Below are 71,206 nucleotides of genomic sequence, written 5' to 3'. Positions count from 1 at the left end.
TTGCACTCTGTCTCTCTCTCTCCCAAAAACAAATAAATACCGAGAGAAAGATTACCCATTTCACTGGGCACCTGGGTGGCTCACTCGGTTGAGCGTCTGACTCTGTTTCAGTTCAGGTCATGATCTCATGTTTCGGGAGTTTGAGCCCTGTATCAGGCTCTAAGCTAACAGCAGGGAACTTGCTTGGGTTTCTCTCTCTCTCTCTCTCTCTCTCTCTCTGTCCCTCCCCAGCTTGTGCTGTCTCTGTCTCTCTCAAAATAAGTAAATGAACTTAAAAAAATTATGAAAAGAAAGATTATTCTTTTAGCTGTGAGGTACATCGCAAATATTATCTCTATCTCTCCGCCTCTATTTATTTATTTTTAAATATTTATTTATTTGTGGGAGGGCACAAGCGGGTGATGGGCAGGGAGAGGGGGACAGAATCTCAAGCAGGTTCTAGGCGTCAGTACAGAGCCTCACCCGGGGCTTGAACTCATGAGCTGTGAGATCATAACCTGAGCCTTTGGCCACTTAACCAACCGAGCCATCCAGGTGCCCCTAAAAAGTCTTTTTAGATTACCCTTAAGGCATATGTTCCAAATATAGTGTTCAAAAATTATTTGGGTTAGGACTTTCTTTTACACCCAGTTAAAGAGGAATTCTTTACAAAAAATTAGTTACAGACAAAATCTTTTCTTTTTTATTAATAAAGTAGCTTGGGGAGAACTGCATCTTCGTGATGCTCAGGTGTCTTACTGAAGAACAAGTAATTTCAGGGGCACCCGGGTGGCTCAGTTGGTTAAGCCTCTGACTCTTGATTTGGGCTCAGGTCATGATCTCTCGGTTCGGGAGACTGAGCCCCTCATCGGGCTCTGCTCTGACAGCACGCAGCCTGCTTGGGATTCTCTCTCTCCTTCTCTTTCTGCCCCTCCCCTCTCAAAATCAATAAGTAGACGTTCAAAAAATTTTTAAAAATGAAAACGTAATAAAAAATACCAAATGATTTACACAAAACCTATTTGAGACTACTTTTGTGGGGTTTTTTGCAAGTTTAAAACGTTTTCCTCATATTGGTTTTGCACATTCTTAGGTATGTTATTTACTTTGTTGCTATTATAAAGGGAGTTTTTGCTAGGGTTTCATCAGCTGACTGCTCATTGTTTGTGGGTATGAAAGCTAACAATTTTTGTGGGTTAGTGTTCTGTCTGAGTTGTTTTGAGTTAGTTTTATCATTGATAATCTAGAGTTTGACAGGTGCACGATCATAGCCTTTGCAAGTGGAAGCAGTTTTGTTTCTTTTCGTGTCTTATCTGTGCCGTCTGTCTTTGCTTTCTCTTGCCTAATGGCATTGCTTCACACTCACTGTGTAATGTTGCAAGTGGTGGTGGTAATGGGCATTCTTTCTTTGTTCCTCTTCCCAGCAGAAATACCTCTGGTGCTCTAGTGTTGTCCCATTAGCAAGATGCTGGCTTCCGGACTTTAGGGCGAAGATATGTAATTATATGTATCTATTTATCTATGATTAAGAAGGTATCAAATAATTTCTGTTTTCATTTGTGTTTTACAGGAAGGGATATTGAGTTTTATAAAAAGTTTTGTAGCATCTATGGAGGCGATCATATGATTTTTCTTCTTAAATTGATTCATAGGGTTTGTTATATAATGGATTTCTTAACATTGAATCCATCGTGGATTCCTGGAATAATTCCAACTCGGTTATGGTGTATTATTTTCTTAGCATGGTGCTATTTACCAGTATTTCATTTTGAAAGTTTATCTCAATTTTCATTATGACAAGGGTTCTGCAATGTTTCTTGTTTTCAGCAAGTTCAGGTAACAACTATTTAAAAAAGAAAAAAGTAATAAATTAAAAAGTGCAAACAAACCAAGTTCAGGTACCAGTGTTATATTTTCTTCATAAAATGTTAGGAAAATTTCTTCCTTTTTCAAAGATCTAGAGCAATTAAGAGATTAACTTTTTTGGAAGAAGATTTCCCTCTGAAACCATGTAGACCTGGTGTATTCAGGGGTATAGTTCCTTGATAACTTTCTCCATATATTTTATAGATATCGGTCTGTTGGAGCTTCCTAAATCTTAAGAGGTTAATTTTGGTTAACTGTATTTCCCCGAAAATTTTCCATTTCACCTAAGTTTTCAAATTAATTTGTACACGAGTTCTGCAAAATAGTCTCATATGATTTATTATATTCCTCCTGTTTCGATACTTATTTTCCCCTTGCCGTTTCTTATTTCATGTTTGTGTTTTCTTCTTTTTTTCTTGATTAATTTAGCTAGCGGCTTGTCTATTTTCTTAATGATTTTTGAAAACCAGGAATTTGTTTTACTAGTCAGATTTACTGTTTTTCTACCGAACTCACTCTTTCCTTTTAAAGTTTATTTATTTTGAGAGAGAGAGAGAGAGAGAGAGAGAGCCAGAGAGGGGCAGAGAGAGGGAGACAAAATCCCAAGCAGGCTCTGTGCTGTCAGTGCGGAGCCCAAAGCGGGACTGGAACTCATGAACCGTGAGATGGTGACCTGAGCCCAAACCCAGAGCCGATCGCTCAATCAGCTGAGCCACCCAGGTGCCCCACATGCTGCCAATTTTTTTTTTTTTTTATCTTTAAGTTTTCTTTCCTTGTACTTTCCTTTAGTTTGCTTTGTTTTGTTCTTTTTCTAGCTTTTTGATCTGGGAATTTAATTCCTTTATTATTGATCAAAGTGTTTAAGATGATGAATTTTTCTATGATCACGGCTTTAAATGTGTATCACATATTCCGATACATTATGCTCTTATTATTGTTATGTTTTAGAAATTTTGTAATTTTAGTGTCTATTTCTTTTTTGTTGTCATTTTGTAATTTTAGTGTCTATTTCTTTTTTTTTGTCAGTAATAATCTTTAGTTTTATTCCTTTGTGAACAGAGCTGTTATATGTAACATTTCTTCTGTTTTTTTTTTTTTAGTTCAGCAATCAAAAGGAAAAAAATAATAACATTTACACTCAAATAGGCCACATCAATCCTCTTTTACTATTTTTTTTTATTTTTTATTTTTATATTTTTTTTCCAACGTTTATTTATTTTTTTTGGGACAGAGAGAGACAGAGCATGAACGGGGGAGGGGCAGAGAGAGAGGGAGACACAGAATCGGAAACAGGCTCTAGGCTCTGAGCCATCAGCCCAGAGCCCGACGCGGGGCTCGAACTCACGGACCGCGAGATCGTGACCTGGCTGAAGTCGGACGCTTAATCGACTGCGCCACCCAGGCGCCCCCTCTTTTGCTATTATAGTTAACTACGAGACCACTTGGTCTTCAGCTTGATATGCTATTTTATTTAAATGGCTTTCTCTTGGCTCCTTCTTGTTGACCTTCCAATGTCTGAACGCCTTAGAGTTTTCATTGCATCCTAGACATTGGTTGACCCTTTTGTTGTTTACTTGCAAGGGTAAGGGTTCTGGTCATTTACCAATTTCACGAGTCCTTTCATTTTTATGATTACTGCTTAGACACCCAGTAAGCCACTCATGGTAATGACCATTTTACTTTCTTTCCCTCTTTCTCTCTCTTTTTTTTTTTTTAGAGAGAGAGAGAGAATGCATGGGTGTGAGCAGGCCAGGGGCAGAGGAAGAGGGAGAGGGAAAGCGAAAGAGAAAATCTTAAGTAGGCTCCAGTTCGGGCTCAATCTTGCAACCCTGAGATCATGACCTGAACTGAAATCAAGAGTTCAACGCTTAGCCCACTGAGCCACCCAGACACCTCCCTCCCTCTCTTCTCTCTCTCTCTTTTTTACCTTTTTTTTTTTAAACTTTCTCTCTTTTACAGGTTTAATTTTTTTTTTTTTTTAGAATCCACATGTAAGTGATATCATTACAGTACTTGTCTTTCTCTGTCTGACTTATTTCACTTAGCATATAATATTTCTACTTTATGGAGCTTGCTATTTTCTGTGCGACCTGATACATGATTCACTTTGTGAATAATCCTTATACCTTGAGACGGAGTTGTATCTTCCACTGTCATGGTGAAAACTTTAATATATAGCCATAAGTTATATCTTATTGATTATGTTATTTAGCTCTTCTGTATCTTCATTTATCTTTGATTCACTAGACTTGTCGTGTTCTGAGTGGCCTATTAAAGTCTCCCATTATTGGGGCGCCTGGGTGGCTCAGTCGGTTAAGCAACCGACTTCGGCTCAGGTCATGATCTCACGGTTTGTGAGCTCGAGCCCTGCACGCTGACAGCTCAGAGCCTGGAGCCTGCTTCGGATTTTCTGTCTCCCTCTCTCTCTGCCTCTTCCTTGTTTGCTCTCTCTCTCTCTCTCTCTCTCTATCAAAAATAAATAAACGTTAAAAAAAATGAAGTCTTCCATTATTAGTGCATTTTTATCGATGCTTCTTTGCATCTCTTGTAATGATTGCTTTGTAAGTATGACGTCTTTGTGTTGAGAGAGAGAAAGAGCGGGGGAGAAAGGCAGAGAGAGGGAGAGAGAATCTTAAGCAAGCTCCACACTCAGCACAGAGTCCTCCAGGGGGCTGGATCCCACGAACCCGGGATCATGACCCGCGTCTAGATCAAGAGCTGGGCGCTTAACCAACTGAGCCACCCAGGCGCCACCCCCCCCCCCCCCCAACAATGTAGAGTTTCTTAAAGCCCATTGAACTTTTTCTTCCTGGAATTACTTCATGTGGGTAATTCCTGCTTACTTTTCTCCTTAGTGTTTATGCCATACTTTCCCCTGACTTCCCATAATTTGTCTCCTTGTTATCATTTCTCAGGAAGAATATATAAATTCGTCAAATCCTTCTCTATGTGTTAAGTTCCTCCTGTGTGCCAGCCATGGTTCCAGGTATTGGGAGAGCAGTTGTAAATAAGAAAGCCAGGAACTGTCACCATTTATTTTTCTTTCAAACATTGAACACAATTTGTGGTTTGATATGGCCTATTGGCTTCCAGTCACCATTTTTCTTTCCTAAGGCTTCACCCAATTTGTGGTTTCATATTTTCTGTCTGTTTACTGTCAGTACGTTTCATGAGCAGAAGGACCATGTGTGTTTTGTTCACTGTTGAACCCCCAGCACTTAGTACAGTGGGGACCATATGGTGGGCGATCAGTAAGCATGTATTAAATGAATCTACCGATCTGCCTGTATTTATTTTTATATTGTATATGTTTCAGATTCCAGACTAGTGGAAACTAGTTACTATTACACACACACACACACACACACACACTTTATTTTTTTTCAGTTCAACTGTACATTGTTCTTACTCAGGTGCTATCTGAAATCCATCATGAGGGAATATCATGAAAGATAGGGAGGGCTTCATATTGCATCCAGGCACACATTCCGGTGTTTTAACCTTTGAATAAATGAGTTCACTTTTATTTTCTTATCTAGGGATTACTTGGAAGCGGCTGGTACTTGTGCGGGCGTCCTGACACGGATGGGCTGCGGCCTATTAGGAGGTCTGTGCTGAGGACGTGCTAGCAGAGGCTGTAACAGCGCTGGAAGGAGCTGGAGTTAAGAGTTAGTCTTTTCGTTACACTGAAACAAAAGCAGTGCCTGTCCCAGGAGGGTTTTAGAAGACCAAAACATTTCAGATCTTCAAAACCGTCGAAGAGTGCTTTTTTTGATATACCTACTTAAAAATTTTTTTTAATTTTTTGTTTTTTAACGTTTATTCATTTTTTTGACAGAGGGAGAGAGAGAGAGAGAGAGCCCGTGGGGGAGGGGCAGAGAGCGAAGGAGACACGGAATCCGAAGCAGGCTCCAGGCTCGGAGCTGTCAGCATGGAGCCTGGCGCGGGGCTTGAACTCACAGACCGTGAGATCATGACCTGAGCCGAAATCGGCCCCTTAACTGACTGAGCCACCCAGACGCCCCTGATACACCTACTCTAAAGGGTGCGTGGAATTGCTCTGCTTGTCCTTATAATAAAGCTGTGCGTCAGTCACCTGGCAGCGAAGTACAGAGCTCTTTACAAGGACAGAGCCAGAAAGTCTCAAAACACAGTCTGTATGAGCAACAGCTTCCCCCGAACGGAGATGACGTCTTTCTGCCTCTAGGGACCTATGGTATTTAGCGTCACTTCAGTGTAGATTCTCAGAGGTTAGCGAGAATATCTGCTACCCGTGAGCTATATACTCCCAAAGAGTATATTTCAGACTACCATGGAGGGGGTGGGGTGGGGAGAATGGGGAGAAGGGTATCTTTATCACTTACCCCCCTAATCCATCATCTCGAAAAGCCTTTGCCAAGGTGAGCTACAATTACCGAGTGATGCTGGAGCCATGCTCTCTGGCATATTGGTATAGGAAAAAATTGAGAATGAGCTTTGGGGAAATGATCTTATCAGAGATGATGCTTGCTGGCCCGTCATCTCAGTTAATGACAGCAGTGTCCTAGTCTCTTGTCAGTGTAAATCCAGTTCTGGGTTCCGGGACCAGACACAGCACCTTTGAGACCAGCTAGCTATTGAAAAACTTTATCCCAGATCAGAAGAAGATATAAGCAAAGGATCAGGGTAATTTGAAACCCCTCATGAGCACATTTGATTAACAGGGTTGTGTCGTGTCTGAATATAATATAGGATATGCCTATAGATCCTTTCATCTGGATCGACTTCCTTCGTGAAAATTACATTTGTTTTTCTTCTATATATAAAATATTGACTAGATACTACAGTAAAGATGATTCGGTATTTTATAAAATCCTATTTTTTAAATAGGAATTCGGGAATAAGTTCCAGAAGACCATTTTCATGGCGTCACTTATGTTGGAAATTTACATGCGAATTTGGGACAATGAGAGGAAGACATAACCTTGACCTTCCTGACCCTCAGCAAGAACCGCTTATCCATCCGTGGATTTCTAATACATGGGCTAAGAAGAAACAGAGCTTTGAAACAGGAACAGTCAAGAGTTTGCTTCTAGACTTGAGGAGATGTCAGGATGATGCAAGTAAGTTTCAAGGCCAGATGGAATCCACTATGAAGGTTTGGGGCAAGCTTAGGAGGTTTATTAGTCATCGATGGTCATCTAACAAATTATCCTAGCACATAGCTTAAAATATTTATTATCTCTGAGTTTATGGGCAAGAATTAGGAAGCACCTTAGCTGGGTGGTTCTTGCTTATGAGACTGTAGTTGAGGTATTGGCTGAGGCTGCAATCTTCAGAAGGCTTGGCTTCCGCTCACATGGCTATTGGCAGAACACCTCTGTTCTTTGTCATGTGCTCTCCTCCGTATGTCTGCTTGGTGTCCTCATGACATGGTAGCTGGCTTTGTAAGAGAGAGTTACAAGCCACACGCCATCATTTCTGCCATATCCTATGAATAATCTGAGTATGAGTCATCCCTACTTAGTGTGAAAGTCCTAGTGTGCAAAAGGACTACACAGGGTGTGACAACACTGGGGGCCAGCTACCTGCAGGAGGTTATGCCGGATGCCAGCCTAGAAGGTGAGAATTGCCTTATCAACTAGACGAAGAAATCGGGGGACCGGTATTAGACGTTCTTAGGGAACTTTATGAGGGGAGGGAAGGGAAAACTATGCAACGTAGCTACGAGGTGTCTTGAAACCCAGATGTAGGATTTTTGGGAGATGTTAGAAATTTGCTTTTCTTTTTTTTTATATTTATTTTTATTTATTTATTTTTTTGAGAGAGACAGAGAGTGGGAGAGGGGCAGAGAGAGTTGGGGGGGGGACAGAGGATCCAAAGCAGGCTCTGCACTGATAACAACAAGCTCGATGCGGGGCTCAAACGAACTGCAAGATCATGACCTGAGCCCAAAGTCGGATGCTCCACTGACTGAGCCACCCAGACCCCCCCCACCCCGCCCCGAAAACTGCTTTTCTTAACTGGAAACCTAGAGACTAAAGTATGAATGGGGGAGATCAGGATGGTCATAGGGGGACATGAACAGCTCTGCCCAGGAAATGCCTTAGGAATGACCAAGTAGCAGATGACCTTGCATGCTTACTGTGGGAGGGCTTGGGTCTTTTACTAGCTGGGAAAGCAGGTTTTGAGAGGGAGTGAGCATTATACCAGATCTGGTAACAAGGTCAACCCAAATCAGCTTTACCTATGTGGCCAATTGAGCAAAAGGCAGCGTGGTTTTAAAACCAAAATATAACCTTATTTAGGTATGTGTGCACTTACGTATGTATATAATCTCTGCACCCAGCGTGGGGCTTGAACTCATGACCCTGAGGTCAAGAGTTGTGTGCTCTTCTGACAGCCAGCCGGGTGCCCCCCAAATCTAGCTTTTAATAGGACCTACTCCACAGTGCCTCTCTCGAGGGGATAAGGGAGAGTAGCAGGAGGAAGAGAGAGATTTTCTGCTAGTTTCATGGACGACATCAGTATTTGGCTAGAGTTTAGATCAAGTAAGACTCAAAAATATCTTCATATGTTCTTGTATATTTTACTTTCCCATCCATCCATACATCTATCCAATGTTTATTGATCACTTACTCTGTGCCTTGATTCTTTAGAGAAAAAGCAAAATCGATGAATTTTTAAAAAAATGTTTTAAAAATTTTATTTATATTTGAGAGAGAGAGAGACAGACAGAGTGTGATGGGGGAGGGGCAGAGAGAGAGGGAGACACAGAATCTGAAGCGGGCTCCAGGCTCTCAGCTGTCAGCACAGAGCCCAACGTGGGGTTCAGACCCATGAACCACTAAGTCATGACCTGAACCGAAATCAGACGCTTACCGACTGAGCCACCCAGGCGCCCCTCTTAATATTTCTTAATACAGTAGCTTTCTCTCCCCTAATGCTTCACCAAGAAACATTGGGTATTGCTTCTTTTGAGAAGAGTCTCATTGCTCCCCAGGACACCTGAAGTAACCTTAAAGAAAATTACATTAAAATATTCCCATACCTTTAAAAAAAGTTAGACTTAAGTACGCTTTTATAAATATCTATTTTGGTCTCACAGTGTAATTATGAGAATTCCTAATAGATAATGGCCACTTAAGCAAAAAATTTTTTGTGTCCACAAATAAACATTTAAAAACAGGGCTTTGGTTGTCAGATGTAATTCTCAATAGATAATATATACTGCTGTGTATACAAAACACATACTCAAAACATTCTGTCTCCAAGTATATTATCCACATCGTTATGGGCTGAACTGTGTCTCCCAAAATTCACGTGCTGAAGACCTAACGCCCTGTTTACCTCAGAATGTGTCAGTGTTTGAAGAGGTCACTAGAAGAAATGGGGTCATTAGGGAGAAACCTAATCCCATCTGACTATTGTCCTTACAAGAAGGGGAGAGGAGGACACAGAAAAGCACAGAGGAAAGACCATGTGAAGACAGGACAGCCACCTACAAGCCTTTCTTCCTAAGATAAGCAGAATATTTTAATGCTTTTTATTTATTTATTTAAAAAAGTGCTTATTTATTTTTGAGAGAGAGAGAGAGAGAGAGAGAGAGAGAGTACGAGTGGGGGAGGGGCAGAGAGAGAGAGAGAAAGACACAGAACCTGAAGAGGTTCTAGGCTACGAGCTGTCAGCACGGAGCCCGATGTGGGGCTCGAACCCACAAACCATGAGATCATGACCTGGGCTGAAGTTGGCTGCTCAACTGACTGAGCCACGCAGGCACCCCATTTGAGTGCTTTTTAAAAGGATATTGAAGACTGGAGGGCTCATGATTAGTCAAAGTAGAGCCCCCCAAAATCTGTCCCCTTAGTTCTAGTAAGCTTGGGGCACACATGGATTTTATCCGGCGAAATGAACTCTGGGCATGTCTGTTTACCGACACAACGAGATCAACGTGCAGGTGCAGGGGTTGTGCTGAACAAAGAAAACCAGACTGTTTGGTTCAGGGCTGTGTGCTCAGGACACACCCCCACGACTGCCCAGACTTTGTTTCGACCTTGGTCGTCCCTGCCTTCGCTGAAATTCAACCCAGAACTAGAAACTAATGAAGCAATCAGTTTGTAAACAGGGTGGCTACAGCGCCATATTTGTTACCGGCCACCTTAGAAATAAAGGAGACAAGGATTGTCTCAAATTTGAAAGGGGCCAAATGGCTTACTGTGCAGGGAGGCTGGAGGCACCCACGCAGATAAGCTCTTACTCATACAGGTGGTGCACGTAGCGGTTACTTTTCCGTTTCTCCCTTCCTGGCATCTGATATTTGGTCTTATTTAATATTTGTAGGTTTTTAAATGTCTGTCCTTTTCATTTAATGTCGGAGTCCCACAGGTTAGCCCTGGGGCCTCTCCGCTTCTTGGTCTACACTCCTTCCTTGATGATCTAATGCCCTCCCATGCTTCATCCATGTGCTGGTGAAACTCTCTTACGTCCCTAGACGGCATCTCTCTGTGGACTCCAGACTTGTATATTCAACTGTCCACTCAATATTTCCTCTTGGACATCTCCTAGGCAACTCAACCTCCTAGGGTCAAACTGAGTTCCTAATCTTTCTTCCCGAACCTGCTACCTGCTGGAGTCTTCCTTATCCAAGTTAATGACAACTTCAGTTTGTCAGGCTATGATCCTTGGACTTGTCTTGCCTCCTTGTGTGCCCTCAAACCTAGGACCCAATGCACAGGAGGGTCGTGCTGGCTCCGCCTTCAAGGCGTGTCCCAAACCTTTCCACCGCCACTTCCAAACTCCCAGTCAAGTTCTTCATCTCCTAAACTGGTCTCCCTGCTCCCCTCGTCCTTGACCGTGGCTTTTCATCGGTAGCCCCAGGGGTCCCGGGAGCCCGGGTCACATGGTGCTACTACCCATCTCAGTTCCAACATCCAACATGGAAGACCTGACACCATGTCTGCCATGGCCTAGGTTCATTTTCCCTTTTTCATTTCTTCCATGGCCTGATCCTCCCCCTTGCTAACATCTTCCGAGGCGCACGAGGCTCCTTGCTGTTTTTCAGACCTGTTGACCCAGTCCCTGCTAGCAGAGATTTTGCTCCTGCTGTTGCCTTTGCCTAGAATGTTCCTTCCCCATTCCATGGTGAATCAAACTAGCTCACTATGACTTACACAACAGAATGCGCCTTCCCCAGACACCCACACACCTACTCCCCTCCATCCTTCGAAGTCTTTGCTTAGATGTAACTTGTGTGAGGCCTCCTCTGACTACCTGATTAAGACATACTCCATCCCTTGGGGCGCCTGGGTGGCTCAGTCGGTCGAGGGTCTGACTTCGACTCGGGTCATGATCTCACTGCTCGTGAGTTCGACCCCCGAGTTGGGCTTTGTGCTGACGGCTCGGAGCCTGGAGCCTGCTTCGGATTCTGTGTCTCCCTTTCTCTCTGCACCTCCCCTGCTCGCTCTCTGTCTCTCTGTCTCTCTCAAATATAAAATAAAACATTAAAAAAAAAAACATGCTTCATCCCCGTTCTCTTTCCCTGCTTGCTCTCTTCTATGGTGCTTTTCATCCCCTACCATGATACGTAATTCACTTACTTGTCTGTTGTGCTGATTGACATGTCCTCAGAACCATAGGCCTCACATGCAGCTTAATCAATATGTCCTAAGTGAGTGAATTTAATGACATTCCTCCCACACAATATCCCTTCTGTAGAGAGGAAAGTCCCACTGCCTGGGAAGAAAGGGTACACCCGTGGTGGCTCGAGAAAGTTCCCTTTGAATTAATCTAAATCTAGTGGGAGTGGGTTTTGAAGTTCCCTCCTAAGATAAGGTAACGTTTGTATTTATATTAAATATGTATGATTTGGAAGCTCCTGTTTCACTAGGTTGATCTCTGTTCTTTTAGACCTTAAATACACCCCCTGACATGTAGACGCGTTCAACAGATATGGGCCGAGGTGAGCCAAATCACGTTGATTGACGTCATGTCCTTCGCTGGAGCCAAGCGAAGCCACCTATTTCAGTCTTGTCTGGTAGCCTTTCTCTGCATTTCATTTCATTTCATTTCATTTCATTTCATTTCATCTCATTTTATTCCACGTGCTTTCAAAATCTCAGGGCTACTGTTAGAAGGGTTCAAGGAAAAGGAAACTAATATTTTTAATCAACAGAAATCTTGCCTGCTGCTCGTATTCATCTTCTGGGTTATTTCAGGTTCAGGAATTTGAAGGCGCTCTCTTAGAATGTGTGGTAGGAATTCGCTCTGCACCCTCGAGTCCCAAAGGGCAGGGTTTCAAATTCTACAGAAACTAGATCCCAATGATAATAAGGCTCGTTCTATGTTCCTAGGGGAGGAATGGCCCAGAAGTATTTCTCACCCAGTGGTGCCCAAATCTGGTTCCCTGCCATGCTTGGGAGGTATACAGCTCTAGGAGTCATTTCCAGAAGCCATGGTGGCCGCAATACCAGGGGCCATTGGCACAGAGCCCCTCCCCCTTACTCCCACCCTCCCAGCTTTGGAAGCCTCCCTAGTGAAACTGTGAACCTTTCTTTACCTTCCATGTCTGCAGAGCCCATCTGTGAGGGGTGAGCATACCAAGAAGGGCACTTCCCAAGGTGGTGAACACAGAGGACAGAAAGATAGCAAATTGGCCATTGGCTCCTGCTAGACCTACAAAGATGCCTAAGATTTCGTCAGGTAGGTAAAGACAATAGAAAGGGCTCTCCGGACTGGGATAACTCTGTAAAATATTTTGATTGATTTCCAATTTTGATTGATTAGAGAGCCACCTGAAGTAACAAAATTTTAGAACGACAGGAAAAATGGTAAACAAAATATTTGGTCCTTAACAAGTCCTTACGTTAACAAAGGGCCGCAACCAGTGTCTCTGGAATTACTTTAATGCATAGGTAAACATGATTTTAAATTTGCAATACGCACATATGAAAACATTTCATCAGGGCATGATGTACATATATTCTACTTTTTGTTAATTTTATTACTCTTAAAAATTTTTTTTATGTTTATTTACTAGAGAGAGAGAAAGAGAGAGCACAAGCAGGGGAGGGACAGAGATGGAGAGGGAGACACAGACTCCGAAACAGGTTCCAGGCTCTGAGTTGTCAGCATAGAGCCAACGTGGGCCCCAGGAACCGTGAGAACATGACCAGAGCCGAAGTCAGGCACTTAACCAACTGATTCATTATTGCTGATTCATATCAAGTTCATGAGTTGGATCCTTCCATCCAATAAGGTAGCTAACATCCACACTCCTTTACCTTGCAAATAAAATTCATGGCACAATTCCAATGTGCAGACACAGTATTCACCTTCTGACCCACTCCTTTTTGGATATATATGACAGAAAAAACGGGCCTCCTGCTACACGATTTCTTCTCAAAGACGAACTGAGGCAGGTTTGTAAAGCATCTGAACGTGCACACACTCATTCTGTGTGTTACACTGTCCGTGCAAACCCAGCAATGCATTCTGACAACTATGGGAAAACAGGAAAATTCCCTTCTCTTCCCTGTCGTAGGATTGGGGGTGCTTCCTGGCCCTCGGCGGGGACGATCTCGAAAAGAGAGATGGTTGCAGTTTCTGGCAGGGAGCAGGACAGTCCTGTTCTTTCAGAATTGCTAGCTTGGTGATTACACTTGTTGGGAAGTGATTGCATGGTACTTCTTATCTTCAGGGTGGCTGAAAAATGAGAGGAGGTCAAGGTTTTGCAATAGCTAAGAGGGGTTTCTGAGGAGTTCTTATCATGTGTAAGGATTTGGACAGCTGGGAAATGTTTGGCCTGGGGAGGTTCTGTGATGTGTGTTTGGGGAGGGACGTTGGAAGCATATCAGTTGCTGCAAACGTCTGGGAAGGAGGCTTTTCTATCAAAAAGGTCAGAACAGCTGGGAGGGCAAATCCAGAATGTTGCAACAGGTCTTAGGGTACGGACTTGGTGTTTCCCACCAATGGCAGAGTTGCAACAGCTGGGAAGACCCAGAGTGGGGATTTTAAAGAGGAAAATAAACCAAGGCCGAGGAGGGGGACAGGTGCCCGCAGTGTGGCTCAGCCTGCCTTGCTGACGTCTGACGTCTGGTTTTGACATTGGCGGTGATTCCGGCCTTTCCTCTCCAGCGAGTTCTCAGTGCCAAGTTGCCTGCCATCCCTCCGAGGGCCCTCCCTGGTGCTCTCATTTTCCTCCAGGAACTTATGTCTATGAATTGCCATTCCTGTCTTTTGCAATAATCCTGCAGGACCAGTTTAGTTTGTTGAAAATTTTAAAACACCTATAAACAGCACTTGTTGGAAGATGATGCACATATTAAAAATAACTATTAGAGATGTAAATTACGTACAGCAGGACTTCATGATACGTGGGAACGGTTTGTCTAGATAGGATCTGGGGCAATCCCACCACATTTAAATTTCACTTTAAGGGGCGCCTGGGTGGCTCAGTCAGTTAAGCGTCGGACTTCGGCTCGGGGCATGATCTCACGGTGAGTTCGAGCCCCGCGTCGGGCTCTGTGCTGACAGCTCAGAGCCTGGAGCCTGCTTCGGATTCTGTGTCCCCCTCTCTTTCTGTCCCTCCCCGGCTCACATTCTCTCTCTCTCTTAAAAGTAAATAAACTTTAAAAAACTGTTTAAATTTCACTTTAAGAGTTTGTTATCTAGTTCAAAAGGTGTGTTAGTACTGTGCTAGGGCTAAAGCAAATAGTTCTTTAAATGCAAACACCCATCAGTCCTACTTAATACAATTTTTAGGTTTGAATATTTTTATTTTATTTTATTTTTTTATTTATTAAAAAAAATTTTTTTTAACGTTTATTTATTTTGAGACAGAGAGAGACAGAGCATGAACGGGGGAGGGGCAGAGAGAGAGGGAGACACAGAACCGGAAGCAGGCTCCAGGCTCTGAGCCATCAGCCCAGAGCCCCACGCGGGGCTCGAACTCACGGAACGTGAGATCGTGACCCGAGCTGAAGTCGGACGCTTAACCGACTGAGCCACCCAGGCGCCCCGGTTTGAATATTTTTAATCATTTATAATGACTATAATGAAATTCATAAAAGTGAATGCATTCATATGATGAAATTCATAAAAGTGAATAAAACAAGTATATAGTGTAATAATTAATTACTATAAAGCAAACACCTATGTAACCACCACTCGGAACGTATCTGAACATCAGAAGCCCCCTATGGCCCCCTCTCCTTTCCAAATGTAACAATTATCCTCAATTACTCTGACTTCTAATGCTGTTTAGTTTGTCTCCTGTCTAAACTTTATATATATCAAATCAGATCGTTCACACTTTTTTGTATCTGGCTTCTTATACTCCGTATTATGTGAGTGAGATTCGTTAGCGCTGTATTCATCTGCAGTTCGTTCATTTTCTGGACTGAAATAGTACAACATAAATTCCAAAATGAACTTACCCACTTTACCATTTTGACACTTAGATTATTTCCTGTTTTGAACCCGTACAAAATTGCTGTCGCATGCATGGTGCATGCAGAGCTGTAGGCTGAAGTCATATCTGAGAGGAAGCATTTAATAGTTGGCATGCGACCTGCCGTTTTCTCTTTCCTGGAAACCATGTGTCCCAGGTTACAAGACACAAGCAGATCGGATCCCTGAGTCACCATTTGGAAGGGAGCTGCCTTGGAGAACCACTAGGTCTGCAGTGGACTTTGCATGACCCCAAAATAGCTCCTCTGTTTCTAGACATTAAGATTTTGAGTTTATTATCACTGCTGTACAGCCTAGCTAATATCTGATCAGTAGAAACAATACATTTTCTTTTCAGATATATTTCTTTCTCTTTTTTAATGTTTTTATTTATTTCTAAGACAGAGAAAGACAGAGCATGAGTGGGGAAGGGGCAGAGAGAGGGGACACAGCATCCGAAGCAGGCTCCAGGCTCTGAGCTGTCAGCACAGAGCCCGACGCGGGGCTTGAACGCACAAGCTGTGAGATCATGACTTGAGCCGATGTCGGTCGCTCAACTGACTGAGCCATCCAGGCGCCCCTCAGATATATTTCTTACAATCCGAGTTAACGATTGATTTTCACATCTGAAAATTTCATCCTGCCGATGGGAGCTCTTAATTTATTCTTTCTAGTTACCAACAGGGTGATGGCAAGTGACAAAAGGACATCTGGAAACAGGGGCACCTAAACCAACATGTTGAACCACGTCCGTGACCCCTTACCATAATACTAGCTGATGGAAGAGTTAAGGGGTCTGTGATTACGGACAAGGACCTACTCGTGGACCAGCTGATGGTTTGATGCCGTTTATACGATTCCCCCCTCCTTTTCCAGTGGGAAATGCCAAGATTAGTTTCCTTGTCAATTTTTTTCCCCCTATGATGGCATACCCAGTGGGAAAAGAGAGACTAAGGGTATGGCCAGGGCTCAGTTAGGAAAACAGCCACTGCAGGGTACAGGGGCTAAGAAGAGGAGATTTCATGAATTTGGGAGTTACTAGAGAGCTGCTAACTGGTGTAGGGTACCAGCTAGAACTTGAGAGAAAACCCAGTAGCCATGCAGACGCGGCCATGAAAGGCGAGCTTGACAAGTGAGTGTGGGAGCTCTAGCCTCTGGGGGGGCAGTGACAGGGGGTGGGCTCGGGGCTGCTGCAAGCATGGGGAGGTGGGCACAGAGCGGGAGGAGAGTGCAGGCGTGCCGGGCCCCTCTGTGTGTGTCTGCCATCATGCTTGGCCATACGACCCTCTCCTGCTACCCTGCCACCTTCCAAATCCCCGGGGAGCTCCTCTTATTGGACATCTTTAGCCTGCAACCGCGCGGAGAAGGATGTTCTGGGAAACGCAGTCCCAGCCTCAAGTGGAAGCGGCAGTGTCCCGTTGGCGACAGACAACACAGCTCAGAATCTTCAGTTTACGAGAAGTAATTTTCTAACTGGTGGACTCTCATAGGACATTTTAAAATTAGGGCACTGGTGAAGAAAAGATACGAGGTTAGTTTGTCCAAGGCAAAGAGTTAAGGCTTGAAGAAAGAATAAACACACGGAGGGGAGGCTGGTGGCTCCGTCAGTGGAGCGTCCGACTTCAGCTCAGGTCATGATCTTGCGGTTCGTGAGTTCGAGCCCCACGTCGGGCTCACTGCTGGCAGCCCGTCAGCGCAGAGCCTGCTTTGGATCCTCTTTCCCCCTCTCTCTGCCCCTCCCCCACTTGCGCTCTCCCCCCCTCAAAATAAATAATTACAAACAAACAAACAAGAGTAAACACACATAGCTATGTGCCCTGTTAACATGACAGTTCCAGAAACCATGCACTTCTGCTTTGGTTATCTGCTGCTATTTATTTAGTAGAGATGGGTAAATGGTGAAATAGTATATAAATAGCAGAGAAAACACCTTTGTATTGAATCTGATGATGGATCCTGGCAAGAGATGCATTCATTAAAAAATTATGGTAGCTTACTTCTTGAATATGTGAAAAGATAGAAAGGTGAAATATACACAGTGAAGGTTCCCTTAGGACGGTTGTTTTACTACATTGGTAAACAAGTTATAAATTCACGATAATTAGTAGATTTCAAAATTAGATAATCTTTGCTAGTGGAACAGGTAGAAGAACTTTCTGGAAAAAAAATACTAGAAAATGTGTTGGAGTTCAGGAGTTTGGTGAAGCAAAGCACAGGTACGTCAATGTCAGGGGGTCAGGGAACACTTCCCGGAGGAAGTGACGTCTCAGCTGAGACCTGTGTCATAAACAGGGATAAGTCAGAGAAAGAAGGGGGAAAGGGGTGCAGGCTCCTGGCCTGGGTGTGTCGGGCAATGGTGGGATTCTGGAAGAGTGGGAAGAAGGGTTTGGGGTGGGGTGGAAGATGTTCACACCTGAGCTGGAGGGCCAAACAGGGATGAGATTTTTTTTTTTTTTAATGTTTTATTTATTTTTGAGACAGAGAGAGACAGAGCATGAGCAGGGGAGGGGAAGAGAGAGAGGGAGACACAGAATCCGAACCAGGCTCTAGGCTCTGAGCTGTCAGCACAGAGCCAGACGTGGGGCTCGACCTCGCAAACCGCGAGATCATGACCCGAGCGGAAGTCGGACGCCCAAGTGACTAAGCCACCCAGGCGCCCCAGGGATGAGATCTTAAGAATGGAAATCCTGTGGGGCATCTGAGCGGCCCAGTTGGTTGAGCAGCCGACTTCAGCTCAGGTCATGATCTCAAGGTTCGTGAGTTTGAGCCCCACATCAGGGTTTCTGCTGTCCGTGCAAAGCCCACTTCAGATCCTCTGCCCCCCTCTCTCTGCCCCTCCCCCGCTTGTGCTCTCTCTCAAGAATAAAATAAAAACATGAAAAAAAAAAAAAAAGAGTGGAAATTCTGTGCCCAGGCAATTGCCAGCATTTCCCATACTTCCTACACTCAAGACCCAGTGGAGACACTGAATCAATTGTGCAGTCATGGTGAAGTCAAATTGGGATACAGGAGGGGTAATGCATTCTTTTTTTTTTTTTTTTAATTTTTTTTTCAACGTTTATTTATTTTTGGGACAGAGAGAGACAGAGCATGAACGGGGGAGGGGCAGAGAGAGAGGGAGACACAGAGTCGGAAACAGGCTCCAGGCTCTGAGCCATCAGCCCAGAGCCCGTCGCGGGGCTCGAACTCACAGACCGCGAGATCGTGACCTGGCTGAAGTCGGATGCTTCACCGACTGCGCCACCCAGGCGCCCCGGGTAATGCATTCTTAAAAGAGAGCAGAGAAATGGTCTTTCCTAGTCATCGCCTCAAGACACAGATTTGATTGTGTAACAGAAGCAATAGAAATAGTAGTCTCGTGATTCTGAGTGTGGGGTGTAGGGATAAACAAAATAAAGTCCTTGCGAGAGGAAACAGACAGAAAATAAATGTAAAAAGTATCATTCGGTTTGGACCCACATACTTGGAGGGCAGGGCCTGACCTCAGTTGGGTTTCTGGTGCCCCAGGCGGCTTCTCCACTTTTCACCTGGAATGACGTACCACACCGTGAAGCGTGGAGCCTGCTCTCCCGAGTCACCAGCATCAGGTTCTTATAAATAGGGGGAGAATTCGTTCTGGGTATTTTTGATAAGGCTGCAGTTTATTAAGCTGCATCGAGAAAGAGGGGGCGAAATGAGTGGGGATGTGACAATATTCAACCTAGTAGGGGACAGCATAAACAAGGGAGTGCAACTGAAAAGGTTCCGCACCGCAAAGAAAACCATCAGCCAAACGAAAAAGTAAATTTATTGAAGGAGAGAAAGTAGTTGTGAGTCATCTGTGCGATAAGGGGCTAATACCCAAAATATGTAAACAACGCATAGAAACTCAACAGCGAACAAACTCGCAAACAATCCGATGAGAAAATGGGCAGGAGATCTAAACAGACATATTCCCGAAAACATGTGGATGGCCAACAGGTACGTGGTAAGATGCTTACTAGCATCAATCATCAGGGAAACGCAAATCAAAACCACCATGAGATACCGCTTCATACCTGTTAGAATAGTTATAATGGAAAAGACGTGAAAGAACGAATGTCGCCAAGGATTCGGAGAAAAGGGAACCCTGGGTACCTTGCTTGGTGGGAACGTAAATTGGTGCAGTCTTTATGGAAACAGTATGGAGTTTCTCCAAAAAATTAAAAATAGAACCACCATATGATCCAGCCATCTCACTTCTGAGAATTTATCCAAGGAAAGTGAGAACGTTAGTTCAAAAAGGTATCTGCGCCTCCCTAGGCATCGCAACATTATTATTATTTTAAATATGAAATTTGTTGTCAAATTGGTTTCCATACAACACCCAGTGCTCATCCCAACAGGTGCCCTCCTCGATGCCCATCACCCACCCTCCCCTCCCTCCCACCCACCCCCTCCATCAACCCTCAGTTTGTTGCAACATTATTTTTAACGGAGACATGGAAACAACTTAGGTGTCCTTCAATGGAAGAATGGATAAAGAAAATGTATTATATATACACGCACGATGGAATATTATTCAGCCGCAAAAAAAAAAGAATGAAATCTTGCCATCTGTGGAAACATGGATGGGCTTTGAGAGCATTTTGATAAGTGAAATAAGTCAAACGGAGTAAGACGAATATTGTATGATCTCACATGTGAAATCTAAACCAACCAACCAACCAACCAACCAACCAACCAAATCAACCAAACAAAACCCAAATAAGCTCACAGATACAGAGAGCTAATTGGTGGTTGCAAGAGGTGGGAGGTGGTGGGGGTGGGAGAAATGGGGGAATTTTTTTTTTCAGTTTAAATAAATTGAACAAAACTTTTTAAAAAGGGAGTAAAGCAGGAGTCAAAGGCTATAGGATACAAAAATTAACATATGGCCAGATGTAGGGGGTAAAGCAAAATTTTGTACAGCCTAAAAGCTTATCAAATTTGGGGGCCTTCTTTAAGAGAAAAATATCAATTCGACGATTAGGTACCAAAATAAATATTCAGGGGCACCTGGGTGTCTCAGTCGGTTAAGCGTCCGACTTGGGCTCAGGTCATGATCTCACAGTTCATGAGTTCGAGCCCCGCATCAGGCTCTGTGCTGAAAGCATGGAGAGCCTGGAACCTGCTTCAGATTCTGTCTCCCTCTCTCTCTCCCCCTCCCCCACTCACGGTCTGTCTCTCTCTCCCCCTCAAAAATAAATAAACATTAAAAAAATATTCATTTAAAATGAGCTATAAAACTTAAAAGGCCAACAAATACCATAAACATCAAGAAAAACCCGCAAGAAAACATTTTAATAAGCTGCCTGACACACCGCTCCATAACACTATTTTTCAACATTCTTTTACCTGCATATCCTTTTCCTCCAGTATAGTTGACAATCAAAAATTGTGCACATCGAAGGTATACAATTAGATAATTTAATACCTATATACGCAGTGAAATACTCACCCCAGTCAAGGCACTTAACATTATCCATCACCTCACATAGTTACCTTTGTGTGTGGGTGGTGAGAAATTGGAGATCTGCCCTCTTAGCAAATTTCAAGTAGGACAGTACAATGTTGTTAACTACAGTCCCATCGCTGTACATTAGATCTCCAGAACTTATCTCGTGTAACTGAAGCTTTGTGTCCCTTGAACAGAATCTCCCCATGTCCCCATAGCTGCATAGTCTCAGCACTGAAATGTATAGGATCACTGAATCACTATATTGTACATCTGAAACTAACCTTACACCGGATGTTAACTGACTGCAATGTAAGTAAGAACTTGGAAAAACCAAGAGCTTAGGCTCTGGAGCTAGACTATTTGGGTTTGGATCTTGTCGCTGCCACTTGACAGCTTGTGGAACCTGGGCATTTCTAAAATATCTCTGAGCCTGAGATTTTCTCATCTGTAGAATGGGTATAAGTCACGTGAAGATTAAACAAATGAGTTCGGGCAGAGGGCTTCCAACAGTGTCTGTCACATAAAGGCTCAATATCTATTAGCTCCTGCTGTTATTGTTATTGTCGTCGCTGTTGTAGCGCCAGTATTTCTGCGAATAGTGTGTGACGCTTCTTAAACCACCTGTAAACCCCGAGAAGCCTTTGCGTCCTGACTAGAACCAGGCTCCCCTGTTTTCTGCGTGGACTGTTGACTAAATGTAGGAGGAAGGCGTCAGAGACAAATGGGACTCCCCGCCCCCCATGATATTAATGTCTCCAAACAACATTTACGCAGAAGAAGAAATTGAACCTACAAATTACTTTGCTGGTTCATGGCATGCCCAACGAGCAATAGCGCTGGACCTGACATCATTTTGTTCCCAAACGACTGGAGCACAAATGATCTTAGAAGAAAAATCACACGATGGGCGGTAGCGAAGACTTTAAAAAGTTGCCTTTTAATTCAGTCTCCTGCGGGCGTGTCCCCAAGACGCTTCATTTCCCCCGTGGGTGAAGCACTGTGGCCAGCATGGGGCCCCCACGGCACAGGCTGCGGCGCTTCCCCGCCCGCGTGGCCGCAACAAGGCGGAACCGCTTCGGTCACGCCGGCGGTGGTGTCAGTCTCGGCCGCCGGGGGGGTGGGCGGAGGCTGCCTTCGGCCACCCGTCGCCTCCGCGCCACGCGCCCCGGAGTGGGTGTTCAGGGTCCACCCCCAGAGCGGGCGGCAGCCGCACCCCCTGCAGCGAGGGTCCGTTCGGCCCGGAGCCGGCGACCGCGCTCCTCACCCGCCCGGCGTAGCACCGCCTCTGGCCCGGGTGCAGGGGCCCGGCGCGCAGGCGGGGGGCGCTGTGGCCTCGGCGCGGGGACAGAGCGGCCGGGCCGGACCCGCCTCTTTCCCCTCCCCTCCCGCCCCCCACGCGTCGTGTCGCCGGGAAGCCGGGAGGAGACAGAGCGCTCGGGCTCCACGGCGCTCGGCCGGCCCGCAGTCCTCTGACCGCGCGGAGCGGAGCCAGGTGGCGCCGCCCGAGCCCAGAGCCGCGACCCACCCCGGCCGCCTTTGTCTGGGAGCGTGTGGCCTGGAACCGCCGCTCTCGGGGGCCGGGCACGCGCCCACCGCGGTCGGTGACAGCTCGTCCCTCTCGGAGGGCTCCGGGACCGAGGGGCGGGCGGGCCGGGCCCTGCTCGCTCGCGCCTGCACGCCCGAGCGCGCGCACCGATGCCCCCGCAGCAGGGGGACCCCGCATTCCCGGGCCGTTGCGAGGCGCCGCCCGTTCCGCCGCGCCGGGAGCGCGGGGCGCGCGGGGGGCGCGGGCCCGGGGCGCCGGGGGGCCGGGGGCGCGCGGGCGGTGCCGAGGGGCGCGGCGTCAAGTGCGTGCTCGTCGGCGACGGCGCCGTGGGCAAGACGAGCCTGGTGGTGAGCTACACCACCAACGGCTACCCCACCGAGTACATCCCCACCGCCTTCGACAACTTCTCGGGTGAGCGGGGCCGGGGGCGCGGGGCCGCGGTCTGCGGTGCCGATGGCCGCGGGGTGGGGGGGCGGGGAGGGCGGCGCGAGGGTCCCGGGGCGGGGGGGTGGGGGACCGGGCGGGCTCCAGCTGGGAAGCCGACCAAGCGCGGAGCGCCGGGCATTTCCCGAGCCTCGGGGACCCGGCGAGCGCGGAGCCTCCAGAGGCAGTGGGGAACCCTAAAGCCGGAGCCTGGCGGAGGGGGCGGGGTACGGGGGACAGAGCCTACGCGAAAAGAAATGGTCGGGCAATTTAGTAGCAGACGAGCGAGTATCAGGTCGAGTTCAGGTTGCCTGGTCAGTTTGCTGCGTAGGAAAGTTGCGTCAGGTCGACGTTGCTGGCGCCGCTGCCGAGTTTCAGTGGGAAGGTGACGCGCAGGTGGCCCTACCTGTGGCCCCAGAGTCGGTCCTTTCCTTTTGGCGGTTCCCGTGACCATGGGCGTCTCCGCTTTAAAGAGCCACGGAGACGGCAGAAAATACTCGCTTTGGTGGAAACGGCCCTGGTAAAGGCTTCGGTCCGGGTTAAACCTGGAGAGTAAACCCAATTTCTTCCGAGTCCCTCTCCCCTGGCCCCACTGCCCCTACTTCCATCTCCCTCATTGGCTGTGTTTCTGATGTCTTAGTATCTTTTCAGTTATCTCTAAGCTATTTACAGCTCTTAAGTATGGTATGCTGGGTTTTAGTTTGGTGGAAACAAAGATAAAGGGGTTTTGGGGATTTTTTTTTTTGAAATTCACAAAAACGTGAAAATCCACAGAGGCTAGTGTGAAACACTCCCTCTTGCTCTTCAAGGAAAAAAAAAAAAAAAAAAGAAATGTTTCTTGACCACATAGTCCCAATGGCAAGGGCTTGGGTACCCTAGATGAAAGTGTGCCACACCTAATGGGTTTGCCACCTAAACAGTTTTGGGTTCCCCCCCCCCCTTTCCTCCTCCCAGCTGATCAGTGTAAACATTAAAAGAACTGAGAAAGTTGTACTGAGACAAACTTGGGCGCTTAATTCAAATAGAAACCTCAGGCTGTGCCCTGAGGCAGGCCCTGCCCAGTACCCCATCCCAGTGGAAAGGTGGACAGGCTTTCTTTTCTTTTTTAATCCTCTCTTTGAGCCGACAGGGTGAGATGAGCAGGGCCCGCTTCCATAAACAGGACAATGCAGGCAGCCTGTGTTTGCTCGTGTTCTCAAAACAAGCTACAATTTTCTGATAAACCATGAAGTCTTGGAACAGATCCCAAGGGAAAACAGAATTATTTGTGAGGCTTCCCACTGAGTTAAAACGGCAAGGTTGGTTCCCATTTACCCCCCAGTGTTGCTTTTAGGTGGTTTTTTTTTGTTTTTTTGTTTTTTTTTTAAAGGTAAACTTTTTTTTTCAACATTTATTCATTTTTGGGACAGAGAGAGACAGAGCATGAACGGGGGAGGGGCAGAGAGAGAGGGAGACACAGCATCGGAAACAAGCTCCAGGCTCTGAGCCATCAGCCCAGAGCCCGACGCGGGGCTCGAACTCACGGACCGTGAGATCGTGACCTGGCCGAAGTCGGACGCTCAACCGACTGCGCCACCCAGGCGCCCCCTTTTAGGTGTTTTGAAACTAGTGTGACGGGCAAATAAATCTTCCGGGGCTGGGAGAAGAGTGCAGGCCCTTCTGGGGTGCCATCCGATGGCTCAGGGGCTTGCGGCCTCATCCGGTCGGTGCCGTGAGGTGCCAGCCCAGGAGGGTTGTATACAAAAGTGCCTGCATGGGGGCCTCCTTGTTTTAGACCAGTCTTTAATTCATTAGGGGACCCAGAATAACCAAAGGGTTTGGAGGGAGACTGGTAGTTGCAGCTGAAACAATGGTTTTCCTGAAAGGGGTTAAAGGACACCCCCCCGATCATTGTTTTCATCTTGTTTTTAAGCGGTGGTTTCTGTGGACGGACGGCCTGTGAGACTCCAGCTCTGTGACACTGCCGGGCAGGTTAGTGTATCGTCGCGGCTCAGTGGTGGGAAGGGAACCAGCCTTTGAAAAGCCTCAGAATACCCTCCTTGCATAAACGGGGTCATTCTAAAGCCTCAGGAAGTGGACCCACCCCTGAGAGGGTGACGGGGAGGGGGATAAAACCCTGAGCTAGTAAAACCGGGTTTGGCCCAGCTTTGCTCGGGCAAGACGGAGACAACAGGGTGAAGAACAGTTCTCTTCTCACAGGCGTTTCTGACCTTATTTACTCTCTGGTTTTTATTAAAAATTATCACTGATGCTCTGTGATCATTTCTCAAAGTTAGTTGGCGATGTAATCATTTCATTGGAAGTCAACCAGCCACATATTAAAGAAATTGGCTCAAGAGACAGATGGAGTTTTGGGGCACCGGGGTGGCTCTGTCCGTTAAGCGTCGGACTTCGGCTCAGGTCATAGTCTCGTGGTCTGTGAGTTCGAGCCCCGCGTCGGGCTCTGTGCTGACAGTTCAGAGCCTGGAGCTTGCTTTGGATTCTGTGTCTCCCTCTCTCTCTGACCCTCCCCTGCTCATGCTCTGTCTCTCTCTGTCTCAAAAATAATAAATAAATAAGTAAGTAAATAAATAAATGAATAAGAAAAAGATGGTGTTTCCTAAGCCATGGTTTGACTCGCTAGGGCCACCTTCGTTCCCTGAAGCAGATGCAGGGGTCAAAGCTGTCCTGCACCAGAGTCATGAATGAACCTGGACTTAGTCTTTCCAAATCGTGGGAAGGTTAGGCACTTGGATCGGACACCCAGGGAGCAATGGGGATTCGGGTGTTCCCCGACGAGCTCCAGGGACTCATCATCACCCCGTCCTCCCTTGGCATGGCGCTCGTCACCGAGGTCTCCTCGTTCCCTGTGAGAACCCAGGGTGCTGTCTCTTGAGTTGGTCAAAGTGACAGTTAACAAACATGTAGTCCTTCCTGTACTTTGTTAGAGCAGATGCTGAGGGGCACTTTGTAGGCCCGTAAAAGGGCCCACTTCACTTTCTGAGGTATCGTCACGTGACCTTCCGTGTTTAAGAGGTTGGCCTTCCAGTATTCTCCAGTGCCTCGTCCCAGCCAGGACTTCCACACTGCTCACCTAGCCTGGGGACAGCGAGTGCAAACCTCCAGGTGATACAAGCCTGAGCAGCTCTGGTCTCCAGCTCATCGCTGGTTTGGCGGGGGCCACAGCGGCGGGAGTGGTAGCCCGGCCTCTTCTTTCTCTCCTCATCCTTCCCCTTCGGCCGCAGCAGGGAAAATCAAACACCGTGTGTAGTCTGTGCAAAAGAGAACGCAAAGAACACCACCGTTGCAATGTTTCATCTTTTCTGGACGCTCTCCTCGTATTTATAGCGGACGCTGTATGGCTTTGCATAAAGTGGGAATATTTTTCCTGCTCCGTGTCTGATTTTCTGACCTTCCAGGTGACGTCAGAGGAGCACATCGATAAATACAGGCATCCCTGCTAAAGCAGGAAGGAGGAGCTTAACGGCCCGAGAAGGCACAGTTACTGGGGACCCCTGGGGGGGGGGGCCGGGGAGCAAGCAGCTCAGTGACATCCCTGCCCACTGATGGGGCTCTCCTGTTACATGTTGGTTCTTGCCGCAGACACGGCTTCCTAAGTTGGGGTTCTGCCTGCATGGTGCCTGCCACATAACAGGGCTGAGTCTCGGTTTCGCATGGAGACAGACAAAGGAGAGCTAGGTCTTGGGGAAGTGCTAACTGAGGTCCTGGGCCCGCCCCTCACAAGACTTTGCAGTCTGGAGGGAAGACAGACCAGTGAGGAGAACTTGTGAAAAGAAACCAGCGAAGTTCCATAAGGCGGAAGGCAACGTGGGCTCGGGGTGCAGGACAGGTGGGTCTGGGGAGAAAACCTCTGAGCAGTTTTGGAAGAGGCATAGGAGTCTCATCGGGACCGCTTTGTGGAAACGATCCTGAATTATTGAGGCGGGGTTTGATTTGTCGTAGTATGGTCTGTCTGAAAGTGGGGGAGCACGAGAATAATTTTGGAGACATTTTCATGAAGAAATTGTTCAGGGAAATAGAAGGATTTTGGCGCAAGTTGGTACGTTTTGGTTTATTTGGAAATTGTTTTCTTTTTTTTTTTTTTCTTGCTCTCCCAGTGATGTTTTCATTGAGATGGACTGTATTTCTTTCTTTTTTTTTTTTTTTTTTAAATTTACTTTTGAAGGAGAGAGAGAGAGAGACAGAGCATGAGCGGGGGAGGAGCAGAGAGAGAGGGAGACACAGAATTCGAAGCAGGCTCCAGGCTCTATGCTGTCAGCACAGAGCCCGACGCGGGGCTCGAACCCACGAACCGTGAGATCATGACCTGAGCCGAAGTCGGACGCTCAACCGACTGAGCCACCCAGGCGCCCCTGGACTGTATTTCTTAACTGACGTATTGGTTAGTAACGCATACCTTATTATGTAACGGAGGAGGTGACCATCTAAAGACGTGTAGAAAACTAACTTCAAAAACTATTTATGAAACCTACACGGTTGCTAAGATAAAGTCATTTTTCCCCTACACCCCAGGTGTCATTTGGGACTTATTTGGACTCACAGCAAAGCCGGTCCAAGTGGTAGTTCTTTCTCAACTTCCTTAGTTAATCCAGATCTGATAAACTGCCTTTTAAGGGACTTGATTTGACACCTGCTGTCTTTCCCTGATGTTGACTCAACCAGTGGACCCCCCCCCCCCGCCCCCACCCCTTCAGGCAGTCCTCACAGTAGCCTTATGACTTGTGTCACGTCTGAGTCCCAACCCAGGGAAATGTGAGCACAGATAGCCCTAACCTGGGGCCCAAATGCCCTGGTTTCATAGGGAAGCTCGGAGCAAGAATGTGGCGCTCCTTGGCTGCATGAGGAACTAGAAATCGCTTTTTGTGCCTTCGGGTCTTCCTGTCAGGGAGGTAGGTGAGCGTATGAGACCTTACGAGGAGCTCTTAACCCTGGACTCGCAGTCTTACTTGAGTGAGAATAGATCGGAGACTGAGGGCTCTGCAAAACATACCTTTGGCAGAAGAGAGAGGACCGTCACTGAAATAGGAGTAGTTCGCGGTGGCATTACCAGGAGAAGCTGAAAGTCCTTCAGCCTTTTGACCCGTGAGGCACTTAGAAAAATCTCTATGGGGGGGCGCGTGGGTGGCTCAGTCGGTTGAGCGTCCGACTTCGGCTCAGGTCATGATCTCACGGTTTGGGAGTTCGAGCCCCGCGTCGGCCTCTGTGCTGACAGCTCAGGGCCCGGAGCCCGCTTCGGATTCTGTGTCTCCCTCTCTCTCTCTGCCCCTCCCCTGCTCATGCTCTGTCTCTCTCTGTCTCAAAAATAAATATAACCATTAAAAAATTAAAAAAAAAAAAAAAAAAGGAAAAATCTCTATGGTACCAAAAAAAAAAAAAAAAATCAGGTTGCAGCTTGACCAACGTTACTGTTGAGCTGCCTGTCCGGCCCGCCCCGCCCCTGACGGAATTCTGTGCGTCTTCCTGCCGACCCGGCAGGTGCATGCCAGTCACTGGGCCTCACCCCTCAGCACCTTGGGCGTGCGTTCCACTGACCTCGTCCCCCATGTGCACATTGCATTTATTTCAGCAAATATCTAAGGTTTCTGGGCAGGCCGTGAGGAGGAGGGTTTCATTTCTGCTCGGCTCCCGGAGCCCCTTAGCCAGACTCCCCAGAGGTCTGGGGAGCCAGATTTCCAAAGGCCTGTCACAGGGCCCAGCCTCTGTGCTTGTCTTTCTTTTTATTGGAAATGCAAGCCCGGATTCCAGGCCACCACCGAGGGTGACTGCCTTCTCACAGCGAGGTGCCGCTGCCTGAGGGAGCTGCCTTTACATGGGGCTCAGTCTTGTGCCTTTGCTTTGAGGCCTCCGAGAACAGAAGGAACGTTTTATTACGAGGTCTTCAGAGCGAGGCCGTAGTCTACCTGGTCGGGTTTCTGCGTTTATGCCTCCACACAAAGTTGGCACTAAGGAAGCTAAGTTGTTCTTTTTGAACCGTCGTTTGTAGAAGACACGTGGCAGTGACGTTCCGAAATGCCGGATTTATTCCTGAGCATTGTAGCTGGCTGACTTCAATATTGTTGGTTGTCGCCCTACAACTGAAATACGGAGCTTCAAATGAAGAAAAAAAAAACAGATCCAGGTTTTCTTTACATCTGCAGAAAGGCTGCAGATGCGGAATAATGTGCACGTCAGTAATGAAAACCTGGATGACATTTCACTTTTTCTGGCCAGTGGGAAGTGGTCTGTTACAGTCCACTTGCGGATGGCTGGCGCCCACGGACAGAAATTTTATCTATTTTTTATTGTTTTTAACGTTTATGTATTTATTTTTTTCATGATCGCTGCACCCAGTGGGGGACTTGAACTCACGACCTTGAGATCGAGAGTCCTATATGTCTTCTGACCTGAGGCAGCCAGGGGCCCCCACCGATAGAAATTTAAAAAGAAATTTTGTTAATGTTTATTTATTTCTGAGAGAGAGAGAGAGAGACAGAGTGCGAGCAGGGGAGGGTCAGAGAGAGAGGGAGACACGAATCTGAGGCAGGCTCCAGTCTCTGAACTGTCAGCACAGAGCCCGACGCGGGGCTCGAACCCACAAACCGTGACATCATGACCTGAGCCGAAGTCAGACGCTTAACTGACTGAGCCACTCAGGCGCCCCAGAAATTCTAAATAGGAATGAGATGATGTAAATATTTTCCTATGAGAGAGGTGAGTGAAAGCTTTCAGTTAGCTGAATATGGGACTCCAGGAGACTATAAAGAAATGCTGATTTGGAGGCAGACATCTCTGCAGGGGCTGAGGCCAGGTCTGTCTGTTCCCAGTGAATCCCCTGGCCCTGCCTGGGGCCCAGTGTCCAGCATGCATCTCTGTGAAGTGGGTGACTATTGCAGATATTCAGCACGATGCTTGGTTTCTATAATGAATTAGAATTATTCCATCCAATTCTCTATATTTTAAGAGTAGGGTGGGTATGCCCTTTCCCTGGTCCTTTATCTTCCCAAAGCGCCGCGCGTGGAGGCCCCTGGTATTTGCAGGGGTAAAAAAAAAAGGCTAAAGGAAGTAAGAAAAGGAAGAAAGGAGGGAGAAAAAGAGATCAAGCAAGAAAGAGGAACATCAAGCAAGAATGAGAATGTGTTAACCAGTGTTGTAAGTGATTTGCTAGTGAGGGTGGCCTATGAGAGGTCTCAGCTCCAATTCTCGGTCTGTCCTTGGGTCTGATTAAAATTCTTCCCTGCACTGTGTGTGCCCTGAGTGTGTACGGGTGCAGATAGGTGAGGCGGGCGTCGCTCACAGCTGTCCTGGGGACAGGGAGGCCTGGATTCTTTTTTTTTTTTTTTTTTAAAGTTTATTTATTTTGAGAGAGACAGAGGCAGCGGCTGGGGGAGGGACAGAGAGAGAGAGGGAGAGAGAGAGAATCCCAAGCAGGCTCCACTGTGTAAGCACAGAGCCCGACAAGGGGCTTGAATCCCCACAACCGTGAGATCATGACCTGAGCCGAAACCGAGTGGGACGGGTAACCGACTGAGCCATCCAGGCACCCTAAGGGCAGGGCTGGATTCTTGAAGACAGGAGCTGTGTTAGACCGGGGCTCACTGGGGTCAGCTTGGAGACCTGGGGATCAGTGTGGATGCTGTCTGAGTTTTGGAAGAGTGGCTAAGCACCACAGTTGAGAGAGTAAGTCTGGGTTACTGTGGGCTGAAGGCTAGATGAAGTCAATTTTATTTCTAAAATTCACCCGATGTAAGTACTTTTTCTGTGGTGAGTTGCAAGTGGGTCATGAGTGTTGATGAGAACACCGAACACTTTGGGCAGATTGCGTGGGGCTGGGCGTGTGGGCCCCACTTAGGGAAGCAGCGGGATTGCTTCCCGAGGCCCTGGCAGTGGGCTTGCTATAACCCTTTCCGAGGAAAAAATTGGTAAGGGGGTCTTTTTGCTAATGAGAATGGATTTAAAAAATAACTTTTGGGTGCCTTGATTGGTTGCAGGATGAGTTTGACAAACTCAGGCCCCTCTGCTACACCAACACGGACATCTTTCTTCTGTGCTTCAGTGTGGTGAGCCCCTCATCCTTCCAGAACGTCAGTGAGAAGTGGGTGCCCGAGATCCGATGCCACTGTCCCAAAGCCCCCATCGTCCTCGTTGGAACTCAGTCGGATCTCAGAGAAGATGTCAAAGTCCTCATTGAGCTGGACAAATGCAAAGAGAAGCCGGTGCCTGAAGAGGCAGCTAAGCTGTGCGCCGAGGAGATCAAAGCCGCCTCCTACATCGAGTGTTCGGCCTTGACTCAGAAAAACCTCAAAGAGGTCTTTGACGCGGCCATTGTCGCCGGCATTCAGTACTCAGACACTCAGCAACAGCCAAAGAAGCGCAAAAGCAGGACTCCTGACAAAATGAAAAACCTCTCCAAGTCCTGGTGGAAAAAGTACTGCTGTGTCGTATGATGTTGGCAAGAAACCCGGAAAAGGCAGTTTTTAGATGAAGCCGATATTAGAAGCTATATTAGCTGACGTGACTCCTTTTATCGTGTAGAACCTGGAGAGGCGTGTATGCGTGTAACAGGTGGAGCTCTCAGTTTAGGTGTTCTTTCTTGCCTTCGACGGTTTTGTTTGTTTCAGCTTAGGGACCAGCCAATTATGCAAGATATTTCTGAAGGGAGTTGAGCAATGTTCCTAACTCTGGAAAAGTAGAGCTCCGAGACCTCGGGATTAATTTATAGCTAATATGAAAGAGACCCGCTCGGATGTGGGTGTCAAGGATGCGACTTGGCCGCCTTATGATGCGCAGAAGGACCAATGGCGAAATGGTGTGGTCGACCCTCCCTTGATTAAGGGCTACTCGATGTAAGGACGTTCCAGACGCGGGCCGGCCAGGGAGCACCCGTCAGAATTGCGTTTCAACGTCCACACTTACATTGTCCTGCCTGCAGGGAAGTGAACATTCTTGAAGGGCCTGCAGCAAATGTTTGTAGGAGACACAATGACCTTTATTTCCCTTAAGTCAGCCAAAATGTGTACACGCACACGCACACGCACACGCGCACGTACGTACGGCTATATTTGCTGCTGATTCAGACTTTTAAACGGTTAATGGGAAAAAGCACGGCCACGAGAAAACAGATATGAGGGAAGCTCAGGTTCCTGCTTTTGTGACTTTTTTGAACAGCTCTCTTTTTGATGATACCCTACTCAGAGATGGGATTTTAATTACGTCTCGACGCATCTTTGAGGCCACCTGAAAACCAAACGTGAACATCTCTTGAAACCCGTTTTAAAATGGGTGTCTCTTGAAACCCGTTACGACAACCAGTGAAGTCCACAGATGCCTTTCAGGGACCTGGCAGCAGGGCCCGGCGCTGTGTGTCACCGGGCTCGTGGGGCCGGTCGGCTGCGGCCGGCCTGGGGGGGGGGGGGGCGGTGGGGGGGGGTGGGGGTGGGTGGACCACAGCCCCCTCGCGAAGCTGCATCCTTCCTGTGGGACAGCCAGAAAACCATATGCTTGTGAACCATTTGTGTTCTTCAAGGTGGCGGATTTTTTTTTTTTTTAAATTTTTTTTTCAACGTTTATTTATTTTTGGGACCGAGAGAGACAGAGCATGAACGGGGGAGGGGCAGAGAGAGAGGGAGACACAGAATCGGAAACAGGCTCCAGGCTCTGAGCCATCAGCCCAGAGCCCGACGCGGGGCTCGAACTCACGGACCGCGAGATCGTGACCTGGCTGAAGTCGGACGCTTAACTGACTGCGCCACCCAGGCGCCCCGAGGTGGCGGATTTTTAGAGCTTAGTCTTCTGGAGGAAACAAGTACCGTATCAGAAGAATAGTTTTCCTTTTGTGATGGCGGTGCTTCCGAAGTGCCAAAAAGGGTAGCCTGGCGCGTTGAATTATCACGTCCGGCTGCAGTGGGTGACACAGATTCACCAAAGTCGGCTCAAAAACTAGGGAAAAGGTCTGCAGAGCCAGCGGAGAGAAGCGTCTCCTCTTTCCGTGGGTCCTGCGTTGTCTTTTTTATGTTTAACAAAACTAATTTGTGTTTTTCTACGGAAGAAATAAAAGATCGGGCCGGGGCTTCTTTCGCCTCTGTTCGTAAATCAAATGAACGGATTTCCTTGTTTGAAAATTAAAACACAGGGGTTGTTCACCATTTATTTTTCCATCCGTTGAAATTGGTAATCCGCTGGTTTCCTGAAGCATTTAGTTCTAACCTGAGGGAATAACGTTGCTTCATTGTGAAAATGCTCCAGACAGACTTCCCGAAAAGCACTCTCGCCTGCCTGGTCCACCTATCTGTGAGAATAGCTTTCCGGGCTGGGCTCCGCCCGCCCTGCTGTGCAGACCAGGTGGGAGAGGTGGTGGAATTATTTGGGGAGTCATTCTAAACAGTGTTTTTGTATTTAAACAAATGTCGTGGAGTGCAATGCAAATTAATTTTTAAGCCGGAACACAAAACTTGGAAGAAATTTTATGCATGTGATAGCATATGGGGCAGCTCTTGGCCCCCCTGGAGAGGCCACGGGCACCCTCTGCCTTGGAGGGCCACAGGTTGAAAGCTGTTGGTGAAAAGCGCCTGTGTGGCCCGGTTCTGAAAGCTTTACGCAAGCGCTTTATTTCTAACCCAACTTGATACAACCTGTACCGTTGGCGCTAAAAATCTCAAGGGTTGACCTTTAAACACCACCGTTTTTCATATGTTGCTGCGTTTTATAGAACAGTAAAGGTACGATTGATTGTACTTAACGCTTTCCTCCATTCTTGTTTCTTTGTGTGACTTGGGCAGAAACGTTTTTAATTTTTTTTTTTTCCAACGTTTATTTATTTTTGGGACAGAGAGAGACAGAGCATGAACGGGGGAGGGGCAGAGAGAGAGGGAGACACAGAATCCGAAGCAGGCTCCAGGCTCCGAGCCATCAGCCCAGAGCCCGACGCGGGGCTCTAACTCCCGGACCGCGAGATCGTGACCTGGCTGAAGTCGGACGCTCAACCGACTGCGCCACCCAGGCGCCCCAGGCAGAAACGTTTTTAAAAGTATGTCTTGAGGTAAATGTAAAGTTGACCCACTTCAGAGCTCAGCCATCGTTAAACTTGCAGCTGGGTATTGCAGAGGAGATTTTATGAGTCGTGCTTTAAGAAGATGCCACCTTCGCTTAACTCCTACGGTGTAGGCCAGTCATGATTTAAAAATACAATATACTTCCCAAGTGTTTTCTCTCTTTTTTACCACGTATGTGGAAGCGAACCTTTTGTAATGTTCTCTGTGTTTGACAGACTTCAGAGAAGCCACGCAGCTATTACCCAAGCCAAGATGAAGGCAGAGTCTTCTCCCCGGCTGTCGGAACCTGGTGCCTTACCAAGTTGTGCTTCTCTCTTTTTCAAGCGTAAATGATGTTGAGCAGGACGCTGTCCTTGAAAATGCTATGAACGAGGTGGTATGAAATAAATTCTGACCTACAGATACAACTGCGCTTGCCTTTTCTGCCCAGGAGTGTCAGTGGAGGAGGAAGTTCGGCCCCGTCGAAAAGCAGGCCGGTTGGCAAGCCTCAGGCTTCCGTGCTGGGAAGCTGGAAAAGCCCAGAGGCATTTTGGGAATCCTCCCTAACCAACATTAAGTGCTTATTGAAAATGGGGTTTTGAGAATTCTGGGGTCATGGTCTGACTTCGGCGCTCTCTGACGTCAGACGCAGGTGTCTGTAGTGGATCACGTGCTGGTGGCCCATGTGTGTCCCCGACAGGAGCACTGTTCTTGGAGCCAAAGGTCTAGGCTCAGAGAAGCACGTAGTGTCTGATGATGGGGAGGTCCCTGGACGTGAGCCTCCGTTCCCTTACGTGTGAAAGTACTCCCCCCCCCCCCACCCCGGTTATTTGAATCCTGAATGAGAACACATGTGCACGTGTGGGGTAGATGGCCAAGATCTGGAATAGCCATGAAAGGGATTAGAAGGTGCCGTGGGCCCCACCGGCTTTGCAGTGGAGACCAGCAGGGCTCAGGGTTCCCCGTCTCCGAGGGCTGGGAGGTGCCCACGTGGTGTATGTGAACTTGTGGTCAGCCTTCCCATCGTGCCGCCAGGATGCAGCCCTTACACCTGAGGACAGGAACATTCTGAGAGGCCAGATGTCCTCCTGCTTCCACCCTTCAGCCTCAAGGGTCATCTAGTGAAGGATGGGCCTGTCCACTCCATACCCCACGGAGCCTGTGAGGCCAGGCTTTGACTTTTCATGCACCCTGGAAGGCTGTGCAGAGAGCATTTAGATTACTGACCACCTGCATGTGCCCCGAAGTGCTAAAACCCAGCTTGCCCTCACTGGCCTCCACAGGCAGCCTCAAGCCAGCTCCGAGGGACCTGGAAGTTTCTCTTCACCCAGCCCCAGTTTGCCTCCCGTATCCAGGATAGGTCTTCCCAGGCTACGTGGACAGAGCACGTGGTAGGAAGTACATTCGGACCTATGGACGTAACTGTACTTGCCTTTTCGACCAAAGAATGTCATTAGAATGACAGTCCCTGCGGATCTTCTTTCTGGTCAGCGAGATGTAAATATCCCGGAGATATTTACAAGACCTGAAGGAGGTGGGAGAATGACAAGTATCCTGGGAGAAAAGTTTCATAAAGGGAACATGGTTGTGATTCCTTAAGCAGCTTAAACGTCCTGCGTCTAAACTTCAGCAGCTGTAGGGGGGGATAAGCACGGCACCTACCCCCGCGGGCTGGTGGGGTTCTGAGTGTAACGTGCGAGTGCGCCGGAAGTGCCCGGTAAAGGTCGCCTCGGATTGGTCTTGTTGGGAAGTTCCGTGGGGAAGCTCCTTTCTTTCACAGCGGGACGCCTACGTGATCAGCTTACGAGTGGCCCCTAATGGCTCTCATCGTCATCCTTACTAATTTTGGGTGAGGCTTCTGCTTTTTATGGGTAAGAGCACATCTATGTTTCATTTTTTACGAGACCAGAGCAAAGCAATATGAATTATTTCCAACAGTCCCGGAACAGAGATGCTGCCACTTGGGGAGCTGGGCCTGCTGGGGGCGGCCACCCACTGGGGGGATACCGGGGACACGTGTGTGCACGTGCGTGTGCCGGTCCCCCAAGAGGGGAAGATGGCATTCAGCCCGTGAAGGTGCTTTGGTGAGTCCGAGTGAGACAACAACGTAAGATTTGTGCGGAAGGGAAGGATCATGCTGCTGGGGTGTCCCTTGATTCCTTTCACGCAAGAAGCTCTTGCTAGCACATTCGGCTTTGTGAATCCAGAGTCCTTTGCCCACCCGAGCCAACCAGGCTCCCCTGTGCAATCCGAACAACACAACCGAGTCTTGAAGAGACACGGTCTGCCTGCGAGAGAGGCACGTGGGGGTGGGGAACCTGACGTGCATCTCCAACCAGATGTGTGTCCTCTAAATTGCATTCAGTTCCCTTGACTGTCCCACAGATACTTCATTCTGGCAGTTTCCATTCGCTACTTTGACAAATTACTACGAACTTAGGGGCTTAAAACAATACAGATTTTCTTACCTGACGGTCCCGGAAGTGGGAAGTCGAAAATGGGTCTTACTGGGCTAAGATCAAGCTGATGACCGGCCTGTGATCCTTCCTGGAGGCTCTAGGGAGCCATCTTCTTTCTTCTTCCAAGCTCTGGAGCCCATCTGCATTCCTTGGCTCCCGATTCTCGCCCGCCTTCAAAGCCAGCAATGGCTGGTCAGGTCTTTCTTGGCATCCTGCTGACACTGACTCTTCCGCCTCTGCTTTCACACTTAAGGAACCTCATTATTATGTGGGGCCTCCTCGGAGAGTCCAGGGTAATCTCCCCATGTCAGGGTCCGTGGATTAGCGGTTCCAATCTCATCTGCGGCTTCCCTTCCCCTTGGGGACATTCTTCTGCTGACCACACTCCCGTCCGGGAGGTCAGCTCATGGCTCCCCAGATCGTTACCACCTCTTTCGTTAGGGAATGTCCAGAAACACAGCAGTCAGCGGCCTTGTCGGTCAGACATGGGCAAACGTTGGCAAGGCCCCCTTTGGCTCAGCCGGCCAACGAAGGATAGATGTGCCAGGGTGAGAGCTACTGAGGGGAGCAGTCAGTGACTGAATATTTCTGGTCCCACTGGCGAAAACACCTCTAATGTGACCTGGGTGAAGTCTTGCCTCACCTTTATCTCACGAAACATCCAGATCTCCTGCTCTCCGTATTCTTCAAGACACCACGAGCAGCTTTTTTATGATTCGGCACCTCAAGGAGGTTCCCAAAGAGAGAGCATGTGGTCATTATACCAAGTGCCCGAGTTTCCCTTCCCAAGACAGTGTTTTCTCCTGTGACGTTAGGAGGGTGGTTTCTGATTAGGATTTGGCCTGAACTGGGGAGAAAAGGCACTAAAAATGATGACGTGAATGGTTGATGTCTTTGCCCGGTTTTGCAGAAACAGGATCCGCCTTCACGGAGCCCTTGCTAACGTTGCCTCCTGATCAAAGAGCTCAAGGTGTAACGTTGATTTGGCCTGCGGTGGCTGTCACTGTGGGAAGCGTTCCCGCGAGGGCGTGTGTCCTTACGTTCCAAGCATACTGCTTCGGTGTTTAAAACATAAAGCACAAATAGAACTCAGGCGTTGGAAAATATCCCTGAGCACAGAAGCTCTGGGGAGAGGCGTGGGCATGAGTCACCCTTTGACAGATTCTGGAGAATAGTTGGTTCAGGGTTTAACTTGAAGACAAACCCCATATTGTACGTGGCCGGTGGAAGACGGAGTCGTGCGCTTCGGCAGCAAATATTAAGAGTGACATTTTACCATGGAAATCATGACTCCTATCACTCGTCATGGATTTAGGATACGCCAGACCCAGCCTGGCTGGTGCTTAATCCCATGTTGCGCCTGCTCGAGTGTCTGAAGAGGCACTTGTTAGGAACTTAGAACTCTGATACCTAAACTGTCATTAGGGGCGCGTGGGTGGCTCGGTCGGTTAAGCGTCCTACTCTTGATTTTGGCTCAGGTCACGATCTCATGTTTGGGAAATCGAGACCCCACCTCAGGCTCTGTGCAGGGCATGCTGCTTAAGATTCTCTCTCTCCCTCTCCCTCTGCTCCTCTGCTGCTCTCTCTCTCTCTCAAAAAAAAAAAAAACCCGTCCAACACGCCCCCCAAAACCCCACATCACTCATAGCAGTAACAGTAGAACTGATTTGGCTTGCCTCATTTATTTAGAAAATGTTTTGTTGACAAACGTACAGAAAAATCACATATATACAAAGTCACCCAGAACCCCCAAACTTCTCCCTCTGCTTTGATCTTCTTGTCTCTCCCTGATCTTCCAGGGTTCCTACGTTTTATTCTGGGACAATATCTCAGGCCAGACCACAAAGCTAGAAGGGCTGCCCACGGGCTACTATTGTTCACTAATGCTCTAAACCACACAGTCAGAGATGAGTGGAGTTTCCAAGCATTTATTTGATCTACAAAATTTACCTCCTTTGTCCCTTTATTTCAGGAACTAAGGGATGCGAATGAGGGTAGGGCCATGATATGGATTGTTCCTGCCTTTGCAACAGCCTCTGTTAATTGTTAGGATCAGCTCTAGTGTTGCTGAGGGCTCACCCAAAGTTAGACACTCTCCGTGTCCCCAGTCACCAGGTCCCTAATCGAAACCACCTCGTCTTCATCCCCAGAACTCATCAGGTATTATTGAAAGTCAAGTGTTCCTCTTTCAAAATAGAAAAAGGAGAAGGGAATCAAATATTGTTTAGATAAACAATTGTTTAGATAAAACAGTTAAGCAAGTTTCTTACAGAGGAGATCAGGAAACAACAAGGCTTTATAAGAGGAGAAAATGTGTTGGTAAGTATCATCATACCTGAAATTTAGGAGTAACATTCACTTCTTTAGCATGAAAAAATATTTTACCTATTACCATAAACCTGTCTAAATCTTCTCCTGAACAAATTGTGTTATAAATGAACAAATAAATACATCTCTTCTAACCTCATACCTCCCATGGTGGGCATCGATTGGATTGGTTGCTATTGTCCTTATTTATTAGAGAGAGAGAGAAAAAAAAAACTCATTGGCTAAGTAACAGATTCTGCATGAGTTAGCGGTAGAACCATTCATCGGTGAGTATATTTTAAGCCTAATTTCCCTTTTCCATTTCTGCTCTTATATAGAAAATATAAAGGTGTCTTTAAAACCACCGGTAGGGAGGGAAGGGAGGGTGGGTGATGGGTATTGAGGAGGGCACCTTTTGGGATGAGCACCGGGTGTTGTATGGAAACCAACTTGACAATAAATTTCATATTAAAAAAAAATAAAACCACCGGTAGGGATATCCTAACTCAACGATCTATTTCTGTATAACCAACCACCCCGTCACTTGGCTTAGCGGTTTAAAACAACAACAGATCTCGTGATCCTGTGTGTTGACCCGGTTCATGGGGCGGTTCTGCTGAGGTCACACGCAGCAGGGAGCTCGACCTAGGTGACTGTCTAAAGAAACCCTGGGTCTCTCTCCTTGTGGCCTCTCATCTTCAGTGTCTAGCCCGAGTTTCTTTACAACACGGAGACTGACTTCCAGGAGTGAATGTGCCAAGAGAGAACGCTCCGGTGGGCAAGGGCTTAGCGGGGTGTTTGCAGCAGGTTAAGGTCCATGGGTCAAAGCAAGTCCCAGAGACAACGTGGGTGGGAGGTGGAAGGCGCTGCACAAGTATGTGAACGTGGGAAGATGTGCTTATTGGGGCCTGTCCAGCGGATCCATGTGGGAAAGCAAGGCTGTGAGGCTGGTGCAGTCCATCATTCTGTCCAGGGTGAAGAGAGGGGGCTCGTATGTACAGGTGGAGAATACAACTGGTCCAGCAGCCAGGACTTGTGGTAATAAAAGGCGTGTTTGGCACTTCTGTTATTTCAATTAGGGTCTGAGTATTCGAATGGGTGACATAGTATGTTGCCTAAACTCTTCATCGAATCTTTTTTTTTTTAACTTTGTGTATTTCTTTTGAGAGAGACAGAGACAGCTCGAGTGGGGCAGGGGCAGAGAGAGAGAGGAAGACAGAAAATCCCAAGCAGGCTGCGAGCTCCCAGCACAGAGCTCAGCGAGGGGCTTGATCCCATGAATCCAACCATGAGATCATGACCTGAGCCAAAACCAAAGCCAGACACTTAACCGATCGAGCCACCCGGGTGCCCCACTTCACTGAATCTTCTTTGCCGACAGAGTACAACACGCTTAGAATGGGTGAAAATGGGCACCTTGCTGAGTGTGCAGACAGCTGGATGGACGGAGTTTGGGGATTTCTGTTGTTTCCACCTGTTGTTTCCATCTTTCTTTTTCCAGCAAAAGGGACAGATTTCAGCTGCAATTGGACAAATGAAATAATATAGAGCACGGCGTATATGAAGCACTTTAAAAACCTTGTATTAAGACTATCACCGTTGCTCCTGTGATGATTAGTAAGGAGAATTCTACACAGAACTGAAATTCTTCCCAGCCATCTGTTAAGGACCCATTTCCCACAGCAATAGAATTAGTTAACAGCATGGCTAGTTTTATCTGATTTGGACATTTCCCATTCTGCAATGCCCTGTTTACACTCCCAAGACTTTAGTTTGCTTTTCTCTTGCGTGCAGTTTTTTTTTTTTAATATTTATTTTTGAGAGAGAGAGAGAGAGCACGAGTGGGGGAGGAGCAGTTAGAGGGAGACACAGAATGGAAGCAGGCCCCAGGCTCTGAGCTGTCAGCACAGAGCCCGACGCGGGGCTCGAACTCACGAACTGCGAGATCATGACCTGTGCCGAAGCCGGGCGCTCAACCGACTGAGCCACCCAGGAGCCCCATCTTGCGTGCAGTTTCAATGTGTCCACACTTGGGATCTAAAGGAGAATCCAGATTGCCGTAGGGCAGCATGCCCCCAGCAAGGGTTGATGGCACAGAGCCGAGAGCAATGCCCCAGGATCGCCGGGCTCCCGGCGCTCTCATCCTGCCTGTGCCACTGACCAGCTCTATGCATTCGGAGAGTGAGTTTAATCCCTTTGGGCTTTAATTTCTTCAACTCACCAGGAAGTGAAGCTATGAAGTCTCCATTGCCCCTCTTCTCCGTTATTTTAAGATAATCGCGCTTCTTTTCAGCCTTGATCTTCACAGGCTTAGGAGCTTTCATCTTTTTAAAAATTTTTTTTTTAATATTTATTTATTTTTGAGACAGAGAGAGAGCATGAACGGGGGAGGGTCAGAGAGAGACGGAGACACAGAATCTGAAACAGGCTCCAGGCTCTGAGCTGTCAGCACAGAGCCCGACGCGGGGCTCGAACTCACGGACTGCGAGATCATGACCTGAGCCAAAGTCGGTCGCCCAACTGACTGAGCCACCCAGCCGCCCCAGGAGCTTTCATCTTAAGCAAAATCAGTATCAAGTGACGTAGCCAGTAAGTCTCACCAAATTCCAAGTCCAGAAAATAACGAATCGAGACCTCCAGTTTGCCGGTCGTTACCTCTATCAGGAAAAGAAGTTATTATGCACCTATGTGGACGTGCCATTGCGATACCGAATGCAAAGAATCCTTGTCCTTCAAGAACGTACCACGCTGGATATGGAAAGTCATGTGGAGAGAAAAATGCTCCCTCTTTGATCTGTTCTTAGGGAGAATTGCCCAAGTTAATCAGTCTCTTTTGGGGAGACGGACTTATCTCTTATTGACTCAATAACAATTACCTTTTTAACAATGAACCGTAACCTTTAACCACAAATGTGCCACGATTTAAGCAACATCGTAATAGTGTCAGCTGGCAAAAATGTGTTAGTCCTCAAATGCTTATTAATTGGGGACCTTTATCCCCAGAGCACTGTGTTGAGCACAGGTCTACCAGGCCTTGGTTTTGACGACTTACTGCATAACAAATACCGGAAAAGTGATTCCTATGCATGTGGCCGCTGTGAATAAAGAATGAGTCAGGGGAACTGCACGCGTGGGAAGAAGTTATGTTTGGAAACTACCGTTAACCGCTGTTGGAGCACTTTTAACTCATAAAATTGATATTTTCTCAGTATAAGAGTATTGGAAAAAACTAGAAACCTAGAAGGAAGAAAAACAATCATAGTGCTATCACCGAAGAGTTTGGTATTTTTCTGTTTTTAAAAATTTTTTTAATGTTTTTATTTATTTTTGGGACAGAGAGAGACAGAGCATGAGCAGGGGAGGGGCAGAATCCGAAGCGGGCTCCAGGCTCTGAGCTGTCAGCACAGAGCCCGATGCGGGGCTCGAACTCACGGACCGTGAGATCATGACCTGAGCCGAAGTCGGACGCTTAACCAACTGCGCAACCCCGGTGCCCCATTTTATTGATTGATTGATTGATTTTTGGTATTTACCTTCCAGGACTTTCTTTTATGCACTTAAGCTCCCCCCTCACTGTCTATTTCTGTCTTTCAGACCCTGACTATCCTTAGGCACTTTCCACATGTATAGCTCAGCTAGCGCTGGGCCAGTCTGCCCATTAAGACTTTGATGAGGTCAGCTTAAACTCCCTTCCTACATCTCTGGGAAGTTTGGGGAGTTCCTCAGGATTTCTGATGTGGACTTCTCATTTCTGCTGGAATGTCATTAAATATATATTTTTTAATGTTTATTTATTTTTGAGACAGACAGAGAGAGAGAGAGAGAGAGCACGTGTGGGGGAGAGAGAGAGGGAGACACAGAATCCAAAGCGGGCCTCAGGCTCTGAGCTGTCAGCACAGAGCCCAAGGCGGGGCTCGAACCCACGAACCGTGAGATCATGACCTGAGCTGAAGTAGAACGCTTAGCCAACTGAGCCGCCCAGGCAGCCATGGAATTTCATTTTTTGAGTTTTTGTCTTGTGAATGTTCTTTAATCTTCCATACTAGTTGGATCCGAATGAGCTGGTGAGGGATGGGGCCAAAGGTTTAGCTCAGCTCAGTTTTAGCGTTCTAACGAGGCGTGGGATGGCAGTCACCAGGTGAAGTACTCCTGCTCCCGTAGAGATGCTCTTTGCTGGTCAGTAAGCCAGATCTCGAACGTGAGACCCCTTGACGGGTAGGTCGAGGAACAGCGCACCTCCTTTCCTCCAAGCGGTTGTCGCGTGTCTTGTCTTCTCTGTCCTTCTGTGTCAGTTCCGGGAAGCAGAAATGGGGTTAGGGGTGTGAGAAGTGTATGGAGGGTGTGATGTCTCTGGAAGATAAAAGGGAGGAAGCAGGCTGCCCTGGGCCACCACACGTGGTGATGCAGGTTGAACGGTCTTGGTCAATCTGAGGGGAAGCTCCGAGCACGGGTGCCCTTCAGAGGGTCCCCACTTTGGGCAGGGGTAGCCTCACCCTGGTATCCTGCCTTCTCGGTCAGCTGGGGGCCGTCTCCCTCTGTGATCCTCCCAGGTGGGCTGCAAGCTTTTTTTGGAGGGGAGATGGGGGGGGACAGAGGCCCGTGCCTGCCACACCAACCTAGTGAATCTGAGAGGACCATGGCTTAAAGCTCAGTCCTGAACATATTGATATGTGTTGGCCTCCGATACGTGCTTTAAATAACCGTATTTAAGCGGCAAAACAACCCTGAGTTAACTTTTATTTTCTACAAATGAAAGGTGAGAAAACTTAAGCTCAGAGAGCTTAAGTAATTTGTCCAAGTTCAATGGCTAGAAAGTGGCAGAGCCAGGGGATTTGAGAGCATGAAGCAAAATGATCATCAGCACAGGGTATAGAACCTTGTCTTATAGTCTCACAAAAATAGAGGATGTGCATTCAGCTTATCCAGAGAATGTAGGGATTTTGCCCTGGTCACAGAGTGTGGTGGGAAGGAGAGAGTAGAGAATTAATCACATCAACGTGGGACAGAGGACACGAGTGCCTGGTAGGACCAGCTACCTCATGGCCACCTGCTTCCAGAATATTGGCCTAAAGCACCTGGCTCACACTAGGCTAACATTCAGAAAGTAAAGGCAGAGGAACAGTATATAATCGGGAGGGGCTGGGGACAAGGCCTTTCAGATTCCCATCTGCCCTTATCAAACCAGAAACTGGAAGGTCTGGCCCTACATTCATCCTTTCACAAAGCAAAGGGGCCCCTTTAAGTATCTGGAAAGTCCACCGACAAGTGATGGGAGAGGAGACATCTTTATCATGACATCCAAGGTGGAATTTTTTTTTAATGTTTATTTATTTTTGAGAGAGAGAGAGGCAGAGCGTGAGCAGGGGAGGGGCAGAGAGAGAGGGAGACAGAGAATCCGAAGCAGGCTCCAGGCTCCCAGCTGTGAGCCCAGAGCCCAGCATGAGGCTCGAACTCACGGACCATGAGATCATGACCTGAGCCAAAGTTGGACACTCAACCGACTGAGCCACCCACGCGCTCCCCAAGGTGGAATTTTGAAAGGTCCTCAGCAAAAGATGACCATTAAACTCTCACTCTGTTTCATTCAGTTCATCCTGTTAGTCCAACACTGAGAATAAACACCAAGATATCCATGCCAAAGGTTCAAGTGAGGGCAAAATGATTGCTTAATTCCCAGTGCGGGTATCTGTCCAAACATCCCGTCTCGGGGAGCAGAATGGTAAGCACGTGCTCAGGTCCCGGGGCTGCACCCGAGAAGAAGACCATGGCCCTAGATGGGCCAACCTGGACTTGAGGGCGATTTGACAGGTGGCCTCCAATCTAGGGTTGCCATGCAATATTTGGAATGTACTTATCCCCCAAAATTATGGGTTCTCTGCAATTCAATTTTTTTTTTGACTTGGCGTTTTATCTGTATTTATTTATATTTCAAAATCTTGTGTTTTATCTGGTGGCACTGCTCTACTTACAATCTCCAGAACCAAAGAACAGAGCCAAAGTGTCAATCCAAAGGGGCTGGACAAAAAATTGTAGATTTTTTTTTGTTGTTCCGTTTTGTGGGTTTTTTGTGTTTTGTGGGTTTTTTTTTAACTTTTATTTAATTTATTGTTATTTTTGTTTTCATTCAAAAACTTTTTTAATGTTTATTTAGTTTTGAGAGACAGAGACAGAGTGTGAGTGGGGAGGGGCAGAGAGAGAGGGAGCCAAAGAATCCGAAGCACGCTCCAGGCTCCGAGCTGTCAGCACAGAGCCCGACGCCGGGCTCGAACTCATGAACTGTGAGATCATGACCTGAGCTGAAGTCAGATGCCCAACTGACTGAGCCACCCAGGCGCCCCTTTAATTTATTCTTTTAATTTACATCCAAGTTAGCATATAGTGTGACAGTAATTTCAGGAGTAGATTCCTTTTAATGCCCCTTACCCATTTAGCCCCTCCTCCCTCCTGCAACCCCTCCAGTAACCCTCTGTTTGTTCTCCATATTTAAGAGTCTCTTATGTCAAAAATGTAGATTTTAATAACTGGGCAAAGAGATCAATTAGATCAAGGCAGGTGCTTTTGAATTATTGGGATCATGAAAACTATTGCCTAATTGAAACATACTGTGTGCTTGACAAACAAACATAACGTGTTTGATGAAGGCAGGAGAGTCGTTAAAAAGGGGTATCTAAGAGGTAGCTACTATTATTAGCCCTCTGTGACAGCTGAGGAAACTGAGGCATGAGGAGTGTAGGTGACCTAGGACACACAAGTGATGGAAAGGGGACTTGAGCCGTAGGGGGTCTGCCTTTCAGATCTTTCGTTTGTTTATAAAAATGGGTGCTTAAATAACCCTAGAAACCTCCTGCTGAAGACAACTCCTCTGTGCATGGATTAGGGATGGGTTAACGGAGGGGAAAATTAAACTTATCAGACTCTTCCTTAATAGTCACAGATTAATAAAAGGAGGACATTGTTCTAGGCAGAGGGAGTTTTCAATAAGAGTCGTATGTGATGTGTTGCTTGTTTAAAAAACCCAGAGGTCACGCATGCTCTCTTGTGAGTTACAATACCTTACGTTTCCAGAGCACCTCGTTTATCAACTGTTTACGGATTTGGCACGACGTTTGCGAAGCACGTGGTGTGTGCATTTTGTACTGGGCTGAGTTTTCTGTTTGTTCTTCTAGGTCTCCTTGGCTGCCCTTCTCAACTTCGCTGTGTGGCAGGAAAGTTGGCCTCTTCCCTCTTCGGCACCTGGATCTCTGCTTCCTGTTAGATTTAGCTGATGGCAGGCACTGGGGGACATGGGAGCTGGGGAGAGCCTGGAGGCTTCTCGCCTGGCTCCTTCCCTTAACAGATAAATGGTGGCTCTGCGTGTTTGATGCTTCTCCCCGGAACCCCAGGTCCTGTCTGCAGCCACCACTCTGAGTTCCGATCAGTGCTCCCCACCTGACACCCCAGGCCTAGGGATGGTAACCTTCCTGTTGCTTAGCCCTGGGGGCTTCTCTGTGGCTCATTGGTTTCCTTAATCCTCTTCTGACTCTTCTAGATAGCCTGTCACTTAAGCCTGTTTGGTTACCCCTTTGAGTGTGTCACCTCTTTCCCGCTGGGACACTGATTGATAGCAAGCTTCGTTCTCTCCCCTATGATTACTGCTTTCCGGATTGTCCATAAAACCTGACACGCAAAAAAATTCAAACCCGAGACAAAACCCCCGAGGTGACAGAATATACTCGTGAGAAAATAAAACTCAAATGGCATGCATGCTGGCTGTGCCCCAAGGAGGAGAGAGGCTGTCACTGTTGGTACAGTGGGTTTGCATTGCGCTGACCAGGGTCCATTGCCAAAGAACTTCCCATATGTGTTTTATCAATGTAAGTGTCATGTATTGTAAAGCGACCCATAGGATCGCCATTGCTGAACCACAGGGTGCATGTCATTTCTATCAATGTATAATGTCATGTACATACACGTACACACGTCACATATAAAGACCTCTAGGAACTGGGGCTAGCCAGGAAGAAAGAAAATCGTGCAGGACAGATGACTGCTGTGTTTGCTGAATACATTTTGCGCTGCTCTAAGAGATGTTATAGAGAACAAAAAAGGATGTTCTAGGAAAGAAAATTTTACTTGTGTGTGAGGGAAAACTTCATAACCGTGTGACATCCAAAAAGAATTTACAGTTTAGCTGGAGGTTATTTTTTCATAAGAATCACTTGGTTTTGGCTTTTGCTCAGAGGGAATGTCATGAGTTTCATTACGTGATGTAAATAATTTAAAAAATAAGTTTACTAGGCAGTCTCTGATAGCCTCTCTTTTTATTTATGTATTTACTTTTGAGACAGAGAGAGACAGAGCACGAGCAGGGGAGGGGCAGAGAGAGAAGGAGACACAGAATCCGAAGCAGGCTCCAGGCTCCGAGCTGTCAGCACAGAGCCCGACGCGGGGCTCGAACTCACGAACCGTGAGATCATGACCTGAGCCGAAGTCGGTGGCTTAACTGACTGAACCACCCAGGCACCCCTGATGGTCTCTCTTTTTTTAATGCGTATTTATGTTTGAGAGAGAGAGAGATAGAGCGCAAGCGGGGAGGGGCAGAGAGAGAGGGAGACACAGAATCCGAGGCAGGCCCCAGGCTCTGAGCTGTCACTGGAGATCATGACCTGAGCCGAAGTTGGACACTTAACCAACTGAGCCACCCAGGCGCCACCCCCCCCCCCCCCCCGCCCCACCCATGGCCTCTCGTAATGTAGCTTTTGTTTTGTTGTTGTTTTTTCTTGTATGCTAAGAGCTGAATTTTAACGAGCCTGAAAGGAAAATGGATTCTTGGCAGGAATATCTAAAAGTTAGCAGTCTTTTGCATTGGGGAGGGGGGTGTGGTATGAGAAAAAAATAGCTCACAATGTGTTAATGTAGCTGTCAGAACACTGCCGGGCTCACCGTAGCTGTTCTATAAGTGCCTGCTAGCATTATTATTGTTATTTTTTTTTTCTAAACTTCTTTTTGACGTTCATTTATTTTTGAGACAGAGAGAGACAGAACGTGAACGGGGGAAGGCCAGAGAGAGAGAGGGAGACAGAATCTGAGACAGGCTCCAGGTTCTGAGCTGTCAGCACAGAGCCCGAGGCGGGGCTCGAACTCACAGACCGCGAGATCACGACCTGAGCCGAAGTCGGACGCCCAACCGCCTGAGCCACCCAGGCGCCCCTGTAGTTCTACTCCGACAGCAGCTTTTTACACAACACTTCGGGGTTCAGTAGGCCCAACCATCGCTCTTCCAAAAATGGGCTCTGCTCCACCTCCCCACAGCAGGACCACCCCCCCGCCCCTCCCCCCTCCCCCCTCCCCCCTCCCCCCTTCCCCCCAGCCCCTCTGCAGTTTGTCTCTGCTGACCTGATCTCTACTTCTGCAGAGACTCTGGAGAGACTGAAAAGGAAGAGCCGGACCTTGCTATACAGGCTGCGACCCAGAAGGAGCTTCGGGGGCCTGAATGCCCTGTCCCCAACTTCTGCTTCTCAGCCTGACGTCGTCCACTGTCAGCTCCCTACTGGAGACCGGCTGCTGAGTCACCGCCCAGGCCATGACGCGACGCGCGCAGCCCCAAAGTGGTCATACGCTGTCCTTCCGCAGGTGCTTACACAGAAGGTGAAAATGAGGATAAGGGAACATTAGTATCGGTTTCTCAATAGAAAGTGTGATTCTTTGGTAGTTATAGTGTATCCTTGAGCTGGCACAGCAGACGAATAGACATCAAGGACCTGAAACTAGACTGGAACCTTTAATTTTTTTTTTAATGTTTATTTATTTTTGAGAGACAGACAGAGACAGAACGCGAGTGGGTTGGGGCAGAGAGAGAGGGAGACACAGAATCGGAAGCGGGCTCCAGGCTCTAAGCTGTCAGCACAGAGCCCGACACGGGGCTCGAACTCAGGAGCTGTGAGATCATGATCTGAGCCGAAGTCGGACGCTCAGCCGACTGAGCTACCCAGGCGCCCCTAGACTGGAATCTTTAAACTTGATTACGCACTAGTTAGGTTGACTACTTCTGTTTTGTGCTTTTTATTTCCTTAAAATATTTCAGGTCCTTGTAAGATTCTGATTAACATGCTTGCCGTTTTCACAGAGTATGAGGCTTATTCTTAAAAAATTTTTTTACATGTTTATTTACTTTTGAAAGAGAGAGAGACAGACAGAGACAGAGCGTGAGCGTGGGAGGAGTAGAGAGAGAGGGAGACACAGAATCCGAAGCAGGCTCCAGGCTCTAAGCTGTCAGCACAGTGCCTGATGCGGGGCTCGAACTCCCGAACGGTGAGATCAGACCCGAGCCAAAGTCAGACGCTCAACGGACTGAGCCACTCAGGGGCCCCCCTCAGTCACTCATTTCCAAGAGTAGGGACACGGGAGGAAAAGCAGCTTCGTAGGGAAGCCTGGCAAACACCTCACTGACCAGGTGATGAATGCCAATGTCATCAGGGTAAGTCACATTGGTAGCAGGTAGCCTTGGATATGATGTGATGAGAGGGACACTTCACTTCTGTGGTCTTTCTCCCGAAAACCATGGTCTAATCATAAGAAAAGCATCAGATAAACTCAAATTGAAGCACATTCTACAAAATCTCTGACTGGGACTCCACAAAGCTATCAAGGTCACCTGAACAAGGAAAGTCTGAGAAACCGTCACAGCGTAGAGGGGGCTAAAGAAACATGCCAACCAAATATGACGTGTGTGTGTGGGGGGGGGGGAACCCCAAATATGATGTGGTGTTGTGGGTGGGACCCCGTAACAAAAAAAGGACATTAGGAGGAAACTAGTGGAACCCAAATAATGTGTGGAATTTAGTTAACAGTAACACGCCCGGGTTGGCTCCTTAGTTATGACAAATGGGGCACATGAATGTAAGATGTTAACAATAGAAGGGACGGGGGAGGGTTTTGAAGAAACTCTATGTACTATCTTTGCAGCTTCTCTGTACGTTGAAAAATATTCTAAAGTGCGAGTGTGTTGAAATTAAACAAGAAGGGCACGGGCCGTTTCCAATTCCAAAATTGATCCAAGGGCTCAGAGCTGTTTGCTCACACCAGCTTCTGCCTCTCAGATGCTGTCACTCAGCACTAGTACGTGATTACTAAAATAAACGAAGTCTACGTTTCACTGGTGAATAGCTTGTGGCAAGAAGTGACTAAATATCAAATACGTTGATGAACTGTAATTGGAGGGAGAAAAGAAATCAAGTCAAATTCTGTATGCTAATGGTCTGTAAAACAAGGCAAAACAGCGAAGAGAAATAACTCGGTTCGCAGTTGTCACTTCCAGCCTCATTTCGTTGGCCAGGGCCAGTCATGGCCACACCTGTCCCACGAGGGGGAGGGGTGACTGTAGTCCCATAGGCGGGCCAGGGTATTTATCTTTTTCCATCCTTTGGATCTGAATCTAAGTGCCACTTCCCGGGCTCCTATGACTTTGGGCTCCTTGTTGGCTCTGATTTGGAATTTTTCTCTGCCTATCCTGAATGAACGTCCCTCTTGGTCCAGTCTGGTCTCGGGAACACAAAGTCCCTTCCCACTTATAGCTCTCCTGCCCAGCCCGCTTGGCCCCCGAAGCGCATGGACAAAAGTAATACTGTGTTGCAACATGAAAGGTCATCAGAATTCAAGAGTTGAGGCTGGGGAGGAGCGCGGACTTGAACAAACCAGGACCCGAGCGTGCTCTTCGGGCCTGCAGTGAGGGACCTGGGCGGGCTGGACCAGAAGACTTTCTTGGAAAGTGGCGGGGGTAAGGGGGAGGGGCTGTGGTATTGGATGGGGAGGGGCCCTGTGTGCTCAGTGGAGAAGTTTGCACTTGGTGAGCAGAGAGAATCCCCGAAGGAATGTTGAATGGAAGTTGCCTTGTTCCAGGAAGATGAATCTGGTGATGGTTCTCAGGAAGAGTCGCGGCAGACTGTCTGGTTAGGGATCATAATCTGGGAGATATTAACCACGGTCATGGTCATTCAAATAACCGTGAGCATGTTGAAATAGAAAGCAGTGAAAAGAAATCCAAAGGCGCGCGACAGGAGTTGTGAGTTTTAACTCCAGAAAGTATTCCTCTATTATTGCCTACTATTCTGTTCTCAAGATATGGGAGAAAACGATTTCCCAGAGGTGTGCATGGAGATGCTTGCTTATAATAAACTGCTCCCGGGTAGCTATTTTCTCTCTTTCTCATCTGATTTTTCCCGAAGCACTGTATTATCCTTATTTCTGTTCCTCCTTCTCTCCAAGTAACCTCATCTTTAGGTGGCTCACGGGGTCGCTTCTGCCTTTGAGGAAGTAGCCGCTGGGCGAAGAGCCAAGATCAGGCAATTGCATGCTTAGAAATGGCCTTGTTGCACCTGCTGGGCTAAATCACAGTTCGTGGGGCCGACCGGCTGGCCGCAGCGCTCTCTCGATGCCCTGGAGAGTCTTGTGCTTGCTGGTGTGAACTCCCTCATCGGTGTCCTCTCATTCCCCCCAAGCGCTGCCACTGGCTGGGATTTCTGTTTCGTGAAAGAAAGCCATGGGACTGGTCTCTTTGCCCTAAGCGTGAGATCGACTTGGAGAGCAAATATTGTAAAAGGCAAGCAGAAATCGGGCAGTAAGGGGGCGAGGGCTGGAGGGAGGGGCAGTGATTGCCCTGGGTCCTCCCCCCAGGGGTGGCACACAGCATCTGGGAATTGGGCTCAGCCAGCTGTCTCCTCTCCGCAGAAAAAACTGTTGCTCTTCTCGTGAACTGCTGTTTAGCTGATAACCCTATCGCTCTTCTAGGTACTTCCCTCCTTTACAGAGACTTTTATAGCATATGTGGGGTCCCTTGGCTAAGGGAGAAGAGGTTTGCCTACGATGGTCAAGCACAGTGCATAACACAGGGGTAAAAAGAAAGGAAACATCACAGCTTGCCGTTAAGTTTCCAACTCTCTCTTGTTTCTTTGGGCCGCGGCTTAATTTTGCTTTGTTTCAGAAAACGTTAGCATATAAGATTCACTTTGGCTCTTCTCCTTCCTCGAGTAGAAGTGAATGAATTTCAGTGGCATTTGCTCTGGCCACAGGCTATTTCATTAGCTAAATAAAAGTTTCATTAATTTTTCGTGATCTCGTAATTATACCGGATGGTAGACTCTGGCGTAAGCAGATAGTTACACTGTTCCCGTTCAGTTTAATCTTTTGTATTTCCCCTGGACGGCGGGGCCCTGCTAATGTACATAACTACATAGAGATTAAAAAACCAGCGTTTAAGGTTAGAGACTGTCATTGTTCTCCTCTCTGTTCTGGAATCAGAGGACGCTTCTCTGTGGGGAAGCTCTGCTTCCAGAAAGAGGGCCCTCGCGGGGACTTGGAGGAAGGGAGCAGGCAAGAAGTCACTCAGACAAAACCCATTAGGCACCTGGAGAATCTGACAGTCCGTGATGAAATAGACAAATTGTGATGAAATAGACAAATTGCCGTTTCTTTTTCACGAAGGATCGGTTAGGTGAATATGTTTAAAGTACAAATAATTCTTTGCTCCTGCTGGTAGCTTTTAAGACACGTAGAAGAAACAGTTGTTTCAAATGGCATTTGAATTGCACAGCTAGCACCAAATTTAACTATTGCTTTACAGTTTGAAAACATTCACAATGACACGTATACACAGCAGTGTGGATCGCCCATGTAGATCTCACAGAGAGAAGGTGGAGCAAAAAAAATCTCGACCCGGAAGAGTATATATGGTTTATTCACATGATAATTACTTATATGAAAAAAAAAATAGACGAGAGAGTAGTGTTAGAAGACCAGAGAGGGGTTATCACTGGGGATCATGATGGGAAGAGGAGACGAAGGGAACCTCTCGGGCCCTGGCGATGTTCTGTTGCCGATGCTGAGTGTGGGTTAACAAGAGGTTATTCACTTTGAATTAAGTCACTGCAAGTTGCGTGCATTTTTGTAAATAGTTCGCACTTCTGGAAGTTTTTAGAAAATATTTATTTATGTATTTTGAGAGAGAGCGTGTGCGCGTGCACGTGCGCAAGTGGGGGAGAGGCAGAGAGAGGAGAGAGAATCCCAAGCAGGCTCCATGCTGTCAGCACAGAGCCCAACCTGGGGCTCGATCCCACGAACTGTGAGATCACAACCTGAACCCAAATCAAGAGTGGGACGTTTAACCAACTGAGCCACCCAGGTGCCTCTTTGCACTTCCAAAAGTTTAAAAAAGGAAATAACCTCTTACTGAGAGAGAGAGAGAGAGAGAGAGAGAGAGTGCATAGTCATATAAATTATTTCATGTAACTTCTTGACAACAACCTGTAGCAGGAGGCATGTGGGTGGGTTGTTCCTCGCCCTGCCCCCTCTTCCCGAGGTTCTGTGGGTCCCGGAGAATTGCTCTTTGCTCCTGATTTGACAAAGGCCTGGCCCACCCATCTTCTGAGATGAGTGCGATACATTCCTTTCTCTGGACCACACCTGCTAGTATGGTTCACTGATTAGAATGTTCCAGCAGAATCGGGGGAGATGAGAGGAAGCAGAGAAGCCCTCTTGACCCTGAGTATGGTATAGAAGAAGCCAAAGGCACATGCAGTCCCACACTTGGCTTAATAAGAAAACAGAGACACGAAATATGCAGTTTCAAAGCACTTGGACCCGTTATTAATCTTCTCTGCGAGTGAATATGACCTTTGTCTCTCTTTCTAACCCTAGACTTGGAAGCTGTCATAGCCGAAGGCGTTCACAAGTGTGTCAGGAGAAGATCAGAGAGAACAGGCCATTTCCAGGAGATTATTTCTACTCTGGGTTACATCTGTGACAGATTTTTTTTTTCCTTTGGGATATGGTTATTACATCTCTGATCACTCTCTGGCAATGAGTATCTTTTCTGACTGTCCACTTGGGGGGTGACCCTTCTCCTCCTCATTAGGAACATGTATTTTAGGACTGTCACTGTTTATCCTCCACTCAGGACTGGCCAGCCACAAATAAGGAGAGCAACATAGATCTGCTCTGAGGACCGAGAATTCTCAGCGACCTCTGACAATTTTCTTCTTTATTTGCAGTTCCATCAAATGAAGGGATTGAACTAGATCTCTTCCACCTGAGCGTTGTAGTTTTGACTCTTAAACTTCTACAAGACTTCTAGTTAAACTTCCAGAGGATTGAACCAATGCCATTCCCCAAACCTCACTAAAATGACTGTAAATGAGCGAATGACTGAATGATATAAATCCACAAGAGCAAGGAGAAGGGTAGTGGTGAGCATAGAAGACAAGAGACATCCGCACACTTTTGGCAGGTAAAGGCAGATCAAGATTGGTAACTGATCAACAGGGCAGAGAAAGCAGGGATTTGCTTGTCTGCAGAGAAGGAACGCAAACGAGAAGTCAGTCCATGCTACAGCAGAGCCTAGAGGGCTGGAGGCCCCCAGGGCCTCAGAAAGTGGGATGACTGACTGGTGAGGTACAAAACAAGACTGGCTGAAAATGTATACAAGGGACAGATAGACACATCCTTCCCCATTCCCTGCTCTGCTTCCTCCTTAACCCACACAACCAAGAGGAGAATTTATTTTGCAGAGAAATCAAACCAGAGAGACTTTGGACTTAGTGATATGAGCAGAATTAAGGGTGAGGTGCCCTACTAAAAAGAGGGAAATAGGTAAAATCCTACACTCTGAGTGCAGCCCCCCAAAAAGATGTAAAGGTAGGAACACACGGAGGTTTCCCAAGGAAACAGAGTCAGGATAACCCACCACCCTGAGTGGTAGAGCCCACCAGGTGCTAGCTCCAGTCACCTTTTTACTGTCTCACTTCTAGCAAAAAGAGAATGTCACCAGACACGTCAGGAAAGTTTTTACCGTGACAGGCGAGAACTAAAACAGATGAAAGAAAGGAATGTTGAAGGAAACGAGAGACAATGCTGGAAGAAAAAAACATCAAGAGATAGGAGGATTTTGTATCCATGAAACAAGAACAGTATGCCAGTCAAGAAACAAAACAAAACAAAAACAAAATCAAAAAACACTTCAGAGAAAAAGAACGCTTTTGAAAATTTAAAAAACTACAGTAGCAAAAATACACATTAAAGGAAACGTTTTTCTTATCAGAATAAGGGTATGAAAACCATCACTAAGCCCAAACCCAAATACAGAAAGGACCCACATCAGCCTCCAAATCCTTGCACCCAGAGATTGAGAACAGCCAACCTCTGCTGGCTGCCTGGTCTCAAATGTAGTGGAATCAGCAGGAAAGGGGGAAGGTCACTGATATGCAAAGGGCTTCTTCGAACACAACCAGGTCACAAACAAACTAAAGACTAAGTAGGAACACAAAGCCCCACTGATGTCTCCGTGTGGAAGTTTGAAACCAGTAAGAACGACGTGACCGCCAGTGATAACTACCATATGGGTTTCCTCCTGCTGCTGTAACAACCACAAACTTAGGGGCGAGAAACAGCACAAATACATTATTTTAAATGAGTCCCATCTGGGTCTCACTGGGCTAAAATCACGGTACCGACAGGGTTGCTTTTTCTTCTGGAGGCTTGAGGAGGCATCCATTTCCTTGAGCATTAGGATTGTTAGTGGAATTCAGTTCTGTGTGGTTGTAGCACCCGGGTTCCCATCTCCTTGCTGGCCGTCAGCTGAGGGTCGATCCCAAGCGTTGAGAAGCTGCCTGCGTTTCCTGGCTCATCTTCAAGCCAGTAATGGTGGGCCAGGTTCCTCTCAGCCTTCCAATCTCTCCTGCCTCTTTTCCCATCTTCCCATCTCTCTGACACTGCTGGGTTCTCTACTTTTAATGTAACACAGTCACAGGGCCAGGGATTAGGACACGGACATCTTTGGGAGCCATTATTTGGCCTGCCACACTTCAGAACGCTTTACCAGAAATATGGCCATATCCACATCTCAGGTTGACGCTCCTGATTGTTGCTGTGATGTTGATGAATTTGTAGCTGGTGAGGTGAAGGGAGAATGAGCAGGTGAGACATGAGGAAGTGACTAAGGAAGCCGGATATACATTACAAGTATTGCTACAACCCAGATACGCTAGTTTTTATGTTACTTTCGGGTGACAACATGTGGGAGCCAGGCACTAATTGGGACGGGATGTCACTGTGAGAATCGTCACCAGGGCTGACTACTGACCTCCCCCCTACTGCCGGGGCCTCTGCCTGTCCTTCTAGGGCTGTCCCTGTGGGACAAGTGGGGACTGACCTTCTAAGAGCACACGAGGTGGTCACTTTTACCCAGTCAGAATCACAACCAAGGAGACACCTGTCGAAATGTTTCACTTTAAGCAAAGTTCAGCCTCACGACCACATGGGCTTCAACATCAAAATCACGTCCGCCGGAGGTACCTGTTGCAGCAAGAATGACCTCTCCTCCCGGGGAAGCCACCAGCTTTCTGCACAGGTGGCAACCCTGAGCCAAACAAGCCAAATCAGAACTGGTTAAGCCCTGGGGCTGCAGAGCCACGCTGCTTGGCTCTTTGCAAGGAGAAGGCCGATCTGGTCGGAAGCTGGAAGAGACACAAAGTCTTGAAATCTGGTGACGATGCCAACATCGGCATGATTCCTGCCTGGGCTCGCGAGATCATCTTCCCTGGGGGAGATTTATTGGCAGGGATATGAGAGTGTCTGTAGCTCTGGGTGTTATGAAGACAGTTGACGAGAAGCCTGATGGAGGCAGCAAGGTCAAAACATCTGTCTAGAAAACTCAGAGGCTAAAAGCACATCCCATCCCATACCTGCCCCCAAGTCCCACTGCAGTGGGAGAACGGACTTGACACCGTGTGTCCTGATGGATAATTTGAGTCATGTTTATTCAAGAGGAAAAAGTCGGGGGCACCTGGGTGGCTCAGTCGGTTAAGGGTCCGACTTAGTCTCAGGTCACGATCTCACCATCTGTGGGTTCGAGCCCCAGATCAGGCTCTGTGCCGACAGCTCAGAGCCCGGAGCCTGCCTCAGATTCCGTGTCTCCCTCTCTCTCTCTCACCTTTCCTCACTCTCACGCTCTGTCTCTCTCTCTCTCTCAAAAATAAAAACACAAACAAAAAAATTTTTTTTAAAAAGAGGAAAAGATTGGCTGATGAAATCAACGCATCACAGAAGATTCAAAAGGAAAAGAATGTTTCGTGGACTTGTTGTTTGTGGCAATTTAAAGTTTTGGGGTTTAAAATCGATATTTAAAGATAGAGACCAAAAATAGGTCTCAGAATAATAAGACCGCTAAAATGAAATTTAATGTGCAAAAATAATCAAAGGGAATAAGGTAAGATAAAGGTAAGGAAAGCTCCCGGGAACTAAAAAATACAAAAAAATAAGTGAAAAAGACAGGACAAGTAAATGATCCATCTACAAGACCCACCCAACATCCTACTAAAAGGAATCCTGTGTGAAGATGAGGAAGTGTTTGTCAAAGTGTTGTTTATTATTATTATTTTTTAAGTCTATTCATTTTGCAAGAGAGAGAGTGTGTTCAAGGGGCAGAGGGAGAGAATCTCGAGCAGGTCCCACACCATCAGCATGGAACCCGATGCAGGGCTCGAACCCACAAACCGTGAGATCATGCCCTGGGCCTAAATTGAGACTCGGATGCTTAACCCACTGAACTACCCAGGCGCCCCGGTCAAAGTGTCATTTAAATAAAAATTTCAGATGTGGAAGACACGAGACATCAGGGCCACCACATGCCCAGCACACAACGAGTGAAAAACACCTTGCCAAGGCACGTCAGCATGAATTTTCAGGGGTAAAGATAAAGAGAAGATCCTAAAACTGTCTGCAGTGAAAACAAAAACAAAAACAAAAACAAAAACAAAAACGAAAAAAACTCCCTTACAGAGAACGAGAGTTTGGATGCTATTGGATTTCTCAACTGTCCCACTGGTGTTTAGAAAACAGAAGAGCAAGTCTTTGAAATTCTTACGGAAGATGATTTCTATCCTAGAATCCTACGTAGTCCAGTAGGTATGGACAGGTGATATAAAGACAATTTCCGAGAGGTGACCTCTCTGAAATATGTGTTTCCCTTGTAACTTTTCTTAAGTCCTTAATCAAAAGAAGAAGTAAACCAAGAAAAAAATGATTTGGAATTCCAGCAACAGGGGATCCCACACAGGAGAGTCACTGGGAATCCCCAGCGTGCGGTGGTGGGGGGAGCCCAGGCAGGTGGACCAGGCCTGGAGATCAGCCCATCCACGTAGGCCACGGAGCAGCGCCGGTTGCCCTTCCGGAAGGATGTTGCCAGGAAAAACAAAAAGCAGAAAACAGATGCATTACCTGACGTCTGTATTGAGAGGAATTTTGTCACTTTGCCCGGAGAATTTAAGAATCAGTGAGGTAGAGGGGCGCCTGGGTGGCTCAGTCCGTTGAGCGTCTGACTTCGGCTCAGGGCTCGATCTCACGGTTCGTGGGTTCGATCCCCGCGTCGGGCTCTGTGCCGCCGGCTCAGAGCCTGGAGCCACGTGGTTGTTAATAATGGAATGATTCATTGGGCCTCGAATTGTTAATATAAGTACATTAAGGGGATGGGGGTGAGGGAGTGGAAGTGAAAGGGGGCGATATTGGCAGAAGGCAGCTAGATTCCAAAGCCATGAAACAAGAAGCCAGGAGATGATGTTTAAAAGTGCAAACGTTTAAAGAAGACTTGTAAGTGTATGATTTAAAGACACAGAGGTGAAGTTCAGAAAACAAACCTGAAAAGGCTGCCTCTGGTCGGGGGGGGGGCTCAGTGGGGAGGAAAATGTAGCCGAAGACCACGCTTTCTCATTGTAGGACTTGGGGTGCCATCTGAATCTAAAAAATCATGCACACCGATTGCTGTGATAAAAATGCAAATTAAAAACTATAAATAAATTAGGGGCGCCTGGGTGGCTCCGTCGGTTAAGCGTCCGACTCTTGGTTTCAGCGCAGGTCATGATCTCACAGTTTTGCGAGTTCAGGCTCTGCGCCGGCAGCATGGAGCCCGCCTGGGTTTCTCGCTCTCTCCCTCGCTCTCTGCGCTCCCTCCACTCGCAGTGTCTCTGTCTCTCTCCAAATAAATAAATAAACTTAGAAACACATATATAAATAATATTAGATGTCTCCGCTATCGTAGCAGCTGTGTGTGTCTCCCGCGTCATAGACAGGTGAGTCTTCTGTAACGTGGAACTGTTGAGCACATCACACAGCAGAGACACGACCCCCCTCCCCCCCCCCCCCGGCTGGTCTTGCGCAAGGCCACACGAGAAGCTGGCTCACACTGGTCTTTTCAGACTCCCCATGGATTTCCTTGAGGCCACTTCCTTCTTCCAGAATCACTGCTCTCCTGGGAAAGAGTTGCTGAGATGTATTGACAGTCGAAAGTGACACACACTGAGGTCAGGAAATAGGCATGTGGGGTGACTGGATAATTGTGAATAATTCGGGCAAAAAAAACCATGCACTATTTTAAGGGGCGGTATTTATCCTGATCGGATTTGCTAAACTTCTGCTGATATATGCTTCTGCCTGCTTGGTAGCCCAGGGTAGGAGCCTCACGGTGGAATTCTTCCTCCCTCGTCCCAGCCTGAATCTAGCCCTGAATGAAGCTGAATCAGATTCACGTGGATGAATCTAGAACCTTTTGTTGATCTCAGAACTCCTACTATCTTTGCTCAGTGGCTTTGAGCGCAAATAAGCGTTTTTTTTTTTTTTTTTTGAGGCCATCCTTCGTTTTTCTGTGTCTCCTTTGCTTTGAGTTCTGTGCTAAGGGCGGTCTGTGTTAGGTTAGGAATCAGAATTCTATTACTTCTGGCTTCTCTGCCTACGTGGGAAATGTAGGCCTGGCATTGGTGCGGTTGGAACCGGACTCGGAAATTCAGCTGTAAATCTGTGAGCTCCCAGGGAGAGCCTTTCTGCTGTTTCACAAATGTCAAGTAAAATGGAAGATTGGGGGCGCCTGAGTGGCTCAGTTGGTTAAGCGTCTGACTCTTGATTGAAGCTCAGGTCATGATCTTGCGGTTCGTGGGTTCGAGCCCCTAGTCAGGCTCTGTGCTGGCAGCACGTGAGCCCGCTTGGGATTCTCTCTCCCTTTCTCTCTGCCCCTTCCCTGCTCACGTTCTCTCTCTCTCTCTCTCTCTATCCCTCTTTCAAAAAAAAAAAAAAATTAAAAAAAATGGAACATTGGATCAATGACGTGTCCAGAATCAGCTCAAAGGCTTGTTCTTCATTTGAAACATCTAGAACCACGAAAGAAAAAGCATGTTATGTTCATGATATGAATTAGTCCCTGGCTTCTTGGCATTAGTTTTGTATGTGTATGCAGAGCGGGGCTGAGGATGTGGGTCTGCTCTAAATGCTTGGCCTGTCTTGGAAAACTTCATGCTGACCTTGACTATTGGATTTCACAGTGAGCCGGGGGAGTCGATCTAGATTTGTCTCTGCACTAGAGAGGGGTGTGAATTATAATCAGTCCACGAGCAGGCCCGGCCGTGAGTGGGTAAGTCACAAGTGGGCACAGCTGTTCTAGTGCTTGGGGGTAATGAGCTGATCTGAATGACACTGACTGAGTCACTGTGTGTGGTAGGCTTTCACAAATAGTCACCCATGTCACAGGGGCGGTATTATCCCGGTTTACCATGAAGAAACTGAGGTCATGAAAGTTTACGTGACTCACCCAAGCTCATACCTGGCAAAGCCTGGTTTGGAACCCCGGTTTCCGAGTCACAGGCCCAAACTCTTAACCACTCCTGATTCTCTCTCCTGGAAGCTAGGAGACCTGGTCTGTTCCTCGGAGGATATATGACTGTGGGGAAGTCATTTCCTTGTCTGAACTTCTGAGGCTTTCTCTGTATAAAATGAGAAGTTTTAAAATTAAAAAAATTTTTTTTTAAATTTATTTTTGAGACAGAGAGAGACAGAGCATGAGCAGGGGAAAGGCAGAGAGAGAGGGAGACACAGAATCCGAAGCAGGTGCCACACTCAGAGCTGTTAACACAGAGCCCGACGCGGGGTTCGAACTCACGAACTGTGAGATCGTGACCTGAGCTGAAGTCGGACGCTTAACCGACGGAGCCACCCAGGCGCCCCTAAAATGAGACGTTTTGACAAGAGAAACTCTGGATCCTTTTGCGCTCTAACACACCTGCCCTGCGTGTGGCAGAAGCTTGCACACAGTAGACGCTTACTACGTGTTGGGCTGAATGAGTGAGTGATAGATGAGGAAACGATTCTTTCTCAGTAGAAGAAAATCACTCACCTATGCAGGCAACGAGCTCCCGCGTGGAAGCCAGAAACTGTGGAGTTGGGAGTCTAGGGAATAAAATGGCCCCAGAGTTTCTCTTGTCAAAACTGCTGAGGAAATATCAGGAAGTACTTTGTATTGCCGTGATGTTGATTTTTCATGTCCATGAGATTGCAAGTTTCCTGAGACCTGGTCCGCACTGTATGTTTTACCGTGCGTGTTCTCAAACTTCGGTAGGTACAAGACACACCTAGGGAGGTTGTAAAAATGCAGATTCCTTGGCTTCACCCCCAAAGGGTCCTGACTCGGGAAATACGAGATGTGGCCTAGGAAGCTGCATTTTCACACTCCAGAACACCCTAGTGCTTTGTTCTTTGCTTCCCAGTATGGAACCTTCTATGCTGGATGAGCCCTGGAAAAATCGTTTCGTAGATTAAGTCATGTGTTTCAAAAGGCCCCATCCCACCGCACCCCTGTGGGTGAAGGATCGGGGGGAGGTCCAGTTCAGGAGCGGCTGGTGAGTCCCCAGGGGCTCAAGTCCAGGTTGGGTGGCCCACGTTAAGTAGTAAGACAAAAGGTAGGAACCAAAAGGGTGCAGAACTAGGCAAATTGAATGGCAAAGAATAGAAGATGACCAGAAAGGAAGCCAGTCTATTTCTATGATTGCATGAGCGCGTCAAGTGCATGAGCAGAGGAGATACTTAAAAAGTGGCACCAGCAACCAACCGTGAATATCGGATGCCCACAGCTCAGAATGTCCTGGGAATAGAGGGCAGGGGTGGAGAGAGGGGGCCGCTGGATCATGGCCTGTGCCTGCGTGAGGCTGGACCCTGACCCTGTGTCTCGTGTCCCCATTGTGAGGCTCAGGGCCCTGCCTTTGGTGGGTGGGACTCACGACAGGTGTCTCCTTAATTGGGAAGGTCACAGTCATTGGCCATGAGTCTGATGCTATATTTCAGAATGGAGAGGGATTCTCCAAGGTGAATAAATAAGGTAGTCGTTAAAATTGACCAGATGGTCCTGGGCAAAAGGCAGCTCCTCTCCAAGACCATGTGTAGAACTCAGCAAGAATAGTAACCAAATTGAAATCAAATCACGACAACAAAAAGCCTCTTTGTCTCAACAGAAAGCCTACTGAGCATCTCAGAAATCTCCCTTCTCGTTGGGGTAAAATAACTTGATCAGCTGTGCTGCTCTCCTCTTTGACGACGTCCGAGCACCTCCCTTGGCCCCCCGGTTACCAGGCTGGGCAAGACGTGGGCTGAAATAGAGCGAGAGCCTTGTGAGAGCCACTGTCTGGTTCTAAATGTGCTGCTGTGTTGTGATTTGAGTGGCACAGACCGAAAGGAAGGGGGTCAGGTACGTTTTATTGTTTCCTTGTCATCTTTCGTTCTGATAGGATGTGTCCCACTTGCCCCCAAGGCTGTTTATTCCCTGTAGTTTGTTGGGGGGGGGGGTTGGGTGGGATTTAGCCACATCTAAATGTTTTGTGTTACAGATGATGGCAGGGGACATTTGTTTTAGGAGTAGGTACAGCTCATCTGACAAATGCCTAAATCCTCAGTGTCTCTGGGAGGAGGAAAACTAGGGGCAGATCAGAAATCCTGAACCAAGCTCGTGTTTCAGAGATTGAAATCAGCTCCTCCCGGAGACAAGGAGGTTTCTTATTCCCTTTAAAATCACTCCCAGAGTTCTTTACGTGTGTGTGTGGGGGCACGTGGGCACGCCGTGGTGGTTGGGGGGAGGGGGAGGCAGAGACAGAGACAAAAAGAGACATCTGGGAGGGTCACCTCCATAGGAATGATGGACGTATTCTCATTTATTTCGGAACTCAGAAGTTCAACGAATTAGCATTCAGCACCTTGGACTTTTGACTGTCCTAGGGCCCAGATGAGTCATCCAGGATAAGAACGCCGAAACGGCTTCCGAGTTTCTGGGCCCCTGGAGGATTTAATTCCTAGGAGGTGAGGTAGCTCACTGAGGCCTATCCTGTATTTTTTTGTTTTTTGTTTTTGTTTTTTTTTGTTTTTTTTAAATTTTTTTTTTTTCAACGTTTATTTATTTTTGGGACAGAGAGAGACAGAGCATGAACGGGGGAGGGGCAGAGAGAGAGGGAGACACAGAATCGGAAACAGGCTCCAGGCTCTGAGCCATCAGCCCAGAGCCCGACGCGGGGCTCGAACTCCTGGACCGCGAGATCGTGACCTGGCTGAAGTCGGACGCTTAACCGACTGCGCCACCCAGGCGCCCCGAGGCCTATCCTGTAGAGATGAAGGGTGGGGGTGGAGGAGAGGAAAGAATTACACGGTCCCGTGCTCCTTTCGGCAAAAAGGGAGGCGCGTAACGGTGAGCTCCCTAGTCCAGTGGGTTGGGTTTCTCCTCCTCTCTCTTGCACGGCTCTGGTGATGACAAATCTGCATCAGCTCCCCTGTACACATTCGGAGCCTGCGTGGCCCTCCGTCGGGAACGCATTCTCTGGCATCCGAGCAAGTGGGCTCAAAGTCCAACGCTGTGGACCAGGCGCTGGGCCCCGAGGGGGCCAAAGGCAAGTTAGTCAGGTCTTGGCTGTGTTAGTTTCTAGTCTAGTGGCGAGGAGAGAGGTCCGCACGTGCTGGCCTCAGTCAATGCCTAATTTGCTTGCATGGAATGTCCGAGGGCAGCTGGAGAGGCAGGGGTCGCTATGGCTGGCCATCCACCACACTAACTGCCTCTGCACCTGACCTTCAAACCTGTGCTGGCAAGTAAGTAGAGGTGGGACCCAATCCATCTCTACTCGGACTTCACATCCCCCGCACACTCCGTGCATCCCAAGTTGAGGACAGTCTAACTTCCCGAGCCCACTTTTCCTGGGCGCCTCCCACCCCCCCAATCCTGGCCTGGACGGCCTTTTCTCTCTGCTCCAGTGTAGACGGGGCCCTGGCACTGGCATTCCACACACACCACTAACACAAGGCCGGTAAGTCAAGCTGACTCTTTGTAAGATGGTGGAGGGACCCACTCAGCTTCAAACCCAGTGTGGAGTTCCCTGGCCGAGGGCCGCACCCTGCTGTCCGTTATTCCACGGTTTCTTCCTGCGCACGGGCGCCTGCCGTCCTGGGGCTCGGACCACCACAGAAGGGGAAATTCCTCTGAGTCCGTTGAAAAAAAACAAGCCAAAGCAGAACAATCTCGAGAACTTCAGTATTTGAATAAGCAGAACAATTTTATCTGCCCTTAGCTACTCACCTCTCTAGTCTTCCCCTAACTTTTACCTAAAAGGCCACTGAGTTGTGTCCCCAAAGAAAGGCAGTGCTCCGCCCCAGAGGAATTCTATTGTCATCACAGTAAACCGCCCTTTTCCCCAATCCATCTGGATCCGTGGTTGAAAATACTAGGTTGGACCCTAAGAAACTCATTTTGGGGGGCGCCTGGGTGGCGCAGTCGGTTAAGCGGCCGACTTCAGCCAGGTCACGATCTCGCGGTCCAGGAGTTCGAGCCCCGCGTCAGGCTCTGGGCTGATGGCTCAGAGCCTGGAGCCTGTTTCCGATTCTGTGTCTCCCTCTCTCTCTGCCCCTCGCCCGTTCATGCTCTGTCTCTCTCTGTCCCAAAAATAAATAAACGTTGAAAAAAAAATTAAAAAAAAAAAAAAAAAAGAAACTCATTTTGGAAGTCAGGATGGTCACATGCCCACAACTTTATACCGCCCAACATAAAAACATGTAATAATGACTGAATTCAAATGACTCCTGGGAATTAATTTTAGTCCTATGGCCAAACACAAAGAACCCTAGCAACAAGTCTGAGAACAATTTGGATCGCTGTCAGTAGAAACCATAAGGATAAGAAAGAATTTCATCACCGAAGAAGACAGAATGATGACGGAGCCAGGCTATGGAACTTTCTGCTTCCCTGTCACTGCCCGGCATCTGTCCCGTTCTAGCAAATCAACCTGGAGTGGAAAGCTGCTGTCAGATTTCTACTTGACCCAGGGGTTCAGACGTAGGTTGGAAAGACAGGCAAGACCGAATTGAACCTGCAGTTGGCAGCGGGGGGGGGGGGGGGACGGGGTGTAGAAAAGCTGACCCCTGGGTTAGTGAGGGAGAATGAGGGGCCAGGAGACCCAGCACTTCCTCTGAACCCCGACCCCAGGCTCTGCTCTAAGAGCTCTGCATATATTAACACCCAGGAGGAAACCGGAAACAGGCAGGTTGGGGGGAAGGGGGCGGGGAGCCAGGGGAGGCCCCATCGCAAATGGAGCAGGTCTAGCCCCAGGGTCCAGGCACTCGGACACTTCAGCTGTTGGCTCTGCACCCACAGACACTGGCTCCTGGGGGTGAGGGGGCAGAGGAAGGTTGTGGAAGGAAATGGAATCGGTGTCAGGCAAAGAGACAGGTTTCGGAGTTACCCCCACCCTGACTCTCGCAGTCAGATCCGCACCCTGGCTGAGGCTGGGTTGGAGGTTGCACCCCACCCTCCCACGTGGGCACGGGGTAGAGCCAGTGAATTCTCCACAGTGACACGAGAAACCAGCTTTGTCTGGGGAGACAGGCGCCCCTCTGTGGGAGCCCGGATCTAGGCTGCCCTGAACCTTTCCAGAGACTGAGGCAGCCTCGCTTTTGCTCGGGGATTGTTTTATTGGGAGGCGGAGTTCATCTTATTTCCTGCTAGAGACTGCCCGCCTTCTCCCATCCCATTCTCCTGGTACATGGCTTCCCCATCAGGGGACATTAGAAAAGGGTTTGTGGGGCACCTGGGTGGCTCAGTCGGTTGAGCGTCCGACTTCGGCTCAGGGCACGATCTCACGGTTTGTGAGTTCGAGCCCCGCGTCGCGCTCTGTGCTGACGGCTCGGAGCCCGCTTCGGATTCTGTGTCTCCCTCTCTCTCTGCCCCTCCCCCGCTCACGCTTTGTCTCACTCTGTTTCTCAAAAATAAATAAATGTAAAAAAAAAACCTTTTTTTTTTTTTTAAAGAAAAGGGTTTGTATTTGGGAAAGAGGAGTTTTGATTTGTAGTCGCACCCCTCCCCTGCGACCCCCCCCCCCCCATATTCCTGGCTCTCTCAAATAAACTCCGATCATCTTGGACCACTCCTTTCTGCCTACTCCTCACAGATGCTCTTTATCTCCAAATTATTCTTGAACCAAGTCTCTCTCTCTTTCTCTCTGCCCGCCCCCACTCTCCCCCCCCCCCATCTCAGACCAGACTCTCATCATCTCTCACTATCTCTTATAGTAGACGTCTGACTGGTCTACCCCACGTTCTGCAACCTTCAAATGCATTTTCCAGTTACCCGCGTGATGGCGTGAGTAGAACCTGCCACGTTACTCCCTTGTTTAAAGCCTTAAATTTGTTCCCCGGCGAATGTTTTACTGCGGCCTCCAAGGCTATCCTGCCTGGCGCTGACTCTCCGTCTGTGCTCCACGACGGGAGCTGCTGATTGCCGTGTCCCCAAGGCGCCCCTCGCTGCTCCCCTTCCTCTGGACTTGGTGTCCCTTGATCCGTCCTCTCAGGCCCTCCTTGTCAGCTGGCTTCGCTGGTCCTTTGGGTTGGTTTCTCGAGTCTCCTTATCCAAGGAGGTTTCTCCCTCATCTACTCTCGGGTCCCACTCTCACAGCCCTTGCTGCCTAATATCCAAAAGATCTCCTTACGTATCTGTCTTCCAGACTGGGTGACAAGTATCACCGGGGCAGGGGACCTTGTGTATTCATTCATGCAAGGTTCCCAGAACCCCGGGGGCTTGTGGACCCTCCCTCCATGGTGTTGCTGCCAAAGTGGTGTTGTTCTGTTGTTCTTACCTAACAGGAGGGGTAACAATATTATATAATGTGCGGGGGCGCCTGGGTGGCTCAGCTGGTTGAGAGTCTGACTTCAGCTCAGGTCATGATCTCACAGCTGGGCTCCTGGGTCCGAGCCCTGCGTCGGGCTCTGTGCTGACAGCTCGGAGCCTGGAGCCTGCTCCGGATCCTGTGTCTCCCTCTCTCTCTGCCCCTCCTCCTCTCACACTCTCTCTTTCTCAAAAAATAAACATTAAAAAATTAAAAAAAATATTATATCACGTGCTAGTAAACATTACGCACATGTAAGATAGGATCAGCACTTTCAGCCTCTGGAGCGGCTTTTCTCTTCCCAGTTCTTTGCCTCCTCTCTGGGCTTTCCTTTAAAACTCAGTGAGGACCCAGGAGTGTCCCTGCTCCTGGGACAAAGATTGCCCGGAATTCTGAAAGGGGGCAGACTCCTAGTGCCTTGGCCCCCTGGGAGACTCTCCTTCACCCCTGCTAAGCAGGTATCAATTTCACAGGGAGGAGTGTGGAGAAGTGAAAATGGAGAAGTGCGTTCCCTTCCTCTGGAGCTCTTAATCTGGTTGGAGAGAATACTTGTTTACAGAATATACATATATGTATACACTGAATATACATATATGTATACCGAATATACATATATGTATACTGAATATATACATGTATGTACTGAATATACATATATGTATACTGAATATACATATATGTATACTGAATATATATGTATATACTGAATATACATATATGTATACTGAATATACATATATGTATACTGAATATATATATGTATATACTGAATATACATATATGTATACTGAATATACACATATGTATACAGAATATACATATATGTATACAGAATATACATATATGTATACTGAATATACATTAAAAAAAGGCTCTTTATAAAGCCAACAAGGCCACAACTAAATCTATGCCTACATGGGGAATAAATATCGACTGAGGAGAGGAAAGCTGTCTCCAGTGTTCTGGATTAAATCTACTTCGTTTTCCCTGTGCCTCCATCCACTCCCCTTTCCATCGGTGGCCTTCTTATATTTTGCCCATTTGCCTGGTGATGAACACAACTGTCATTTCCTTGGGTTCGTCACATCACCTGACTGGACCTGAGTCTCTTCGCCTATAAATTAAGGGAGTAGACTAGGTGGGAACTGAGAATTTCCTGGCTCTGATGTTCCGAAAGCCACGCTCGCATTTCCTATTGACGCTTTGCTAGTTTCTCTGGCTTTATCCCTGATGTCAGCCCTGGAATGATCCCCCCACCTGACCTCTTTCTTGTCCTGTTCCCGGGGCAAGCTGGGAAAACTGTACGTGAGAGGGGGTGGTTAGTCAACGGAACCTCTTAGGGATTGCAATGCACGGAGCGTCATATCCTCCCCGGATTCAAATATCGAAGTCTGAACTCCCAAGGTGAGGATGTGAGGAGGTTGCACATTTGAGAGGTGATGACGTCGTGGGGGCAGACCCCTTACAAACAGAATAGAAAAGAGACCTAAGAAAGCTTCCTCGCTCCTTTCAACGCGTGAGGTTGTAGTGAAAAGAAAACAGTCTATTAGGAAGTGGCGAGGCCAAGGAGGGGTGAGGGTTGGCCTGTGGGAAGCACTTTGGGTGTCCTACGGAGGAGTTCACAGTTCATCCTAGAGGCCACAGGAGACCACTAGCGGGTTTTACGCAGATCTGAATTTTGGTGGCGTGTTGAAAGTACCTGATGTGGGAAGAGGCTGGACAGAGGGAGTTTCCCCAGGAGGTCTGCGAAGAGCTCCAGGCCGGAGACAGGGAGAGACGATGACAATGGGGCAGAAGAATCAAGGGGGGGATGCTCAGGGGCCCCCTTCCCCCAAACCTCCTCACCGGTCTGGGCTACGGCAGGGGAAGGAGCAAGAATTGTGAGGTTTCTAGTCTGAACAGCTGAGCGAAAGGAAAAAGGAAATGTAGGAGAAGTGGGTGTTGTCCAAAGTGACATCTTAAAGTGCCCCGTGAGAAGAGTCTGGAGTCTTTATTTCTGACGATATTTCCATGTGTTGCCTCCCTGCTGGCCTATTTTGGTGTCTTGGGTGCGGTCTCATGCCTGGTTTCTGCATCTCTGCTGAGCCTTTTGACGAGAAGTTGCGTGTGAACTTCCTCATGAACGCTGGCGTTGGATGTCCTTGACCGCGAGGCCTCCAGCCCCTGCCGGGCCTCGTCTTACGCTTCCCTGTTTTCTGCTTCGGTTTCCAGAATCCTAGCCCAGGGGCCCTGCTTGTCCAGATTAATATGCAGAGGGAGATGAGAAGAAAATCATTCTTGACATGTTGGGCTGGAAATGTCTGTGGGGTGTCTGTGCAGAGATTTCCAGTGGGCAGGTGGGAAAGAGTTCAGGGGAGCTGGGGAAGAATATTTGGAGGCCAACGACGTAGGCCACGGCCAAAATTGCTCAGAAAGAGTGTAAGTGGGAGAGAAAAACAAAGAAGGAGACGGAAGACTGACCTCTAAAGCGAAGCTCGAGTGAAGTGGATAGGGCATGAAAACCAGGAAAGGAGAATGAGGAGTCACCAAAGTCACAGTGGGCCAGTGGGAGATTGCGCACCAGACGCCACACACAGGTAAGTGGACTAAACTCTGGGATGCACGAGGAACTCAGAACCGTATATTGAACCCGCGGAGCAGATTGCTAAGGCTTCAGAAGAGATGACCTTCTAGGCGAGGCAGCTGCTCTGTGCGCCTCTTCTCCAGGTGGCAAACGAGGAAGCAGTGGGAGGTCTCACCTCCTGTGAGGGTCAGTGTGCCTGGGGATAAAGCATGGAGTGAGTGACGGAGAGAGGTGAGTGTGAAAAATAGTTGGGGTTCGGACTGCTGAGGGCTTTGTGGTTTGGAGCAACAATGTACGTTTCCTGTGGCTGCCCGAGCAATTCACACACCAGCTGGCTCAAAACGAAAGAAGTTGATTCTGTCCCGGTTCTGGAGGCCAGAAGCCCGAAGTCAGGGTGTTGGCAGGACCATGCACCCTCCAGAGGCCCTAGGGGAGGACCCTTGCTTGCTTCTTCCAGCTTCCGGCGGAAGGATCTTTAACTCAATTACATCCGCAAAGATCATTTTCCCACGTGAGGTCACATACACAGTTCCAGGGATTAGGACCTGTATGTATATCTTTGGGGCCATTATTCAGCCTATTACAAGGAGGAAAATAAAACGGTAGGGCTGGCAGTTAGGTAGAGTTTCCTGGAAGTGGAGGACAGAATGGATCAGAGAGTCAGGGGTGTCTGTCACTTTGGAGATTACTGGAGAAGTACAGGCACGAGGCAACCGAAGCCTGAACTACAAGAGCAGTGGCCAGTGGGACAGGAATAAGATCACAGTGGGAAATGTCAGCTGTGTTGGGTGGTTCTTGATATCTTTAGGTTCTGGGGGCAGAATCCCAATCAGACAGGTTCAAAGTGACAGGAGATGGCACCATTTTTTTTTTTTTTAATATATGAAATTTACTGTCAAATTGGTTTCCATACAACACCCAGTGCTCATCCCAAAAGGTGGCACCATTTAAAAAAAAATATTATTTATTTATTTTGAGAGAGAGAGAGAGAGAGAGAGAGAGAGAGAGAGCACAAGCACGGAGGGTAGGAGAGTGGGGGGGAGTTGGGGAGGGGTGGAGAGAATCCGAAGCAGCCTCTGTACTGTCAGTGTGGAGACTGACGTGGGGCTCGACCTCACGAACCGCGAGCTCATGACCTGAGCCAAAACCAAGCATCAGACGCTCAACCAACTGAGCCACCCGGGTACCCTGAAACTTCGCTACTCTTAAATCATCAATTGAATATGAGCTACTACTTGTCAAGGGTAGCGATGGGCCTTTGTGTGTCTGGTAGTGTGAAGTGAAGCTCAGAATATGGTGTCAGAAGGGAAAAAGAGGTAGAGAACCTGATTCTTGAACTCCTGAACCTCTTTGGAAAAAATCAGCGCTATGTCGAAATATTTTGTCGCTCTCTATCTCGCTGCGACCGGAAACCATCAAGCAGGTAGAGGATAGGAAGATAAGAGTCCTTTGAAATCTTGAGGCTTAAGAAAAAATCCCATCTAAGAATTTGTTTAGAAACTGACACTGAAATAGGCAATCTGGATTCTAAACCGTTAGTTGCAAGGTGGAATTGCCTCTCATTACCCACAGGAACGGGATAGCTGAGGGTCTACAGGCTTATTGGTTTCTAGATGCCAGTGGGAGGTCGTATGAAAGACATGAGTTCTGGGGGCGCCTGGGTGGCTCAGTCAGTTGAGCGTCCGACTTCGGCTCAGGTCATGAGCTCGCGGTCCGTGAGTTCGAGCCCCGCGTCGGGTTCTGTGCCGACAGCTCAGAGCCTGGAGCCTGTTTGGGATTCCGTGTCTCCCTCTCTCTCTTCCCCTCCCCCCAACTCATGCTCTGTCTCTCTCTGTCTCAAAAATCAATAAACGTTAAAAAAAATTAAAAAAAAAGACATGAGAAAAAAGACATGAGTTCTGGAGCATTCTGATCCCATCTGGTGCTAGTCTTGTGCTTCGACCTTCCGTGTGATTCTGCCTCTTGGGAGCTGCCTCTCTCGTTCTGGTTGCAGACCGACAGACCTACTCAGTAAGGCTGTTGCCCTCCTAGGTGATACCTGTCCCAGGCCCTTGGGGCACCACGGTTGGTATAGGGGTATAGGGACTTCAAGATTCCATGTCCTCTGACACCAAGACCACACTGGTGGAACTTGGGACCTCCGCCATCTGCCCGCAGCCCTTCCCCCCATGGGGCTCAGATCTAAGCCCGGCGGAGGCCAGGA

The 71,206-nt window shown here is 47.9% G+C and overlaps 1 protein-coding gene across 1 annotated transcript; it reads left to right on the top strand.

Moving 5' to 3' along the window:
* The first annotated feature begins 22,150 nt into the window (after positions 1 to 22,150).
* On the top strand, positions 22,151 to 32,774 carry RHOU (ras homolog family member U). Its single transcript, XM_047826252.1, has 3 exons — positions 22,151 to 22,685; positions 24,610 to 24,668; positions 30,665 to 32,774. The coding sequence occupies exons 1-3, from the start codon at positions 22,424 to 22,426 to the stop codon at positions 31,118 to 31,120; spliced, it is 777 nt and encodes a 258-aa protein (XP_047682208.1). The 5' UTR covers positions 22,151 to 22,423; the 3' UTR covers positions 31,121 to 32,774.
* Positions 32,775 to 71,206: the final 38,432 nt, after the last annotated feature.

Source organism: Prionailurus viverrinus, chromosome D2 (genome assembly GCF_022837055.1).
Source record: "Prionailurus viverrinus isolate Anna chromosome D2, UM_Priviv_1.0, whole genome shotgun sequence".
Lineage (NCBI taxonomy): Eukaryota > Metazoa > Chordata > Mammalia > Carnivora > Felidae > Prionailurus > Prionailurus viverrinus.
Note: the sequence above shows the minus strand (reverse complement) of the source record. Positions and strands in the feature narration are given on the sequence as shown.

Excerpts from the sequence above, each read along its gene's own strand:
- RHOU (XM_047826252.1), top strand. The coding sequence starts at position 22,424 with ATGCCCCCGCAGCAGGGGGACCCCGCATTCCCGGGCCGTTGCGAGGCG. Across the intron at positions 22,686-24,609 it reads CGCCTTCGACAACTTCTCGG|CGGTGGTTTCTGTGGACGGA; the intron begins GTGAGCGGGGCC and ends CTTGTTTTTAAG. Across the intron at positions 24,669-30,664 it reads TCTGTGACACTGCCGGGCAG|GATGAGTTTGACAAACTCAG; the intron begins GTTAGTGTATCG and ends GATTGGTTGCAG.